The 71,934-nt window shown below is 37.6% G+C and overlaps 4 protein-coding genes and 1 long non-coding RNA gene across 8 annotated transcripts; all 5 read left to right on the plus strand.

Annotated features, from left to right (window-relative positions):
* The first annotated feature begins 17,411 nt into the window (after window positions 1–17,411).
* LOC137963900 (uncharacterized) lies at window positions 17,412–18,536 on the plus strand. The gene is made up of 2 exons (XR_011115253.1): window positions 17,412–17,712; window positions 18,292–18,536. It is a non-coding gene; the product is annotated as an uncharacterized lncRNA (long non-coding RNA).
* A 4,601-nt stretch (window positions 18,537–23,137) lies between these two features.
* LOC137963318 (probable LRR receptor-like serine/threonine-protein kinase At4g36180) lies at window positions 23,138–24,187 on the plus strand. The gene has a single exon (XM_068810455.1). It carries the CDS (start codon window positions 23,138–23,140, stop codon window positions 24,185–24,187), a length of 1,050 nt encoding a protein of 349 aa, XP_068666556.1.
* Window positions 24,188–27,847: 3,660 nt separating this feature from the next.
* LOC137963807 (APO protein 3, mitochondrial) lies at window positions 27,848–36,610 on the plus strand. Of its 2 annotated transcripts, XM_068811009.1 has the most exons (4): window positions 27,848–28,104; window positions 32,241–32,325; window positions 34,660–35,041; window positions 35,175–36,610. In XM_068811009.1, the coding sequence occupies exons 3-4, from the start codon at window positions 34,680–34,682 to the stop codon at window positions 35,989–35,991; spliced, it is 1,179 nt and encodes a 392-aa protein (XP_068667110.1). In that variant the 5' UTR covers window positions 27,848–28,104; window positions 32,241–32,325; window positions 34,660–34,679; the 3' UTR covers window positions 35,992–36,610. The 2 variants fall into 2 exon arrangements, 1 of the variants encoding a protein (XP_068667110.1); XR_011115245.1 differs by lacking the exons at window positions 34,660–35,041; window positions 35,175–36,610 and adding an exon at window positions 33,462–33,927.
* Window positions 36,611–49,117: 12,507 nt separating this feature from the next.
* Window positions 49,118–50,436, plus strand: LOC137962691 (chlorophyll a-b binding protein 6, chloroplastic-like). The gene is made up of 4 exons (XM_068809704.1): window positions 49,118–49,453; window positions 49,547–49,649; window positions 49,808–50,096; window positions 50,199–50,436. The coding sequence occupies exons 1-4, from the start codon at window positions 49,260–49,262 to the stop codon at window positions 50,348–50,350; spliced, it is 738 nt and encodes a 245-aa protein (XP_068665805.1). The 5' UTR covers window positions 49,118–49,259; the 3' UTR covers window positions 50,351–50,436.
* Window positions 50,437–61,211: 10,775 nt separating this feature from the next.
* On the plus strand, window positions 61,212–69,334 carry LOC137962227 (serine/threonine-protein kinase GRIK2-like). Of its 3 annotated transcripts, XM_068808973.1 has the most exons (14): window positions 61,212–61,269; window positions 61,374–61,427; window positions 62,055–62,279; window positions 63,642–63,996; window positions 64,105–64,179; window positions 64,265–64,309; window positions 64,638–64,712; window positions 65,809–65,896; window positions 66,012–66,136; window positions 67,682–67,777; window positions 67,940–68,006; window positions 68,096–68,211; window positions 68,309–68,387; window positions 68,522–69,334. In XM_068808973.1, the coding sequence occupies exons 4-14, from the start codon at window positions 63,712–63,714 to the stop codon at window positions 68,704–68,706; spliced, it is 1,236 nt and encodes a 411-aa protein (XP_068665074.1). In that variant the 5' UTR covers window positions 61,212–61,269; window positions 61,374–61,427; window positions 62,055–62,279; window positions 63,642–63,711; the 3' UTR covers window positions 68,707–69,334. The 3 variants fall into 3 exon arrangements, with proteins under 3 accessions (XP_068665074.1, XP_068665073.1, XP_068665076.1); XM_068808972.1 differs by having other exon boundaries at window positions 61,221–61,427; XM_068808975.1 differs by lacking the exons at window positions 61,212–61,269; window positions 61,374–61,427 and adding an exon at window positions 61,451–61,821.
* Window positions 69,335–71,934: the final 2,600 nt, after the last annotated feature.

Consider the following 71,934-nt stretch of genomic DNA (forward strand, 5'->3'; position numbering starts at 1 on the left):
GGCGGAAGGCAGCTAAGGATGGTATCTAGTTGGTTATCAACCCTAAACCCTAAACCTTGTCGATGTTGGACATGATAGCTACCCGAGTAGCCTGAGCATCATCGATGGCGTCTTCCATAATAGAGAGTTGATCAGAGATGATGATGCATCCTCTTCCGTGTTAAGTTGTGGAGCCTAATAAACACCTTACGCTAATTTGGTACGTGGATCCACGATATATGAACTATTGTTTCATTAAGGGTAGTTTTGTATTGCGGTTGCCCTAGTTTTCTCTTTATCTTTGGGGTGCCACTATTAGGGTTTTATCATCCGAGGAGCATCTTGAGTTGCAGCCCGAGAAAGGTTAGAGAAAACACTTGTAAGTGTGTGTGATTTCTCTTGTAAACTATTTCATCTTTATAGTGAATTACTGCAGCAGCGGAAGACAGGACATAGTATCACCTTGAGGCAAACTTGTATAAATCTCGTGTGTGTTCTTTGTGCTTGTTTTTTCCTTCTTCCATAATTATTATTATTTCTCTCGTTAGTTTGGAATTAGGGTATCTAATTCCTAACATTTGGTTGTTCTCCTCTTTGCGAATTCGTACTAGTCCGCCAGAGGCTCTTGACTCATTTCATTTCCGAAAGTTGCTTGTTGTGGGACTTTCTCCTTTGGTATTTTATCCTTATGAATCTATTGTCCATGCCACTTAACGAACCCAAACTTTCCAACTTTTACTTCTCCAATGAACATCTTCCTTGTCATGTCCACAAAAACCTCATCTGATAGATCCACTCCAAAGACACGGATAAGAGTGGTAATCACTTTGGTGATGGGAAGGCTATCAGCTCAAGTACTTGTTGCTATATCTAACATGCAACATGTCATAAAATATTTGTAATCGAGCAGAACTCCCTTGATAATAACCCATAGCCAGAAGATGTCAGCTGTAGTGAGATAGGAAAATGTGTCTTTCCTCAGATCGAGGAAATGTGTCACAATTTCCATAAAGACCCAATGTTGCATACTTGAGTCTTTTATTTTAACCTCATCGGAGCTGCCACACATTTTCCCAAGAGATATTTGGATGGCATCTTGGATATTTTGAGTGCAGTCCGGTTTATGAATCTTGTTAATGTTGAATTTATGGAAAAGAGAAATACTTCATTGACTTATTATAATCAAAGTACATGAACCTCTATTTATGATAAATGAAGGTAGTAGAGTCCAATTATAATAAAACTACATTTGTCCCAATTATACCCAAACTCTAATACTTAAAGAGAAGTCCTAGCATAATTAAATAACTCAGTATAAATAGAAGACAACATAACTCAAACTAGAATTCTTCTATAAGGACGTAACCATCAGATAAAGATGTCAGCTCATGGTTATCTTTGTGGGTCCCACTTGATCTTCTAACTAGCTTGTTGTTATCTTTGTGAGCTCTTCTTGATCTTCCCACTTGCTTGTGGTTATCTTTGTGAGTCCCACTTGATCATCCAACTTATGTGATAAGGATGTTAGTTCATGGTAATCATGGTGGGTCCTACTTATTATGGGTCTGGGCCCATCTTAAAATACTCTTAGATATGTCACCCTTCCTTGGCTGTGTGACCCATCTTACAATACTCTTAGATATGTCACCCTTCCTTGGTCGTGTGACCCATCTTACAATACTCTTAGATATGTCACCCTTCCTTGGTCGTGTGACCCATCTTACAATACTCTTAGATATGTGGATACCAGAATGACCTTAGTTTCTTCCAATGCGAATATATCTTTAAATATAAATCAGATTGATATGAAATTTTCTCATACTTAAATAAATTTCGTCCAAGTATAAATTCTCTTCATAAATTATACTTCTTTTGAGATAAATAATCTGATAGATTTCGGTCACTGTAATTTGGCCGAACTATTCACTTTTTATCTCCTTTTTTCATCATGACCATTGACTCTTCCAAGATCAATATCTCTTTAGAAAAAACTCAAATAGAGAATTGGTTGAATATATAATAAAATATACTTACAATATTTCTTTTGATATATAATTCTCCATATAAAGTTGTGTTCTTGATATCATAAAGCACCTCCGAAGTTAAAGCTTTCTACTGTTGCTCGAACCTCTTTTGCAATCTGACCTTTGCTGCTTCAAATATCAATATCTTTTTGTAGATAACTCAGATCGAGAATTGGTTGTATAGGTAAAAAAATAGACTTACATATCTTTCTTTTGATATATAATTCTTCATATAAAGTCTAGTATTTGATAGTATAAAATACCTCATAAACTAAAGCTTTCTGTTGTAGCTCGAACCCTTTTTTTTCAATCTGGTCTTTCCTGCTTCAAATATCAATTTCCCTTTTAAAATAACTCTGATTGGAAAAAATCATTTTTCATTGGAAAGTAGACTCGAAAATATTTCCGTAAATATATAATTTTCAATATGAAAAACTCAGTATAGAAGTGAAAAAAAAAAGATAAATATGAAACATAAACTGCTTGAAATAATAGACCATAAAAGGATCACATTATCTTTGTGGGTTGACCTAGTCAACTCACAGAACATGCTCTGATACCATGTTGAATTTATGGAAAATAAAAATATTTCATTAATTTATTATAATCAGAGTACATGAACCTCTATTTATAATAGAGGAAGGTAGTAGAGTCCAATTACAATAAAATTACCTTTGTCCCAATTACACCCAAACTCTAACACTTAAAGAGAAGTCCTAGCATAATTAAATAATTCAATGTAAATAGAAGATAAAATAACTCAAACTAGAACTCAGCGCGTGGCTATCTTTGTGGATCCCACTTGATCTTCTAACCAACTCGTTGTTATCTTTGTGAGTCCTTCTTGATCTTCCAACTAGCTTGCGGTTATCTTTGTGAGTCCCACTTGATCTTCCAACATATGTGATAAGGATGTCAGCTCGTGGTAATCATGGTGGGTCCTACTTCTTATGGGTTTGGGTCCATCTTACAATACTTTTAGATATGTGGATCTTCCTTGGTCGTGTGGCCCATCTTACTTTACTCTTAGAGATGTGAGCCTTCCTTGGTCGTGCGGGCTTGGGCCCATCTTCCAACATACCCAATGTTGCATACTTGAGTCTTTTATTTTAACTTCATAGGAGCTTCCACACGTTTGCCCAAGAGATATTTGGATGGCATCTTGGATATTTTAAGTGAAGTCCGGATGAAGATTCATGGGCCAACTCTCTTTTATGAATCTTGTTAATCCCATAGACATTGTCCCAAGCCGAGCACCAAGCTCACTAGACTTGATTGAGATATGTGTGCTCTTTACATAGCTCGTGAGCTGAATGTCACATGAGGAGGGTTCTTCTACCTCCAAATTGATGTAGAAGACTTTCCCTAGGAGAGGGTAAATCTCTTCATCACTCTATAATATGCCTTTGTAAGATCGAAATAGTTTATCAAAATCAACAATCTCTTGTTCGCAAAAAGAGAGCAATTTTACTTGGTTCAACTATGTTCTTAGTGGCAAAGTGTTGGAGATACTTATCTTTTTGAATCTGTGATAGGAAATGCTCCTTGTTGGAAGACATCTCAAAGTGGCATCAATGTAAATACCTCTCCCTAGTCAAAGAGATGGCAAAAGTGGCAATTAAAAGGTCTTTTCATAAGGATAGCATAGGGGTGTAATTAAGGAAGATGATGTATGTCTACTTATGTCTTTTCTTTTTCAAATTTTGTAGCCCAAAGAGCATTGTAATCATTGTGAACCTCCTTACACAACTATAAACAGAGGTTCAAGGCATGAAGTAGATCATTTAGTCTCTCAAATTCATCCCTAGCTTTCTCTCTTCTCCCAAGCTCTCTCCCTCTCCATCTCTCTAGTCATCTCTTCCCTTTACCTCTCTTCTTCTTTCTTCCTTTGTCTTTGAGAAGATTATAAAATTCACCACACTCTCGGGTGAGTTCTTCTATTAATTTATAGATGTGTGTGTATCAATTACAGATATTACAATTGATTACAGAAATTGTAATTTGTACATGAAAGGTATGAAGGAGCCAGATTAGCTCTTGTAATTGTGGAGCGTAATCCTCTGTAAAGAATATCCTAAACAGGGCAGTGTTCTGTTTTGGCAATATCTTCAACAGCCCCCCGCAAGCTTAGCGTCGGATTAGGACAGACGTGTAGCTTGAATCGAAAGAACTGAAAGAGAGGCCGAGAGACGCCTTTGGTGAAGATATTTGCAACCTGTAAGTGAGAGGGCACGTATTGAGTGCGAATTTTGCTAGCAGCAACAAGTTCACGCAAAAAATGAATGTCTAGCTCAACATGCTTGGCCCGTTTGTGGACAATAGGGTTGGAACTCAGGAAGAGAGCACTTTTGTTATCGCATAAGAGAAGTGGCCGCTCAGGGAGGGAAACTTTGAGATCACGAAGTAGATGGGTGAGCCAGATAAGTTCGGCGGCCGTGAGAACAAGAGCACGATATTCAAACTCACAGCTGGAACGAGAAACTGTAGGTTGCTTCTTGGCACTCCATGAGACTAAGGTATCACCAAGGTAAATAGAGTAACCCGAGGTGGAGCGGCGAGTGTCAGGACATCCGGCCCAGTCAGCATCAGAACAAGCAACTAAAGATCCCGGTGAAGCGGATGGACGGAAGGACAAACCATAATGGAGAGTACCTTTGACATATCAAAGAATGCGCTTAACAACAAGGAAGTGGTCAATAGTGGGAGAGTGTAAAAATTGACTTACTGAGTTGATAGCATGACCAATATCAGGACGCGTGATGGTCAAATACTGAAGAGCACCAACAAGGGATCAGTAAAGAGTGGGGTCCGAAAACAACGGACCAACAGAGGATAAATGCTGAGAAACCACCATAGGAGTGTGCACAGGCTTGTTGTCAAGTAATTTAGCCCGGGCAAGGATGTCGCGTGCATACTTCAGTTGACTGAGAAATAGGCCATCAGTGGTTGGTGTAGCTTCAAGACCAAGAAAATAGCTGAGGGAGGCCAAGTCTTTAGTAGCAAATTCATAATGAAGCTTGGTGGCAAAGCTATCAAGAAGAGAAGGATTGTTGCCCATAATAATAATATCATCGACCTATAATAGCAGATAAAGGATGTCAGAGTGCCGATGAAAGACGAAGAGCGATGGGTTAGCACGACTGCTGTAGAAACCAAGATGAATAAGGAAAGAGTTGAACCGTTCAAACCAGGCTCGAGGGGCTTGCTTAAGGCCATAGAGAGCTAGCTTTCTAAAGCTTGCAAACATGATCAGGAAAACGAGGATCAACATACCCCGGTGGCTGTTCCATATAGACTTGTTCATTGAGAGTACCATTTAGGAAAGCATTTTTGACATCCAATTGACGGAGAGACCAGCGATTTGTGACAGCAATAGAGAGCACAACCCGAATAGTAGTAGCTTTGATGACAGGACTAAAGGTGTTGGTGTAATCAAGACCTGAGACTTGTGTGAACCCCTTTGCAACAATACGAGCTTTGAAGCGCTCAATAGAACCATCAGGCAAGTATTTGGTCCGAAAAAACCCATTTAGAACCCACAATATTGGTATGAGCCGGACGAGGAACCAAATTCCAGGTACAGGTATTTTGTAGAGCTTGAATTTCGTCATCCATAGCGGCTAGCCAGGCAAGATTCTTGGCAGCTGATTTGAACCCTTTGGGTGTAGAAGCTGTCAAGAGAGCATAAAGGAGACTAGAAGAACCAGAGTAAGCAAGATCAGCTGAGTGACGAGGTTTAAAAATTCCAGCCTGAGCACGTGTGAGCATAGGATGAGAGCGCATCGAGAGTGCGACAAAAGGAGCAGGAGGTCTAGTCGGACCTGAATCTGCGGGCAGCAGAGGTGGACCTGTAAGCGAATCAATGGCCTGCAAAATCTCATCCACAGGATCAGTGCAAATAACACAGGGACGAGAGCCGGATGGAGTAATGTGCGGGGAATGGGGTGCCAGGGGAGATGGGGACAAGACTGGAGGAGTTTGACCATGTTCCAAGAAGTTGGAGAATTGGAGAAAGGAGAGAGGTTTAGCCTGAGAGGATGCTAAGAAAGGGGAAAATGTCTTAACAAATTGGGCATGTCTGGTGATATATATGCGAGAAGTAAGGGGATCAAGGCAACGAAAAGCTTTATAAGATGAGCAATACCCCATAAAAATACATAGAAGACTACACGGGGAAAATTTGTTAGGCATATAATCACGTAAACAGGGATAAACACGACAACCAAAGGGATGGAAATTTGCATAATTGGGAGAGAAACCAAACAGAAGTTCAAAGGGGGACTTACAGTCTAGAAGAGGTGTTGGCAATCGGTTGATGATGTAGGCAGCAGTGCTAAAGGCATCAACCCAGTACCGAGTAGAGACGTGAGAATGAAAAGTAGAGCTAAACCAGTTTCAGTGACATGACAATGTTTGCGTTCAGCACGATCGTTTTGAGCAGGGGTATAAGGACAAGATAGTTGATGATGAATACCAGATTGACGAAGGTGATTTTTAAAACAATTGCTTGTAAATTCAGCACCACCATCACTTTGGAAAATTTTATTAAGAGCAGAATGTTGATTTTCCACAAATTTTTGAAATTAAAAAAAAATATCATAAAAGTCAGATTTCAATTTCAATGGATAAAGCCAAGTAAAACGAGAAAAATCATCAACAAATAAGACATAGTAGACAAACCCCAAGTTTGATGTTACTAGAGATGGACCCCATAAATCGCAGTGAATTAGCTCTAACACATGAGACGATCGTTTTTCATTTCGAGAAAATGGTAAACGATGACTTTTGGAAAGTTGACATGTGTCACATAATTTAGGAGAGGGTAATAAAGAAGTAAGAAAAGCTGGCCTGTTTTATTTATTAAAGAAAGGACAGAATGATGCACATGACCTAGATGAGCATGCCATAATCCATATGAGGCATGGAGAATTTTATTGTGCAAAATAGAAATGAAGGCAGAGTTGCCATGCTCAAGCACATATAAACCCCCATCACGTCTACCGGTTGCCACCACCTTTCCCGTTTGACAATTCTGAATAGTAAAAAAAATCATTAGTAAATGTAACAGATAAAGGATAATCATTGGTCAATTTACTAATAGATAAGAGATTTTTGGTAAGGTGGGGAACGACTAAGACATTTAACAATTTGAGGTTTGGGGAATGGTAGAGATGACCTGTATGGGTAATTGGTAGGGATGCCCCATTGCCTAAAATTACATGATCCTTACTCGTGTATGAGACAAACTGGTCCAGTGTGGAGTGAGAAGGGGTCATGTGGGCTAACGCACCCGTGTCCACGAACCAGTCAGATGAGTCATTTGGTTCGGACAGGGAGAGCGTCAAACCAAAATTTTTGGCAAGCTGCGCCGATGGCTCCTGCAGGGAATACCTTTGGCGACACCGATCGGCATAGTGGTCGTCCTGACGGCAAATCTGGCATCTCGGCGGTCGGCGACGATGATTAGGGTTGAAATGACCCTGGCTGGACGAGAAATCACCGTTGTAGCCATGGCTGGAAGAGTTTTGCGAGTTATTTCCAGAGTTCCGGCCGTGATAGTTGTCGCGGCCGTGATTAGGACGAGAAGAGGTGCCGATCGAGAGGAGGAAGACTGATTTGCCGTGAATGTGGCAGTAGAGGGCATCGGACTTCCAGCGACTTCTGAAAAATTTTGAAGCTTTCGGCCTTCGAAATCATATCTGAAAAACAGGGGAGAGGTGTTTGCGCCATCTGGGCGGTGGAGAAGCTGGAGAAATCAGGGCAAAAGACAGTGAAGAAACCAGTGGACCTTGTCGGTGTTGTCAACGGGGTGCCCAATGGCATGAAGCTGATCGCACAGAGCTTTGAAAGCTCGAGCGTAGGTGGAGACTGGTCGATTTCCACGTTTCATCAGTTGGAGACCGTCCTTGAGGCGAATCTCCCGAGCTTTTGATCGGTGACTGAAGGAGTTTTCGAGGGCAGTCCACACCTCACGAGCGGTGGTCAGGCCAACGGCTTCTGCCATGGCCTCTTCTGACAGCGACAATAGCAGAAGGCTGAGAAGGCGTTGGTTTGTCGCCTTCCATGCCAGAAATTTCGGATTTGGCATCTGGGAAGTGGGGGGATCAAACGACAGTGGTGGTGCAAGAGTGCCATCCACATGGCTCAGTAGACCTTGGCTGTCGAGAAGAGGAAGAAATTGGCTCTTCCAGAGGAGATAATTTGAAGAGGAGAGCTTGATGGTGATCATATGAATCAAGGTGTTGAATGGGAGGAGATAGGAAGAGAAATTTGACGCCATTGAAGATAGAGGGATGTTAATCCAAACGTAGCTCTGATACCATGAGAAGATTATAAAATTCACCACACTCTCGGGTGAGTTCTTCTATTAATTTATAGATGTGTGTGTATCAATTACAAAAATTACAATTGATTACAGAAATTGTAATTTGTACAGGAAAGGTATGAAGGAGCCAAATTAGCTCCTGTAATTGTGGAGCGTAATCCTCTGTAAAGAATATCCTAAACAGGGTAGTGTTCTGTTTTGGCAATATCTTCAACAGTCTTTCTTCTCCTCTTTTTCTTCCTTTCCTATCTCACCACGTTGGTTGAGGACCTTGTCATGGGATCCTAAATTCAACACTCCTTCCAATTTGGCATTTCCTTGCAAACATCATTCTCCTTTCTCGGTGTCTTCTTCTTTGCAATGACCTTGGTTCACACCATGCTGCTCGGTTTAGTTTTGAGAGAAAAATAGATGAAATTTGGGTTTTAGCCTCATATTTGAATGAAAAACTCTCAAAAAACGAAAGTGAAATAGGCATTTTAGGTTACTAGAGCTCTAGAAAATCGTTGGAATGGGTTTTGGAATGATTTGGGATGAAGAAATTGTTAGGAAACTCACATTTCTTATTCTAATTTGGGCAACATATTTAGTATTCAATTATATTTACTATTTAATGGAATAGGCCGAAATTAAGTGATCTAATTTTGTTAAGCCTATTAAGGAATATGGGTCATGGATATGGGCCAATTGAGTATATACCATAGGGAATTATGGGAACCCTATATAAGGAGTGGGGGGTTAGTTAACTTGATGCATGAGATGAACTTCAACCACATTACTCAGTTTATCTCCTGATGTCGTTAGTGGAGAACCAAACTTCAAGTCATCTAGATGACTAAGATGAATCCAAAAATCATCTCCACGTTTTAAGTTATGGAATTTGGTTTCTGCCCCTTTTTGCCAATCATCCAGATGAAGTAAACGTCGGGGTTCGAACCCTCGGCGATTTTTCCCCCCTCTCTCTCCCGCACCCCCTCTCTCGGTCTCTTCATTTTTTATTTTTTTCGCCCTCTCTCCTGCAGCCCCTCTCTCGTCTCCCTACGGCCTTCGATCTCTCTGCTCCCTCTCTTCTCTCCATAGTCTCTCTCCGGTCTCTGTCTCTCCGGCCTCCATCTCTTTGTAGCCTCCCTATCCGTTATCCCTCTTGTTACGAACGTCCTCTAGGGCATCCGTCTCTCTATCTCGGACTCACTCTCCCTCTCGCTTCTCCCTCTCTCTTATCCCTCTCGGCCTCCTTCTCTTCTCTCTCTCTTCTCCCTCTCTTCTCCCTTTTGGCCTCCCACTCTCTCCTCCCTCTCGCTATTTTTTTCCCCCAAGATACCTTCCAATTTTGTTCTATTTTCCCCATTTCGATTTTCTTTGATTTTGACATTTGGGCATCGATTGCATAATTTCTACTTCAATTCGGCATCGGTTTCCCCATTCGGCTTCAATTTCTTCGGTTTTCCCCCAAATTCAGAAGGTATGACTAAACTCTAATTTTTTTTCGATTAAATTAGTGTTGTATTTGATTTAATTTTAGTTTCAATGCCTAATTGGGGGTTATTTGTGCATAATTGTGGGATTTAGGGTCTAAATTCTTGATTAGGGTTAGGGTTTGTTTTTAGGTTTTGGTGCTTGGTATTTAAGGGTTAAGGATTTATGGTATTTTTAGGGTTTAGGTTTTGGAATTAGGGTTTAGTTTTCTTTTTCAAATTTTTTTTAGGGTTTAGGTCTTTCGGGTGATAGGGTTTAGGATTTGGGGTTTGGGGCTTTTTGGGTTTTTAAGGTCTAGGGTTTTTTGTTTAGGGTTTAGGGCTTTTAAGGTTTAGGGAGGGGGGGGTCGAGGGTTTAGGGTTTTACGTTCTGGAATTAGTGTTTAGGGTTTAGGGTTTAGGAGGTGATAGGGTTTAGGGTTTAGGGAGTTTAGGGTTTATTAAAGTTTTTTTAGTCCAGTTCAATTAAGGCTGAGTCACCTACATGGGCGTCCATTAGCCAACGAAACCTGACCCCCCTGCGAAGTCTAATGGGGCTCTACCAGGGGTGTTCGGTGAATTTGGACTTGATGTGTGTGTTTTTGCATTGTTTAGTGCATTTGTAGCAGTGAAAATAGTTTGATTAATTTTGAAATATTTCAGAATTTTGTTAAAAATTTTTGAAGTGCTCTGGAATATTTTTGCCATGTGGTGAGGAGATTCGGGTGTTATACATATCCACCACATGGTATTCTATGTTTTGTAAGTGTTTCCTTGATGGGTCAAGGTTGTTTGATAAAAAAATTTCCATGAGGACCATCTCGGATGTAGATTATAAATGGTTGTAAGAAGACAACAAACTGCTCGACCATATGACATTTGGACCTTCGAAGATGACAGGAAAATGCTCGATCTCTTAGTCGAGCGGGTCAATATAGGGTACAAGTTGCCTAATGGGGTTTGGAAGCATGAAGTATATATGGACTGTGTTAATAAGTTCAATGAAGATGCAATCAATAAAAAAATTGTTGTGCAGCTCAAGAATCGAACAAGATCATATAAGAAAACATACCAAACGGTAACGAGTTGTATCAACACTAGTGGGTTCGGTTGGGATGCAACCACACAACGAGTTACTACATGTGATTCTGTATGGCTTGACTACATAAAGGCCAGTAAATCATAATGTACTATAAAATATTTTTTATGTTTTCCAAGTTACTATAACTCTATTCCAAGACGTCTAAATGATGTTTTATTCTTGTAGGAGCATAGAGATGCTAAGAAGTATAGACGTGAAGGTTGCCCCTTGTACGACAAATTGGTTGTGGTGGTGAGGAACGCAATAACCATAGGGACAGGAAGTGTAACTGTTGTAGATCAGGGCGATGAACTCCTCCGTGAGTCAGAACATGTCCTGATGGACGAGCCTGAGGATGTTGATATAGTTAGGGATACCCCATTGCCATTCTTCAGCGGTAATGAGTGACAGCTGATCAATCTCGAAGAAGTAACCGGTCATCTTCAAGTCGTCGTAGAAAGAGAAGCGAAATGTCCGGTGATGACACTGGTAGATTCATTGATACAATGAAGGAAATCGCTCAGGTAATGAAGGAAATCACTCAGGCAATGAAGGATGTCGTCAAGCCTAAAGAGGGCGATATTGAAAGAGATTGGGTCAAAGCCCTTAGGGAAATCCTGGACTTGTAGGTAGACTTGAAGTTTCGTGCTCCTGTATGGTTGGATACGCCAAGTAAGAAGTCATATTTACGGAGATGACATGTAAGAGCATGTCGAGTGGCTTGAATATTGTGCAACAAACTATTTGTAATGCGTTTTAAGTCCATTATCTTCTTTGGGAATATTGTTATGTATTAGGTATGATGTTTGAATTATGACGTTGCAAGACTTCTTAGTATGGTTAATATTTTTATTTTATATGATTGTTGTGTTAATATATTGCATGGATGAATATGGATGTGGACAATTAAATGAATATGGTTGCGTAGGGATGTGATTGAAGGTAGGATGTGGTAATGTGGATGAATATGGTTGTGTATAGGTGTGATTTCAAATAGGTTATGATTGAAGATTGATATTTATTTATATTTTTTAGTTTTAGGCGATTGAATTTGTAGATTTCCATGGATATTATGACAGACAAAGAAAAGATTGCAACTATTATTGCATTCACAAGTTTCTTTTTCGCCATGGGAAGATATTATCTCTACCATTGCAACAAACATGTACCATGTTCTTATGAGATTAATGGTCTATTGTATTTGTAAAATGCACTAGACAGATCACCAGTTAAATTTTGGAAAGTTTACAGGATGAATCAAATAGTATTTCGTAAATTGGCAAAGATACTTACTAGTAGAGGGTTTTTATCAGCCACAAAGACCATCTCAATGGAAGAACAACTTGCATATTTCCTTTTAACTGTTAGTCAACAACAATCTTATAGTGTCACAACAGAGATGTTTGATAGATCGAACTGGACCATAAGTAGGTATTTCAACAAGGTGTTGGATGCAATCCTCAAAGTTCACTCTTATTACATCATACGGCCTTCGGAACGCACACACTCGAAGATTTTAAGCAATTCAATGTTTTATCCGTAGTTCAAGGTAACATCACTTCCTCTAACTAAACAATTTTTTTATTAATATACAAAGTTAGTCAATATTAATTGAAATTGTATAATTAGGATTGTATTGGGGCTATTGATGGAACTCATATCAAAGTGAGCATTCCACATGAAAAACAACAATGGTTCTAAAACAAAAAGGGTTATCTCTCACAAAATGTGATGATAGCATGTTCATTTGACATGCAATTCACTTATGTACTTGTTGGATGGGAGGGATCAACAGCTGATTCCCGTGTACTAAATGACGCATTAACTCGCCAAGATAGAATCTTTGTACCTGAAGGTAAATAATATATTTTTATGCAGTCATTTTTTATCTATTTTGTCTTTAATTATTTTATGTGGAATATAATTTCTATTATAGGTAAATATTATCTAGTCAATGTTGGTTATGCAAATCTTCCGGGACTGTTGGCTCTAAATCGAGGAACTCGAAATCATCTGAAAGAATTTGGAGATAATATTCCTAGAAATGAACAAGAATTATTCAACCGAAGACACTCATCTTTGCGGAATACTATTGAGCGAATTTTTGGTGTTTTAAAAACTCGATTTCAAATGTTGAAAGGTGCTCATCCATTTTCTTTTAAGATCCAGAAAAAAAATTATACTTGTTTGTTGCATATTGCACAATTATATACGTGGAGAGGATTACGATGATCTATTTGAATTGGAAGATGATGATTCGGGTGGCGAGTTCGATGGAGGAGGTGATGCAGTCCAATTAGGTGCCATGGATGATACAAACAGCAACGTTAGCGATGGTTTAAGGATGAAGGTAGCCAAGTAACAACCTTTTAGAGGCAGCGTGCATTAGCATCGACAAGAGCCGCACAATTTCGAGATACCATAGCGACTTCCATGTGGAATGATAAATGATGGTTGTATCTTATTGCTTTTGAACATGTGTCGTTCATATGTACTAAACTTGTAACTTGATGATTTTAATAGTAAAGGCACGAACTCGTTATTTGAATAATCTTTCTTTTAGGTTATTAATAAAGTTGTATATTTATTTATTTAATATTTTCGTTAAATTTATTTCTATATTAAACTTGATATTTAAGTCTTGTAAATAAAATATAGTTAAAGTATGCATTTGATTAATTAATTATTTTAAATTTTGTGGAAATATATTATTAATTAATACCATGTAAAAAATCCATCTTATGTTATTAATAAAATATGTTTTTATTTATTAATTATATTTTTTTATTACTCTATTGTATTAGTGATTTAATAGTGATAATTAAAATATTGTTAACTCAAGCATTTGATCAATTATTTTGGTTTAATTAACTCATTTTATAATTAATAAAATCAAAGATTTTAAATTTAATGGAAAAATATTATTAATTAATAATATGTAAAATATATAGTGTGTTAAAGTTAGCATTTGATAGATTTTTCTTGTTTAATCATGACTTTTTTATGTTAAAGTATACCATATATTATCAATAAATTAATAACTAAACGTATTATATTCATTTATATTATTTTTAACGTTATTTATTTATTTTTTATTATTAATCATGTGCACAATTAATTGGCTCACGTAATTATTGTATTAATGTACAATAAACAGTAATCATTAACTAATATAATATGTACTTCGGTTAATTAGTATATTAATTTATTTTAGTTATACATTAAATTAGTTATTCATGTAGTAATAATGTTTGTTTTACCTAATTTAATGTTTAAGTATTATATTTTAATTAAGCATACTATTACAAGTTACTAATTCTCTTATTTTCCATATTTTTCTCATTTGGGGGCACTAACACTGGAAATTGGTTTTTAGTACACATGAACTCTTCCACACTAACACCCAGTTCGAAGATGAAGTTCATATAGATGAATGAAATGAATTTGAATCAGGAGATGAAGATAAACTTCAAATTTTATGTTTGTTGACTAACCCCCCCCCCCCCCCCCCCTGTTATGGTTATGGTCCCCAATAAACTAAATCATACACAGTTTCTCTTCTCCCCATCTGCAAGAGTGACGAATGTCCCATTGAGGAACTAAGGAGATTTAGTTGAGGAAGATTACAAACCAATCATTCGTTCGTATTGATTGCCGCAAAATTTTGCAACATTAGGTGATCGTTTGGAACAAATCTAGGTATTTATTTTGAATCCTAATATTCCGACATGATGTAAATTTGGGTCTCCTATTGAGATTCTCCTAGAGCCAATCAGTGCTCAGTTTGAAAGATGGGTTGCAAATAGTCCAGATCTTAAAGATTTTAAAAAAATTCGATTAGGAGTAGATACACTCCTATTTTTTATGCAATTTACCCTTCCAAGGACATGGAGATGGGATTGCAAATCAACCTTTAATGATATTGGCCTGCCAATTATGTAGCAAATTTTCCATATAAGGTGAAGGAAAAAGTTTCCTAATATGGAATCCAAAGTTGCATATATAAAGTTTGTCATTCTCAATAATGAGAATTTACCCCAAAAATTTATTCAATAATAATAAAGTCCAATTAAGGGTAATATCCGAATATTTCGGATGATGATCTAACGATCAAAATTTTAGAATCAATGAAGGAGTCGATGACTGAATTTATGGGATTCTCCTCCTCCGATGACTGAATTTATGGGATTCTCCTCCTCCTGACATGTCTATCTCTACTCCTCCTTTCCACAACATGTGTTTTTGGAACCCACATGGCAGCAGAAAAAGAAAAGAAGTCATCGACAAAGAAGATTCTCTATAAAGATGGCATCCTTCCAGGATAAGGAAGCATCTTTCAAAGAGAGAGCATTCAAAGAGATAGTGGACAACTGGCCCATTCTCATAAAAAAACAAATACCACTTTGATGTCTTGTGGTTGGTCATCTTCCATACTGCATCTAGATTTAATTTGAAGTCTTTGGATCATCAATTATAGAGGATAGTCGTAAAGAACCTCAATTATAGAGGTTACTTGTGAGTTTTTTATCCTCTCGGTTTGTAAGGCATAACTTAGCGAAGTTCAAGTGTGTGGCTAGTGCTTCGCCCGAGTATACCGAAGAGATGGATTAGGGCCACTAGAGGAATACTGAGCTAGTGCTTCGCCCGAGTCGGGTAGACTCGATACTCGTCAAGGCTAGAGAGAGAAAACGGGCCTTGTTTTACTTGTGCGAAAAATGATGAATCTGAAATGACAGAGTTTGGTATTGTTATAGGCTTTTGGGGGTTTTGTACTGTTTTGATATTTAATAGGTCACGGAGGATCGCCAATTATCGATTTTGTGATGACATCATAGAAAAAGTTATTGTGGCAATGATTATATGGTTTGCTAGACTCAAGACAAAGATCCATAGGCATCTATTAAAACCAAGACGATGGATAGGTAAACGTTTTTTGACTTATACATTTTATCAGTCTTTTATTTCACAAATACAAAACGCTTACTCTACTTTTTTTTGACAATTTTAGGGACTATTGGCGCAGAGTATGAATTATCAGCTTATTTGTGCAAGAAGTCGTACCTACGTAGGTGATTGATTGATACTATAATGGCATAGAAATAATGTTGGTACAAGTTATCATCAATGGTTTTTGCCCAGTATGTATCTATTTGGTTTGATTATGTGAAAACTTTTAGTAGTTTTATTTTCATTTTACAACAATTAAGAGGTATTAAAGTAAAACTACAAAAACCATAAAATTTCTTTCTCAGAATAAGCAAAGCTATTTATAAGAAGAGTTTTAACTTTCAAAAGTAGATTTTTACTTTCAAAAGTTAGATTGATACTTTCAAAGTTTTAACTTTCAAAAGTAATTGAATGATTATACTTTCAAAAGAGATTTCAACACTTTTGTTTATTGAAAGAAAAATAGCTAGTTCTCTGAAAAATCCAAATAAATATGATTATACTTATTTTTACTAAAGGATTTTTTATGTGCACATTAAGCTTAGATCATTTGTCTTTTCCCATTAGCAAAGGAGTCACCAACAATTTATAAAGTCAGTCTCTTACATAAATCAAATAATATCTTATAGAAAATATAAAAGCCAAGCCAAAACCATATAAACCAATCAAATAGAAGTCAAGGTATTTCTGTTGATTTCTTAAAATATTTTACAAAGGCAAATTTGGTCTTTATTTGAACGAGGGTAATGGGAGGCTATACTTCTTTGCTCATTCTCTCTGATCTATTCACTGCACCCATCCCCCTATACGCCACCGATATAGGTAACAAATCACACAAGCAAGGCATGCAGCTCTACATGCCAACCATCACAAATGTCACCATGCCATGATGATTTATCCTTCCCGTCAAGGCCGGCCTACATGATGGCTATCAACTCGAATGACAACAAAGAAGATGATCGTGCCTCACATCACAGGAAATTTGACTCTCCAAGGAAAGTAGAAAATATACTAAAAGACCTTGTAAAATAAGAAAGTATCTCAATGTTAAAAAATGTAAACATTATATGCGTTGTTGTACAGGGCTGATTATTATTCATATCCACCAAATTAATCAAAGTCACTCACTATTTGCACGTTCTTCATGATAGGTGATCTCATGCAACACTAGCTACACAATCTCATGTAAAGTTAAATACATCCACACATGTGGCACCAGGACCCACTAGTGAAGATAAAGATGAAGAATCTGTTGGACATGTTGAAAAGATCTCTCCCGTGTGTAACACAAGTTGATCACGAACAAAAGAGTTTCATCCAATCAAACACTCTAAGAAGGAATGATCATCTCCAAGGATTGGTTCAACTAGGAAAGTCCTTGTTAAAAAGTCTCCTTCCAACATATTTAACCTGCAGATGCTCAAGAAACAATATAGTAGCTTAAGAAACATACTGGTAATACGGAGAATTCTGTTCCCTGTTTCTACTAGTAAAATTTCCTCCGAAAATAATTCTCTTTTTCCGTCAGTGTGATGAGAGACACTAGTGGGTTGACTCGAAGCTTCCATTAAAAGTTCGTCCGGGGCTTCGACAAGCGGGGATGACAGGAGCTCAAACTGCTTCCTGTATGCGACGATGGTGTCGTCCTGCCGGAGTGCGAGGTGAACCTCGTACAGACCTCTGGTCTGCTACGGATTGAAGCGTCGGAGGAGGGCCGACTGGAACTGCGACCTGGTACGCATCAAAACTCTGGTTTCTACTATCTGAAACCAGTCTGGAGCTGTTTCCTCCAGGCAAACGACGTTCGATGGGATCTTATCTTCCTCTTCGATGGCATTGATGGCGAAATACCGGTCGGCGCGGTAGAACCAGCCTGATGGGTCTTCACCGAAAAAAATCTAGGTAGCTCCAATCTCCTTCTTCTCTGTTCCGTGGGTGCTTCTCCTCGATTCCCTCCTCCGAAGCGTCGCTCGCTCCTCTTAAGCCGTCGATATCTCTCCTATCGGCGAGTTATCCTTGGTTCTCATCCCTTCCCAGAGTTCCATAGGAAGCTCTCGTATTAACTTCATGTCGATTTCGAGTTCTTCCATTCCACCCTTCAATTCCGAAACCTCCTTTTCTACTGATTTCCCATCTTCGATCTCACCATATCCAGCCCGACCTCACTCTGATACCAGAGTGTTGGAGACCAAACCTACAGTAGGCCTACCTGCTCTCACCGAGCCCATGAAGATGATCCTCTCCAGACTTCCAGGGTCTGGAAGCCTCCCTCTCTGCAGATTTTTCTGTCCCTCCCTCTCTCTGTCAGCTCCCCCTTAATTCTTTATTTCCTTAACAAACTGTCCTTAAGGGACAGTTCCGTTGCTGCTGCTGCAAGATGGATCTACCACCCTGGGTGCTGAGTTATTTCCGTCTTTTACAAGATTAGATGTCATTTCTTTAATGGGGATGGAACTGACGAATTTGGATGACGAACTGCAGAAAGTTGAAGAGGGACTTGAAAAGGCGTCTGAAATTTCAAACCATGGGCTGGAGTTGGAGGATGATCCCGAGTACCGACTAAAATTTGAGTGTAATGCCTTGAGTTGATATTGAGAATGAAATTGTTATCATCCACAATTCCATTCGGGACAATTATCGCTTAAAGTCCCCTGAGCATCACCCAATCGATTATGCTGGAGTTGTAAAAAGATTGGAAATGAGATGGGACTTGACTTTAGTTGACCTTGAAGGGCTTCTACCATCTGCTATTATAATGGTTGTTTCTGTGACTGCCTCAACTACAACTTGTAAGCCTCTTCCAGACGAGAATCTGCAAAAGACCATTGATGCCTGTGACCGAGCTCTTACTCTTGACTCTGCTAAGAAGAAGGTCATAGACTTTGTGGAAAGTATAATGGTGCCCCACAACTTTCTGCGATAGTTGGAAGTGCAGTGGTTGCAAAGCTGATGGGCACAGCTGGCGGGCAAGAAAATGCCTTTTGAGTTGAAGGACATATTTAATATAAATCATTAGTAATTTAAATGTTTATTATCATTAAGACTATCACAATGATAATCTTGAGACCAATAATAGAACTGGGTTGTTGAGGCAATGTATCATGGTTATCCAATTTGATTTTTGTACTGAAACTTAGATTTGCCTTATTTTCTCCAAACTGTGGATAATCAGAAGGAGATATATGGAGGAATTTCAAGCTTTAAAGGCCCCAAGATGAGATAAGCAAATTGATTGAGATAATCTCTTTAAAAACCAATAGTAAAAGAAAATTCAAGCCTCCTTCAAACATAAAAGAGGAAAATGATTTGATCCAATTCAAAGAATGGTTTTATCATCTTGTTTGATTACTCTAGCTCAAACATATTGTACCATAAAATCTTGGAGTTGTGGTCACTCTTTCTCTGGTCTTCTGCTCTGTTTTCCACTTTTTTGATTTTTTATTTATCTTCTTTTTTTTCCTCATGCCTTATCCTGATGTATTAAAAGTATTAATACCCTCTATCAAAGTGTTTTTATAACAAAGTATCCTATTTATTTATTTATTTATTTATTTATATAAATACATGAATTTTAATAATATATTTAATTACTAATTTAAGAGTGATGATGTAGATATTATAAAGTAAGGATTTGTTCAAGCGACTAGAAATTAAAAAAGTAATCATCTTTATTTAGATTTTTTTATTTTTATTTTTTATTTTTATAATTAATTAAAATATTTTTTATTTTCATTGTAATTATTTTATTAATTTATACTACACTAAAATTTATCTTATTTTATTAATAAAATTGACTGGTTATCCGTTCCAATTTGTAACCATGACCAAGTCTACATTTTCTGCATGCGGAGACCCCTCGTTCAATGAACCGTTAGTGTTGTGCATTTATTTCTTGAACAATGGTTGGGTTTTTCTACAGAAATGAAAAGTCTAAGTCTTCGCCTGAAAGCAACAGGACCAATAGATTAGGACTCTCTTGGATCAAATAGCTCCTCCTTCTAACATGCTGAGGGCAACTGGGTGTTCCAAATTTATGACCATCACCAACCAGCTCTATATTTGCTTTCATGGAGCCCTACTCGTCCATTTCAGCAAAAGACTTATCTAACCAACCGGATGGGCGATAGAAATTTCTAACCCATTGGACGGGGAAGGCTATGACACCGAAAAGTATTTTAGAAACGAATGAGTTGGTGTCTCCATTTTTATTGTGTTGACGTACAGAATGGTTCTTTTGGTGCCAAATACAAGGAAGGCTATGCAAAAACTAACCCATTGGATGAGCGATTGAAATTTCTAACCCATTGGACGGGGTAGGCTATGATACCGAAAGGTCTTTTAGAAAAGAACGAGTTGGAGTCTCCATTTTCTAACCCATTGGACGGGCCATAAATCATTGTAGACACAGACAAAAGTCATAGAAATTTCTAACCCATTGGACGGGCCATAAATCATTGTAAACAAGGCTATTGTGTATAAGAACTCTTTGATGTAAGATAGTAAAAATACTAAAATGGTTAAATATTTTAAATATTTCAAAATTACTAAGTCAAGTATTAACCTGTAAGCAACAGGACCAGTAAATTAGGACTCTCTGGATCAAATGACTCCTCCTTCCAACATGTTGAGGGTAAGTGGGTGTTCCAAATTAATGAACCATCACCAACCAGCTCTATATTTGCTTTCATGGAGCCCTACTCGTCCATTTCAGCAAAAGACTAATCTTCTCACTTTTCAAGCCCAAAACAAGCGTTGGAAAATGACTAAATGGTTGTTGGGTACAGTTGTAGCGTGTCGTCGAGGGTTCAAATGACTCCTCCTTCCAAGACGCTGAGTAGGGGGTGGTCCAGATGCAGGAAAATAAAGCTCAGTAGCCTAAACTTGAGACGCATGGCCCCAAGAATAATATCCTTCCAGCATTATAGACAAGTACAATAATAAAAATTGTGATCCCAAGAATAATATCCTTCCAGCATTATAGACGAGTAACAGAAAAAAAAGTCAAGTCTTCGCCTAAAAGCAACAGGACCAGTAAATTAGGTCTCTCTTGGATCAAATGGCTCCTCCTTCCAACACGCTGAGGGCAACTGGGTGTTCCAAATTTATGACCATCACCAACCAGCTCTATATTTGTTTTCATAGAGCCCTACTCGTCCATTTCAGCAAAAGACTTATCTAACCAATCGGACGGGCGATAGAAATTTCTAACCCATTGGATAGGGAAGGCTATGACACCGAAAAATATTTTAGAAACGAACAAGTTGGGGTCTCCATTTTTAATGTGTTGACGTGTAGAATGATTCTTCTGGGGCCAAAGACAGGGAAGGTTATGCAAATTCTAACCAACTGGACGGGCGATAGAAATTTCTAATCCATTGGGCGGGGAAGGCTATGACACCGAAAAGTATTTTAGAAACGAACGAGCTGGGGTCTCCATTTTTATTGCGTTGTCGTGCAGAATGATTCTTCTCGGGCCAAAGACGGGAAGACTATGCAAATTCTAACCTATGACACTGAAAGGTCTTTAAGAAAAGAACGAGTTGGAGTCTCCATTTTCTAACCCATTGGACGGGCCATAAATCATTGTAAACAAGGCTATTTGGTATAAGAACTCTTTGATGTAAGATAGTAAAAATACTAAAATGGTTAAATATTTTAAATATTTCAAAATTACTAAGTCAAATATTAGCCTGAAAGCAATAGGACCAGTAAATTAGGACTCTCTGGATCAAATGACTCCTCCTTCCAACATGCTGAGGGTTAGTGGGTGTTCCAAATTAATGAACCATCACCAACCAGCTCTATATTTGCTTTCATGGAACCCTACTCGTCCATTTCAGCAAAAGACTTATCTTCTCACTTTTCAGTATTTCTAGCCCAAAACATGCGTTGGAAAATGACTAAATGGCTATTGGGTACAGTTGTAGCGTGTCGTCGAGGGCTTCAAATGACTCCTCCTTCCAAGACGCTGTGTGGCCAGATGCAGGAAAACAAAGCTCAGTAGCCTAAGCTTGAGACGCTTTGTGGCCCCAAGAATAATGTCCTTCCAGCATTATAGACGAGTAAGAGAAAAAAAAGTATAGCCTTTGTACTTATAATATTTAAACTTCAATTACATTTTAGCCTCCTCATTTTACTAATTCCCAACTATAACCTTAATATTATAAGTGCTAAGGGTGACCATGTGACCGACATCATTAATTACTTTTATTGTTTATTATTTTATCCAAAACAGCAAGTCAAAATAATACACGTGTCATTATGCTGGATGCGGTCAAGTCCCTATGTCATTTCAATATATTTCTGTATAGAAATATATTTCTCAACCCATGTCTTCATAAACGAATGAATTGGGGTCTCCCGTTTTTATTTTTATTGCGTTTACGTGCAGATTGATTCTTCTGGTGCCAAAGACAGGAGAAGGCTATACAAATTTTCTAACCCACTCGACGAGCAATAAATCATCCTAGATAAATCTATAAATAACCAAAGGAATTCTTTCTTCTCCATATCTTGTAATCAACATCATGGGTACTTCAATTCCCGCTCTTCTTTTTTTCCTGTTCTTTTCCTTCTTTTTCTCAATACTAATGTCACTAGCTGCCATGAACACGAGAGACAAGTTCTCAAGTTCAAACACGGCCTTTATGATCCTGCAAGTATGCTCTCTTCGTGGGTAGGGGAGGATTGTTGCAAATGGACTGGTGTAGGCTGCATGAATACCACTGGTCAAGCTATTATGCTGGATCTTTGGAATGAATACTACAACACCACTTTGGGTGGTAAAATCTATTCATCTTTGATTCATTTGAAGCATCTAAAGTATTTGGATTTGAGTTGGAACAATTTCGATGTAACTCATATCCCCAAATATTTTGGTTCTTTCGAACATCTCAGATATCTAAATCTCTCGTATGCAAATTTTGATGGAAAGATTCCATACCAGCTTGGCAACCTTTCTAATTTGCATACTCTAGATCTCAGAGATGCTTTATTGTATTCCACTAGTGTTGTTGATGACCTTGCTTGGCTTTCCTCTCTCTCTTTTTTACAATACCTTGATCTCTCATGGGTAAACCTTACAAGGGCACTGAATTGGTAGCAAGAAATCAACAAGGTTTCCTCTTTGAAAGAGTTACATTTGAGCGATTGCATGTTAGGAAATATCCATTCCTCATTCCCATTTTCTAACCTCACATCTATAAATGTCCTTGATTTATCTTACAACGAATTTAATTCTACATTACCCCATTGGTTGACAAATTTCAGCAGCCTTGTATATCTTGATCTAAGTGGAAATCGACTTAGTGGCTCAATCCCATCTGCTATGGGAAATCTCACTTCTTTTGAGTTTCTTGACTTGAGGTCAAATTCCATTGATGGTAGGATTCCAAGAAGTTTCAGTAATTTATGCAATTTGAGGATTTTACAGTTATCAGATAATTCTATTAATAGTTGGGAGAGATTGACAAGATGTCTTGCCAATAGCTTGGAAACCTTGGATGTGAGTAGAAATCAATTAACAGGAGTTTTGCCTAATTGGTTGATAAATTTCAGCAGCCTTGCATATCTCGATCTAAGTGGAAATCGGTTTAGTGGCTCAATCCCATCTGCTATGGGAAATCTCACTTCTCTTGAGTTTCTTGACTTGAGCAACAATTCCATTGATGGTAGGATTCCAAGAAGTTTCAGTAATTTATGCAATTTGAGGATTTTACAGTTAGCTGAAAATTCTATTAGTAGTTGGGAGAGATTGACAAGATGTCTTGCCAATAGCTTGGAAACCTTGGATGTGAGTAGAAATCAATTAACAGGAGTTTTGCCTAATTGGTTGATAAATTTCAGCAGCCTTGCATATCTCAATCTAAGTGGAAATCGGTTTAGTGGCTCAATCCCATCTGCTATGAGAAATCTCACTTCTCTTGAGTTTCTTGACTTGAGCAACAATTCCATTGATGGTAGGATTCCAAGAAGTTTCAGTAATTTATGCAATTTGAGGATTTTACAGTTAGCTGAAAATTCTATTAGTAGTTGGGAGAGATTGACAAGATGTCTTGCCAACAGCTTAGAAACCTTGGATGTGAGTGAAAATCAGTTAACAGGAGATTTGCCTAATTGGTTGACAAATTTCAGCAGCCTTGTATATCTTGATCTATATGGAAATGAGTTTAGTGGCTCAATCCCATCTGTTATGGGAAATCTCACTTCTCTTGAGTTTCTTGACTTGAGCAACAATTCCATTGATGGTAGGATTCCAAGAAGTTTCAGTAATTTATGCAATTTGAGGATTTTACAGTTAACTGAAAATTCTATTAGTAGTTGTAAGAGATTTACAAGATGTCTTGCCAATAGCTTGGAAACCTTGGATGTGAGTTAAAATCAGTTAACAGGAGATTTGCCTAATTGGTTGACAAATTTCAGCAGCCTTGTATATCTTGATCTATATGGAAATGAGTTTAGTGGCTCAATCCTAAAGTGATCACTTAGCGATCACTAAGTGGCCCTAATCCCAACTGATGGATTCGCTCGGTCCCGATCGATCGACACTGGCTCAATGCAGGAAAGCAGATTCATCTCCCCTTACCCAACACAACCCACCGAAATTTCACAAACAAATTAGAGCCTCCAAAGAAGGAGAACCAAAGCAAGAAACATCCACTAAACAAACACAAAGCGAAACAAAATGGAAAAAATGCACAAAAATCCATCTGATTTCTCGGTGTCCTCATAACAAGCACCATCAGAACGGTGCAAAGAATGCCAAAAAAAAACCCCGACATTTGAGAGATCTTTGGTGGTCGGGGATCTCGAAGAAAGAATAAACCCTAGACTGGAGACTCCACGGATCGGTTGAGAAGGTAACCTGGTCGGAGATGGACAGGAAGAGCCATCCAATACTTTTATTGGGAAATGACATAACCGATTTTGTACATAGGGGAGAGAAGAGTAGAGAGAGAGGAGAGTGGAGAACGAGAGTGCGAGAGCGCGGGCACAGGTAAGAGGAGAGCGGAGAGCGAGAGCGAAAAATCGTTCAAGAGTAGAGTGAAAATGAATTCACCGGTATCATGGAGTGAATTAACGAGTGAGGTAAATTTCCCCTGTGAAAGTGAATTTACTTTCACATACAGAGTGCACAGATGGCTTTAAACTCTCCTGGGCAATTTGTATGGGCGTATGATGCATTTATTTGACTACCAATTTGTAGGGGAAGAGTGTAGGACCACTATGGTGTCTTTGTTCCGGACCCAAACAGGGTTTTTATTTATTTCCCGTCCCCTCTTGTGAAGGGGTACTCTCCCCTACATTAGCTAGGCGAGCGGTCCGTCTAGCAATCAGGTTTTGACTGGTTCGCACATTAAATGCTAACTTAGACCTCATGAAGCGACTAGGTTCCACTTACCCCTTTCAATAGATTGGTATGGCCTTGATTGTATCTAATAACTGATGTAAACTTCCATTTAAATATGTTTCAATCATTTTGAATTACTTTTGTTTATGTTTCCAATTGATTTACTGTGTTGCATATAGCGGCGGAGATCGTTTACGTTAAAAAGATCCTCAAGTTGCTTCTTCGGCTAAACCAAATCATCAAAATGGAAAATTAAAATAATAATAATAATATATATATATATATATTATTTTTTGAATGGAGTATCATCATCCGGATGCTCTTCTTATATTTTATTTTTTTACAAAATTCACTATAATTTTGCTGAATAAATGCAGTATTATTACGAGGGGAAAAGCACAAGAGAAGGACAAAGTGAGACGAAGTTTTTTAAGAGAGCAGTACGCCGCTCTTGCGAGCGACGTCTCCGTCATAGAGCAAAGAAAGATCGAGATCCTGCCCTACTCCGAGTGGTGCGGTACCAGTGGCGAATCAGATTTCGTTCTTCGGTGCCAACAACGAGGAAGGCGAGTCCGAGAGGAAGAAGGGTTCCTTGGATGGAATTAGACCGTAGAAATACGAAAAGGGAGACAACGAGGGTTTGAAATTAAACCTGCCCAAAGTTGGGAGCGGGATTTAATTTTGAAGACCAATGACTCAAACTCTGACAGATCACTCGGACCAAACCAGATCAGACAAAGACTCGAATTGGACCAGATTCGGACCAGACTAGAGAAGACAAGACTCGACATGGACCCAAGCCCACACGACCAAGGAAGGTCTACATATCAAGTGTCTTGGAAGATGGGTTCAAGGCTCTTAGGCCAAGGAGAAAGCCCCAGGCTCATACAATGATGGCATGATGAGTCCTACACAATAAGAAGTCTTATAGAGCCAAAATTATTATGGAAGCAAGTCTCACAGAAGAGTTTCAGTTTAAAAGTGTTTTAGTTATGCTAGTCTTCTATTTATGTTTGAGTTATTTAATTATTCTAGGACTTATAAGTGTTTGAGTTTGGGCGTAATTGGGAAGAGAGTAGTTTAATTGTATATTGGACTCTACTACTTTCCTCTATTATAAATAGGGGGTTCAAGTACACTGATTACAACAAGTCAATAAGTATTTCTCTTTTCCATAAACTCAACATGGTATCAGAACAGGTTTTATGAGTTGACTCGGTCAACCCACAGAGATAATGTGATCTTTTCTGATCAATTATCTCTAGCAATTTAGGTTTGTATTTATTTTATTTTTTTCTCTTTTTAGTCCTTATACCCATTGTTTTCTTTGCGTTTTTACCTTTATACTAAGATTTTCATCTTGCATATTATATGTTGATGGAAAGATATTCGAGTCTACTTTCCAAGGAAAAATGATTTTTTGAAATTGGAGTTATATACAAAGAGTAATTAATATTTTAAGAAGTAAATGTTAGATTGAAAAAGAGGCTCAAATAGCAGTAGAAAGCTTAAACTTCCGAGCTATTTCATGTTATCAAGAACGAGACTTTATATGGAGAATTATGTATCAAAAGAAAGATATGTAAGTCTATTTTATTACCTATTCAACCAATTCTCGATCTGAGTTTTTTATACAGAGATATTGATCTTGGAAGAGTCAATGGTTATGCTAGCAAAAGGAGAAAAAATACTTAGGATTATAGAGACCGAAATCTATCAGATTATATATTTCAATAGAAGTATATTTTATGAAGAGAGGTTATACTTGGATGAAAGGTATTTAAGTATATTTTCAAAAGGAGAAAGTTTTATATCAATCTGATCTATATTTAAGGATATTGGAAGAATCAAAGGTCATGTTGGTATACTATTGCATTGAAAAATCCAAATTTAAACCGAATTTTTTACGTCACTTTTAGAGATATTATTATTGAAAATGGACTTCTTAGTTGTTGATTTTTATCAGCATTGGCTATTTTGATGGATGACAAAAGCCAAGGTGGCCCCAAAATATTATCTTCTGGGTAATTACCCATTACATCCTTTAATTGGCATTTATTACTCCTACCACTTGAGAGTCGGTGTCCCGGGTTGGGACACTGTGATGAAGGAGTTTTACTATATTTCTGAGCACTACGTATAGACCCACTAGATTTTTAATATTTTTTAAAAATTGATTTTTGGTTGAGTTGTCATGTAGAAAGATCAAGGTTGAGTCATGCGAGTCAAGCCACTTAGGTGAGTCGAACCTAACACGTACTGGGGATTATTAGGCAATGAGTCAAGATTTGGTATCGTTGGACATGAAATACCAATTCCAATTCTAAAAGTCATGATCTTTACACTATTAGGTTTTATACTTTTGTTTCATTTTCTCCTTCCAAACAATTATTTAGACTTTGACCTACAATACACTAAGTTTATGCCTTGAGAAAAATTACAATATTTAGTTTTTATATATACTATATTATATATCAAATTAAGATATGTTTTCCTTATTTATTTATTTTTTATAAATATTTTCCTCCCGAGTTGGGTCCGGGTCCCATGTACACTTTTAACAATATCTATAAGATTAGGGATATCCTCGTAATTACAGAGAACAAAGGGTGATATATGTAATTAAGAATTAGGAGATGAAAAAGAAAGTAAAGGGGAAAAAAGGAAATAGCTCCACCATAAGTCCTCTTTCTTCTTCGATGTGAACGCAGAGAGGAGAAGGTTGTGACTAAAAGGTCGATAACCGGGAAAGGTGAGAACAATAAGGGGCGATATCGGAGTAGAGAAAGATAATTTAACCCGTGAGGTTCTGATATATTTATATGAACTAGAATAAAGTGCAGAAATAGATTCGAGACGAAAAGAATAAAAAGGGTTAATGTGTAAAAGAAAGGGTTAGAGGCGGCCGGATGTACAATGGATTTTTATTTCTTTATCTTCATCAGGTGATTCTCTATACTTTTTCTTTTTTGTTATTCGTTCGTGTACAATCTGTTCGCTTTCGTTTTGCGAGATTTCGTTTTCTTTTCTCTTTGTATTTTTTTCTTTTCATGGTTTTCCTTAATTGTATTATTTTTTTTTCCTTTTTAATTTTCTAATCTTATGAGAGAGCCAAGGGAAAGGTGAGTTTCTATCCATGCCTTTTGAATTAAATTTGCTATTTAGGCTGTTAATAGGCTGCTCCATATTTTTCAAATGGTTCTGGAATTTCTGTATTATTCCTTTAAAGCCATGCTGTGATTGAATTGATTGAGGAAAACTACTCCCTTGCCCTGGTTGGAACATTCGGCTGCTATTTAGTAAATATCAGAGAAGTCGAATGGGGAAACTATCCTGATCTATGCTATCTTCCAACTTTTTTTTTTTTTTAAATGTCTTCTAAATTATTGTAATTTGTGTTATGATTATCATCTGTTGTTGGATTCTTATTATGACTGCTCTATCCCATCATGTTATGATTCATGGGATTGTCTGTTATTATTATCAATATTATGGTTGTCTATTCTTAATATCAGTAATAATAATAATTGTAATATTTATGTTTTTTAATGTCATGTGGACCTTGTAGTCAAGGCTTAGCGGTTTAGTAAGCATGTTTGCCTTGCTACTGTCATCAATTGTTTGGAATTCCTCAAGCACCGTTTTCTTTGGGGAGGACCCAATAGTGAAAGGAAATATCACCTCGTGAAATGGTCTGACATCTGTCAGCTTATGTTTCTCGGTGGTCTCGGTATCAGAAGCATAGCTAGCACTAATTCAGCATACTTAAATGGATTTGGTGCTTCAATACCCATCCTGCGCTGATTTGAAGATCTTTGGTCGCTGCCAAAGCTGGAAAGTAGGATGGCTGGTGGATGGAAGGAGGTCATCGCTATAAGCTATTGCCAATTTGAAGGAAAATCTCCCTCCTCCTTCCCAAATTCTCAGATGCTGTTAAGTGCTTCCTTGGAAATAAGCTTCAGATCAAATTCTGGTCGGATTGGTGGTTGGGTGATAAACCATTGACCAATACCTTCAGCTCCATTTCAAGCCTCTCAAACCTTCCTTCAGCCTCAATCGCTCAAATCTGGCAGAACCTCGGCTGCTGGAATTTTCAACTTCGCACAACCCTCACTGATACTGAAACCTTGGAGTTTTCAAACCTCCTCTCCAACCTAGCTAATGTTAAAATCAGAAACCATATTCCAGACACTTTTATCTGGACCCCTTGCTCCAAAGGCTCCTTCACTGCTGCTTCTGCCTATAATCACATTCTAGGCCTTAGCACCACTTAGCCTCGCCACCTTGCTATGCTGGCCTGGTCTCTCCTTGTCCCCCTTGAGCTAAGTTCTTCATTTGGTGCACCTATAGAAACAAAGTCCTCACCTTTGATGCCTTGATCAGACGTGGGACCCATGTCCCTGACCCGTCTTGCCCCTTCTGCCGAGGCACTCCGAAATCTGTCACTCACCCAATCTATCTAGGCCAACCTTCTAAAAAGAATTGCATACAATTTTGAGTTCCCTATAATCTTTCATCCACGATTCAATCCATCACCAACTCTCGGTTCCCTAAGCTCGGCAAAATGTTAATCTGTAGTTGTTCAGGTCACATTCCTTGGGCACTTTGGAAGGAGAGAAACAAAAGGAAATTCCAGTTCTAATCCTCCACTGTCTCTGTGCTTGCTGAGCACATCACTGACCAGGTCTCCACCTGGCTCCTTATGAAGAAAGAATTCCTCCACCTTAGCAACTCTAATTTCTGGATTGGCACTTGGTTGCAGCTATGGCGGGAGCCTCACGTCCTCCAAACTTGATTGTCTGGTTTCCTCTTCTTCCTGTTCACCTCAAGTTGAACTTCGATGGCAGCGCCTTTGGTCGTCCTGGGCCTGCGGGTTTTGGCGCAGTAATTCATGATGACAACAACAACCTCCTTCTTTCCTTTGCTGGTCCTTTGGGTATATCTGATTTCACCTCCGCAGAATTTTCCGGACTACTTCAAGGCCTTATAATCTTCTAAGAACAATTCTTGAGTCCCCTTATCATCGAAGGGGATTCCAAAGTAGTCATTGATTGGTGCGCCAAATTCAAGACCCCCACCTGGTGACACTGGGAAGTCTTTCTAGATATCTGCAACATCTCCTCCTCCTTTAATTGTACTTAGGTGCATGCACCCAAATCCGCCAATCACCTTGTGCTCTTATATGCTAAATAGGGATCTTCCCTCCAAACCCTTATTGTGGAGGGAGGCTCCATCTTCTAGGTTGTATTTTCTCTCTCATTTTCTTTCATAAATTCACACATTCTATAAACTTTTTTTTTTTTAGCATTTTCCTTGGGGTAGCAATCCACAAAAAAATTAAGATATTTGGTGAGCCACTTAAGTTCCAGACAGGGGAACAAGTGTTCACTTTCTGATTGTTGGGAGACCCAATGAGCTGATTGTATAGAGATGAACTAGAGACCTGCTGTAGTTAGTGTTCAGATTAGCTACTTTTTGCCTGCCTTGCTGAGTTAGACAGATTCTAGGATCTTTAACAACTGAGAGACATCAGATATTTCTTCATTATGCAATGCCCTTCTGAATAGGGTATCCCATGATTGCCATCTGATATCATTCTGGAATCTTGTACCATGGCACATCTGCGCCGAGTAAGATTGAACAGCTGAGGAACTGATATTGAAGAGGTGTGGCTTCAAGCCAAAGGTCTGACCAGAATTGGATGTTAATACCATATCTGACATAAACCTGATATATGGGAGAAAATGTTGTTCATACTTGAAAATTGCCATCAAGATGTATTAAGGAGTCTCCATGTGAACCAGAACTCATCCCCATACCTGTATTTACAGTTCGTCACCTGTCTCTAAAATCAAATATTCGTAGTTTGAAAGTGCCGTAGCCATTTTGACAAAAGAGCTTCTTGCATTAAATTCAATTTCTTGATGCTCAATTCCCCGTCGTTTTCTTTTACCAACTTTTACCCACTTAGCTAGAGGGTATCCAAATTTCTCCTAGCACCACAATAAGAATTTTTGGTGGATGGCTTGAACGAGAGAGTAGATGGGACAGTGAGAGGGGAGTTACGTTTTTTTTAAAACAGTCAGAGTTTCATTAAAGCAGGAAAAACTTAAAAAAAGACGATAGCCAAGCAAGCTACAAAAAGTAATGGTGCTTCCTTTCCGAGAAGCTATTCTTCAATTCTTTCAAGGACTTGATTCTGTGAGGTTTCATTAGACCTGTCATGTAAAAAAGGAAGGCCAGTAACCAGATGGGAATTCCAAAAGCTTACATCCCGGCACCTTGGCCAGCTCCTCCAATCTTTCTTGATTTACATGCACAATGCAAGGCCAAATGTAGTCCAATTTACCTTTTGCCCAGATATCTTGTATATTGATCGGAGTGCTCTCAAACCAACATTTTCCTCAGTCGACTTGTCACAAAAGCATATGGTGTGGTGTTCTAAGACTCACTTTTCTGAAAAGAAATATTTGTATGGCTCTTAGGTGATATCTACATTTTTTTTCTGTTTGGGAAGTTTCTAACCGTGTAGGGAGACTTTAAACATTGGATTGAATAGAAAGCCAATTTAACCCCATGAGATGTGAATTCGAATGACATGTTAGTATTTGTACCATATACTCGCAATACCTGTCGGCAAGTTGGATGATGAAAATGACTGATAGCTGTGTAATTTGGCTAACAAATAGAAGGCTGAACCATGAACTTTTGGTAGTTACACTGACAATGAAATTTAGGCATGCCAAAATATATTTTCAGTTTGTTGATACCTGAAACTGTTGGACTAGCATGTCCTCTATAAAGTTAAAGAAAAAACCATAGGATAACTTCAACGGTAGAATGCTAATAACTGGTCAAGATGATTTCCTCAGTAAATATTCTCCTCAACGGTGTCTTAACGTTAGAGCATGTAGAATGGTATTATGAAGTCATCAAGTTGGTTTGTCTCTTTCAGCATACTTTGTCTTAGATATGGACTCACTTATCACATCATTAAATTAGTTCCTTATTATTATTATTTTTTTTTTATTTTTTAAAAGATGACATACCTTATATGATATACTTTTTATATAATTTTCAGGTAAGCTGTCTGCAATTCTGTCAACCTTTCCTAGCACCGTCTCCAAGTTACTTTCAAAGGGGCCTGCAGTTTTGCTGGTTATAAGGTTTGAATATTTATTCTGTTGCCTTCTCTATTCTTTTGGTTTTTATTATATGACCTTCGTATACAAGAAATTGTCATACCTGTTCATTTTATGTCTATGTACTATGATTCATGCACTGCGATAACCTATTCTTCTTTTCCTGTATTCATTCTCTCAGTGAACTTCATGCACTGGAGAGAAGTTCACGACCATAGCCTCTTCTTATTTCTCTAGTTAGAATAAGACCAAAGTACATAAGTGCCCTTTCTACCTTAGTTACACAAATAAGTATTCTGAGCATAAAGCTAAACTTATCTCTAGATTAGCCAATGTGAGGAGATAGTTAACATAGAATGTAAAAATCTTAAACGACTCTATATGTGAAAGCACAAATTGCCCTTGGAATGTGTCTTTCAACACTCCTTAAGTTGAAGCATTAGTTGTTAAACAACCCCAGCTTGTTACATATAGCAGCCATGTTTTTTTGTAAGTGCCTTGGTGAAGATGTTGCCTCACAGATTTGTAGGTCTGTCATGTAGGGTAGTTATTTTTGCCACCCATGACTGCATTTCTTATAAAGTGGCAATCAATTTCAATATGTTTTGTTTGCTCTTGGAAGACTGGGTTTACCCAAATAGACTGGGTTACCAATTACCTTAGGTTTTTCACAGTTGAACCCAAATTCAACTATTAGAGACTTTACCCACAACAATCATTCCCTGTGTGCTTCAGCGCTAGATATAGCCACATCGAACAATTTCTTGCTTTTCCATGTTACTAAATTTCAACCATTAAAAACATAGTACCCACTAGTTGACCTTCTATCTAATTTAAAATTGACATAGTCAGCGTTTGAAAAACCCTTATTCTTCAAGTGTTTAGAAGATAAACACAACAATCTGTTCCCTCGGAAGACCTTCAAGTACCTCAAATATTTTGCATTGCGGTGTACATGTGGGTTTTCCATAAACTAACAACTCTTACTGCATAAGATAAAAACGTTATAGCCAAGTCAAGTGCTGAAGTTGGGTATAGGGCTATAACTCATATGGTAAGTGAGTTAATGCGGGTGAGCTCTGTGGTCAGAGAATTTAAATTACAGAAAGATGAATCTATGACTATGTACTACGATAACTAGGCAACTATATTTATTGCAGGAAATCGGGTACTCTATGAAAGAACCAATCATTTTGAAGTGGATTGTCACTTCATTCGAGATGTTGTAACGAAGAGGGAAGTCATCATTCCCTATGTTTGGTTTGGTGATCAAGTGGCAAATGTGTTTACTAAATCATTGGGAAGACGTGAATTTGGGTCTTTCTATGGCAAGTTGGGTCTCATGGATATAAGCTCCAGTTTGAGGGGGAGTGTTAGAAATCAGCAGAATGGCAATTTGGTCTTTTTACATCAGTTGTGATCTCTAGAGATGACAGTATATTGTTCAGCATGTTTATTTTATCTATAGTCCAAATTTGGTGTAATTTGAGTGAGTGTATTGGGAGATATAAGGGTTTAGTTGAAACATAACTAATGAGGGGCATTTTTTGTAATTGATTGAAACTTAAGTGAATAAAAGAAATTGGGGGTCGAGCACGATCCCCAACTAGAGCTGTTTTTCAGTCTCACTTTTCTCTCTTTCTTCTCTTTTTCTCTCTCTAAAATCTCCAATTTCACTTCTTTTTTTCATATTCTCTCTAGGGGCTTCCTATTTACTTGTAGTGGTGTACCTTTCAGGAATTGGTTTATAGTAGCACCCCAGGTTTAAAGTATTGCTTATTTATTTCAGGTCTCCTGAAATTTTGTTGCATTCTTTTATCCTGATCAGAAAGAAGTGCTTGAATTGTGAATCAAATGTAACCGCATTTGTTGCTGGCACTGCTAAAAAAATAATCATTATGACATTCTAAAAATCGGATGGCATTTGTTCATGCTACATGCTATCGAAGCACCTACTATATCTTAGTAGTTCCGCACAAGTCTCACATTCGTGCAAGATTATCAATGGATGCAGTGAGATTTGTTTCAACAATTGTCCTGCCATTCTTCTGAAAGCAAAAAGTCAAAATTGTCATGGGTGTGCTTTTTACAAATATACTATAAAGACCTCCTACACACTAAATATGTGAAGGTTGCTACTGTAGACAATGTAATTTTAAGTTGCACTTAAAGAATAAAAAAGGGCTGATGAAGACTTTGTTCTACCACTTATGTTTACTTGCACAACAGCCTTTGCTGCCATCTATACACCTATCTTTTAACTTGACCATGAACTTGAAGCATGGACAATAGGACTAATCATTTTTAGTGTAGTCCTTCGGCCTCCAATGAGATTCGTCCAATTGATTGGTGCATCAGGCAGATTTAATAGGACTGAAATGCAGAGAAGGTCCTTGTGTGAAATATCCCATCTTAGAACAATATTTCAACTGCAATGGTACATCCCATCTTGCCATTTCAGTTCGGATACAGAAGATGTACCATATGCAGATGTGCCAAAACCAAATCAAAGACAGGAACGGAAACCATACCCAACACCGATGAAAGTGCTGATATGGAGAGCTAAGGAGGAGAAAAAGGCCAGAAGAGAAAACCCATGTCAGATTCTTAATCCCCCCGATAATGGGCTTCTTGTACCAGAACTCGTTGAGGTGGCTCATGAAGTGAACCAGGCAAGGGAATTAGTGCTGGATGGTCTGGTGAAACTCATTGGCGTTGTGGTTCCAGTGAATCGATGCAGGTAAGATCCAGAATCCAATCTGTTTTCTGGATACTTCTAAAGAGCTTGGCTTGTTCATATCATTCTTTTTCGGTTATATTTGGAAATTTAATACTTTCATATTAAAGAAAAATATTTCCCTTACCTTGATCAGGTTTTGCTCTGAAGTTCATGTAGGCCACAGTGGTCATGAAATTCGTACCTGTACTGGGCCGAAGAGTGGTCTCAGGAGTGCCACTCATGTATGGAGAAAAGGTGGCATTGACGATGTTATGTATTTTCCCCACTGCTACCATCTTTATGATCGAGTTGGTAAACCAAGAATTGGACACAAGGAAAGGTTCCAAGTCCGAAGGCTCCCTGCCATTTTAGAGCTTTGTATACAAGCTGGGCTAGATCTTGAAGATTATCCAGCCAAGAGAAGAACAAGACCCATTTATGCCATTGATGGAAGGATCATAGATTTTGAGATTGAGAAAGAAGAGGCAGATAATGACAAAGAGTTATGTAACGAGTCTGACGGCAAGACAAGGATTGGTAGTGAGAGTGGATTGAGCTCAACAGAGTTGAGTGAGAGGACATTGGAGTCATGGCTTCAGATGAGAGAAGGAACTCGTATGCTGATGAAGAGGTATTATGTGAATACATGTGGATATTGTCCTGAAGTTCAGGTAGGGTCCAAGGGCCACAAGGTAAGAGCATGCAAGGCTGCAAGGCATCAGTTCAGGAAGGGGCTGCATGCATGGCAGGAAGCAACACTAGATGATTTGATTGGCCCCAACTACGTGTGGCATGTACGGGACCCACAAGGGCCTCCCTTGGCGAATGAGTTGAAGAGATATTATGGCAAGGCTCCGGCTGTTGTTGAGTTGTGTGTGCAAGCAGGTGCACCGGTACCAAAAGAATATAAGAGTATGATGAGGTTGGATGTGGTTCCTCCCCATCGTGATGAAATAGACCTTGTTACTTGAGTGGCACAACCTGGAGGTGTTGATGAAAACTAGGAACATGGAGACTGGCCAACACAGATTACAAACTTCAGCTTGCTGGCCTGATCTCTTCTCGATAACGTTTTTAGAGTTTGTCATTGGAAGGCCTGTGAAGAGATACTGATATCTTGACTTTGCAGCGCAACGGCCCAATGATCCTGGATCTTTCCCTGTAAAAGGTGGTCTTGAAGTGTGACCAACATGAGAATGAGATTCTGGGGTCATGTAGTACGTTGATGAGAATTTACCATCAATATTAGGAGAGGCAGAACAAGTGTTTTCTTTTCACACTATCGAAATGCGAGTTTCAGTGAGCTCACATTTCGATTTTGATCAGAGAGCCCAGCAAAGCCCCAGCTGAAGTGAGCGCTCGAATCAAAGCGAGACAAGCCGGCCTGTTTGAGGAAAAACTTAATGCCATTTTGCTTTAGCAGAGCAACAAAAGGAGATTATTGATACGTATTTGGATCTTGAGAAGGATCGATTTTAGTGAGGACCTGCGGCCGAACATGGATTCTGGGTTTGTAGAAAGATTTTGACATAGTGATAATTATACTTGCGTTATTTTTATAGCATTACCTTTATCTATTCCATTACATGATATGAGAAAAATAAACTAACGAATTTTTTGATAGCCTTTAGACGTTGGAAGAAAAAACAAGGTGATTTTTCTTTTTCATCAATAAAACATTTCATTCCGTCCAGCATGAGCAAACAGAGTGACCAAACACAAAAGACAATTACCAGTAACTTCAGCATATGAAAACCTCCGTCCGAATTTGACAGTTTGTGGAGCAGAAATCTACTGTAACTGACCCATCATATTTCTTCTGCCTCTGGAAGTTTCAATTTCAGCGGGAGTACCAAACGCAAGACGAAATTCCTAGGGACTTGGCATTTGCTATCGATGATGTCAATAGTCACTTTTTTAATCTTCTTTGAGCCCAACTTACCGAAATCTAAACAACTTTGCAAGGTACCAAACTGTTCCAGCTGCTCTTGTCACAGTTGCTAAACAAAATAAGCTTAGCATGAGCAAGGGAGATTAGAGCTAAACAACAGTAAATGAGTATTAGAGCGAAACGTTTTCAAAAAAATATCAAACCATGGTCTTGAATAGTTTCTCTTTACCTTGGTTGAAACTGTTTTAAAACTCACAACTGAAAATTTCAAACTCCATTCAATCTATAGGGGAATCAATTGGCTAAGACTTCTGAATTGATTGGTCAAAACAGTATCATTTGATTAAGTAAAATGTTTAGATTTGTCTATAACACAGATCAATCAATTGACCAGAATTTTTACAGAGCTCAATTGATGAAATTTTTATTCACTTCAATTGATGGAGTGTACTTAAATTTGCACATAATTTGTCATCAATTATTTGTTTTTTTTTTCTAGCTATTGGATTTTCTCAAGTTAGAGTTTTTGGATAGTGAATACCAATAAAGAAAACTTTCGACAAAATGTTTGTCTGGTGTGGTGGTGCTTGTTGCTTTTTGCTTTAATTCCTTTTTATCAATATTCAATTGATTAATTTGTTTCCCCTAAGTAGCTCAATATAAATTAATGTATTTTGGGTTTTAATGTTTTCTTACTTTGCATACATTCAATTCACCCCTTTGCCACCTAGGACAACATCTTCACCCTTTGTGTCTCCTAACTCACCCTTAAGATTGTTATTTGGCTTGAATATGAGAAAGTTAACATGTGCCAATCGGGGCCTGAGTCACATTGCTTGAGGGTTTACTATAACCCTTTTAATGGCTTTGATGACTAACCTCTTCTACCTTATCTACTTGTTGCCCTTGCTCAAACCCTAAGTGTTTGCATGGAGTTGGGAAAGCTAAAGGTACTAATGAACTATGATCATGGTGCTTTTCTTGGCTGCACTCACCCACGAATATTATAAGTGTTTCTCTTACTTCTGTGTCTGATAAGAGAGTCCATTGTGTCTCCACTATCCAGATTCTTGCAATAAGCATTCTCAGATCACCTATGCCTTAAGACTATTCAAATTTTGGTGCCACTAGTGACCAAATTTGTTTTCAAGACTATCTTTCTTTTGTGAATATCATAAAATATCAATCACCTCACATTCATTTTTGTTGATCCAAATGGTTAGACCATCCATGCATGTTATAAGATCATCTTCTAGAATAGAACCTCAATAGGATCAATTTGTGCACATTTAAATTGTGCTAGAGTTTTAGGGGTTATGATTCACTTGGAGCCTTCACCAATCAAGTTCTAAACAATCATTGCAACTGTTACAATGAGATCGGAAAGAGGGGAGGGGGAATAGGTTCGTTAACTTTTTCTGTAATTTTTACTTTTTTTACTTTTACCCAATGTGCGTTCACACGTTTAATTAATTCTATCAAGTGCAAACAACACAAAATTTATAGAGTTCACAATCCTCTATGTGGATTCCTAATCGACTCCCAAGATGTTTGCACCTCCGAGTAATTTGCTTTATTTGAGTTGTCAAATAATACTTACATCAATTGTCTCTATAACCAATTATAATGTTGCCTAGACATGGACTTATGCTACTTAATTGATCACAATAACCCATTGCAATGTACACCCTAATGGATGTTTTAGAAGTAAACTAGGTTATCCTATCTAGGCCTATAAAAGGATTTTTCAAAAGTAAACTAAAAAGTCTTGCCTAGACCCACAAAGAGATTTGAAACAGTTCACTTGGCACACGAATCTAAGCCCAAACAAGAATTTTTAGCAACACCGACCAACAATAGGTTAATAGTAAGTAGTAGCAAACAAAAGTTAATAGTCTTTACTACTCAATCACACAAGCTTCTCTCACTTATAGGCAGATTTACAATACAAACACAATATGAATAAATACACTAATTCTCAGTACCTATTCAAAATAATGATTACTCAATAGGTTATTAATATAATCAAAGTTTAAAATTTAAGGCTCAAAGTAGAATACATATTGGTTTTTCAAATATGGGGGAATGCACAAAATCAGCTCAAACCAAATAATATTTTCAAAGTGTGAATCCATAAGTAGCACTCAATGGGAACACTTGTTTAGATGTACATGATCAAGCACCAATTGATTCAAAATACAAGCACTTAAATACTTGGATTTTGAAAGGTCAACCCCAAAATATAATACTATGCTACTGCCCCTTTAAATTCGAATGCTAGAATGAATGACATGATTCCGAAGTATGAGAGTAATGATTCAAGCATAAGATATGCTAAATAGATCAAGATTTGAAAATATATAAAAGCTCAATAACATTGCAAATTCAAACTAAGTGCACCTAAGAGTTGTCATGGAAGCCTTAGAAGTCAAGAAAAATAAAAATCAGGGAAAGTTCGACTTAAGTTGATGAGTTTTTAACATTAAGAAATAGAGCCATTGAGTTCAAAAACGGATATTTTATCCTTTAGCAAATTGCGGTGAAATCTCAACTCAAAATCATGAGAAAATATTTAATATTTTCGTTATGAGATGCTATGCACATCGATAGGTCAGTAAAAATATTTGGAAACTTATTTTGATTGGATCAAAGTCTTCAACCTCGTTTCACAACAATCTTGAGAACAAATATTCTCAAATTTCGCACACGAAGCATCACATTGATCAAAAGAATGGTCAAAACTTGGGGTTTGATTTTTCTTCTCCATTTGAGCTTGCAATGACTCCACTCTTACATCTACTAGGTGGTTTCTTAGAAATTAATTGTTGTTCTCCAAGGAAGCCTCTTTTCTTATCCTTACTTAGGGTGTATGACCTCCTTATGGGCTAGATTTTCTCTATCTTACCACTTCCTTTTGTTTTCTTCTTTTTGTTAGGTCCTACTTTGCCTTATTCTCCTCAATCTCCTTCTAAAGAGTCTCCTCCTCTATACTCCATATGGAGGTTTTCTCAATCATCCTTCATTATCATTTACTTCATATTTTTTATTTTTGCCTCATTTGTCTCATTCTCATTCACTTAATCTTCCTTTTAGCTTTTTTTTTTTTCTATTTATAATAGAGGAAGGTAGTAGAGTCCAATTACAATTAAACTACATTTGTCCCAATTACACCCAAACTCTAACACTTAAAGATAAGTCCTAGCATAATTAAATAACCCAATATAAATAGAAGACTAACATGACTAAAACACCTTTAAACTGAAACTCTTATGTGAGACCTACTTTCATAATTATTTTGGCTCTGTTAGACTTCTTATTGTGTAGGAGTCATCATGCTACCTCACATGATCATGGTGGATCCCACCAACTCTCGTGTGATCATGGTGGGTCCATCTTCCAACACTCTTGAATATGTGAGCCTTCCTTAGTCGTGTGGGCTTGGGCCCATCTTCCAACATGGAATAAAGACTAGAACATACAAGAATAAATTCCTTGAACAAACAAGTGATGAAGAACCTAGTGAGAGGACGACTAGATCAAAAGTTTGTAAGAGAGACCTCTACATGCTTAGCCTTGAAAGAAATTTTGTGTTGCTTTCCAAGTTGGAAAGCAACACAAAATTTCTTCAAGGCTAAGCATGTAGTTTCAACCTCTCATCCTCTTCAACTAATCCACATGAACTTAGTTGGACCTACCCGAACCTTAAGCCTAAATGGGAAGTATTTCACCCTAGTGGTGGTAGATGACTATTCAAGGTTGACATGGGTAGATTTCCTAGCTCACAAGGAAGATGTTTTTCCACCTTTTGTTAAACTATGTGAAAAAATTCAAAAAGGGCAAGGTTATAGCATTGTCAAAATTAGGGACTATGGAGGAAAATTTGAAAATTCACACTTTGAGAAATTGCACAAAGCATGGTATGGACCATAAAATATCAACTAGTCAATCTCCTAAAAAATGGTGTTGTTGAGAGAAGAAAACAAACCTAATTGAAATGGCTAGAGCTATGCATCATGCATACAACATGCCACAGGTTTTAGGCTGAAGCTATAAACACCACATGTTATATCACTAACCAAGTTAGCAAGCCACTTCTCTACAAAACTTCATATGAGTTGTATATGAGCACCTTTCCCAACATTACATATTTTAGAACTTTGGATGCAAAGTATTCATATTGAAAGGACCAAAGGAAAAAATAGGGAAATTTGACTCTAGAGCTGATATAAGAATTTTCTTGGGTTATTCTACTCATAGCAAAACTTATAGAATTTATAACAAGACATCTATGAGAGTAGAGGTACATGTTGAATTTGATGAATCTGATTTGCCAAATCCAACTCTAACTCCAACTCCAACTCCAACTCCAATTTCTGATGATGAAGAGGGAAACCCCTTTGATTCATCCTCGGGATCTCCACCTCAAGACCACAATCTCGAAGAGAACCCAAATTAGTCGAATAACCTAGGAGAACCACCTGTGGAGCCAAAGAACTACAAGTTCATGGCTAATAATTCTTTGGAAAAAATTATTGGTGACCCTCAAGGCAAAGTTACAATAAGAAGAGTAACTCATGAGACTATGGCAAATAGTGCCTTCATTTCTCAAATAGAGCCCAAAAACTTTGCCTAGGCCGAAAAAGATGATTTTTTGGATTATGGCAATGCAAGAAGATTTGAATAAATTTGAAAGAAATAAAGTTTGGACTCTAGTACCTAGACCTAAAAATCAACAAGTCATATGAACGAAATGGATATTTAGGAACAAAGCAAATGATGAAAAACAAATAGTGAGAAACAAAGCTAGGTTAGTTGCCAAAGGATATTAACATGAAGGCATAGATTTTGAACTAACCTATGCATCCGTGGCAAGACTAGAAGCAATTTGACTCTTCCTAGCTTGTCACATAAAATTCAAATTGTACCAAGTGGATGTAAATAGTGCATTTTCAAATGGATGCATTCAAGAAGAAGTATATGTAGAACAACTCGAAGGTTTTGAAGATATGAGCAATCTTGAACATGTCTTCAAATTGCATAAGGTTTTGTGTTAAGCACCTAGCCAATACTACCCAAATGACCGGCCTGTTAGGAGCGGAAGACATAGGTATTTAACCCAGGACCATAACATCACACCCCACCTTCACGAGTCGACGACCACGGCGGCGCAGAGACACTGGCCCAACCGTAGCCTACCAGTAATTTTAATCCAGCCTCCGCGACCTACCAGTAATTTTAATCCAGCCTCTACGCGTCCCGAGACTCGAACTCGCGACGTGGGAGCTTGCTCTGATACCAAATGTTAAGCACCTAGCCAATACTACCCAAAAGACCGGCCTGTTAGGAGCAAAAGACATAGGTACTCAACCCAAGACCATAACACTTTGTATGGGTTAAAGTAAGCTCCTAGAGTGTGATATGAAAGATTAAGTGATTTTTTTAGAAAAGAATAGCTATAAGTGAGGAAGCGTAGACAAGACGCTACTTACTAAGAACCATGATGAAGATTTGATTATCTTTTAAATTTATGTGGATGATATGTTCTACAAACCCCTCTCAATGTCAAGAAGTTGCAAGTGTAATGAAGAATGAGTTTGAAATGAGTTTAATAGGTGAACTCATATTCTTCCTTGGACTTCCAAGCTACACAAACCGAAAATGACACATTTATAAGTTTGTCCAAATATACTAAGGGATTGCTTAAGAGATTCAACATGGTAAATCTTAAGTCAATTAGCATACCTATGAGTTCGTCCTTGAAACTTGACCCAGACGACTCTAGTAAGACTATAGATAAAAAAACTCTATAGAAGCATGGAAGGATCCCTACTACACATTTTAGGCAGTCGATTGGATATAATGTTCTCGGTATACCTATGTGCTAGATTTCAATCCAATCTTGGAGAATCTCACTTAGTGGTAGTGAAAAGAATTTTCTATCATCTATTTGGGACACCCAACTTAGGTATTTAGTACTCAAATTCTTCTACCATTGATCTAGTTGGTTACTTGGATGTTGATAATACTAGTTGCAAAATTGACAGTAATAGTACAAGTGGTAGTTGCCAATTACTTGGAAATATGCTTGTCTCTTGGTTTTCCAAGAAACAATATTCAACTACACTATCCACTATGAAAGCTGAATACATGGCATGTGGAAGTTGTTGTGCTCAACTTCTTTGGATGAAACAATAATTAGATGACTACGACTTAGAGCAAAAAGAAATTCCAATCCATTGTGATAACATGAGCGATATAAGTCTAAGTAAGAATCTAGTTCACCACAGTCGAAAAAGCACAGAGAAATTAGATATTATTGTATCAAAGAGTTGGTTCAAACCAATGTTATTAAGATTGAGTTTGTCCCCACCAAAAATCAATTAGCAGATATCTTTACAAAGCCATTAGGATTTGACTATTTCTCTAAGCGTTGAGGAGAACAAGGCATGAGCAACACACCTTGATGCACTGAGGTTGAAAATTTTGAGCATAATGAACACATCCCATCATTGCAGTGCCAAAAGAGTAAAGGGGAAATCAAAAGATTACATTTCAGTTACTCTTCAAAGGTCATTGATGGATCAATGCATATTGGTTGATAGATCAACTAAAGTCATTGATCAATCAATTGAAACAGAATGATCGATCATTCGCAACGCAAATAGAGAAGATGAAGAAACAAAATCAAATTTTTAACCCTTATCTTTATCTTAAATCATTCCAAACCTCTTTCCAATGATTTTTCAGAGCTCCAGTGACCCCAATCCTTGATTCCACTTTCATTTTTGAGAGATTTCTCATCAAATCCGAGGCTAAAACCCTCATTTTCACATTTTCTCTCAAAACCGAACCGAGCAACAATGGTTAGGACCAAGGTCATTGCCAAAAAGAAGACTCCAAGGAAGGAGAACGATGCTTTTGAAGAAATGCCGAATTGGAGGGAGTACTTTCATACAAGACACCAACGAGAAAGGTATTTTTCCACCTTTGCTTCCAAAAGTGTCGTTGAGCCAACAAAGGTTGATATTCCCTTTTGTGAGAGGGAAATTTGTGGATTTAAAGAGCTACTCCAGCCCTGTAGAGGCTTATTGGAAAGAGGAGAGCCTGTGTATCCCCTTCTTGTGAAAATGTTTTACACAAATTTAGAAATTGAGGAGCTTGGGCACCATAGCCTTTGGATTTCTTCCTATGTGAAGAAAACACCTATTTCCATTCTAACTCCAGCTCTGAATGACCTCCTTGGCTCCACTGTCATAGGCATGATGAGGTATGTTAAATAAAATTGGTTGACAGATCTCCATGAGGACCTCCCACAAAATATTCGAGATGCTATCCTCTTAGTCTTTGGTTAGATAGTTGGGAGTTCCTATGAGGTCAGGGTATGGGACCTTACCATGTCTCAGAGAGTCACCATGGAGATTGTGAATCATGTGTTTAACCCAAGAATGTGCACCTTCTCAAGGCTCACAACGATCGACATTTTTGGTTGGTGGTGATCTTTCAGAAGGCCTACTCAACTTTGGAGACTCCATGGATCTTCCAAAATGCTCTACTCAACTTTGGAGACTTCATGGTTAGTAGGATAGCTGATATCATAGTTAGCTCAAGAGCGGATAGTCTACTATATTCTCTTAGGAGATCACAACCATCCTTCTACATAGCAGAGTGGACCTCTCAGATGAGGTATCGATGGACATGACTAAGAAGATGTCCATCAGGGAGATCAAGATTGGAAAGTTCGGCTTCACCAAGTGGCAAGGTCAGTGGATTCAAAAGGATAAGATAGCGAAGGAATCTGCCCCTCAACCTACAAATTTTGGAGATGAGCTTAGTCTAGAGCATCCAACGGATCAATTTGAATTCGTGAAGTGGAGAAGAATAGAAGAAGGCGAGTTGCCATCCAGCGATCAATTATCAGCATTAGAGGATGTCGTGGATGATGTTAGGGCTACCCAGGTAGCTATCCTATTCACTCTAGATGAGTTAAAGCTCAGACAACAAAGGATCAAGCACTTCCTCGAGACCTTCCTCAATTGACTCCCGCCTCTAGCTTTGTTGTCCTAGGATCCACTCATCTTTTTGACTCCTTGTGTACATGTTTTGATGATATATTTTTATGTGTTCACTTTTATGTTGTGTACACACTGTTTTGTGAAGCATTGAAAATTATATGATACAACTTTTAAGCCACTTTTTTCTTATATCTTGTGCATTTAATTGCCAATTTTTTTAGCATGATAAAATGGGGGAGAAAATTGGGAACTTGAATCAAAAGACCTAGGCACTCACAAAATTGGAAATCTTATGCTTAAAAGGATTAAAACACACTATGCAGAGATTAAGGGGGACTTGCTATTAAAATTGCATCATTTACTTAACTCCAACACTTAGGGAAGTTTATATTTTTATTTTTCCAAGTTAGGTTTTGTCATCATAAAAAAAGGGGAGGTTGTTGACCGTAGGTTGACTCCCATATTACTTTTAATTATTACAAAACTTAATTGATCTTAAAACTTAAAAATATAAGTATTTCAAATACTTTACCTTCAAGAGTATATGCATTTAAAGGTCTAAAGCTTCCAGCCAAAACTGAAGACTTCAAGCACATTTGAAGAACATCTCTTGAAGAAGCACCCACAAGGAAGATGACAATGAGAAGACTAGAGTTCAAGTATAATAGACAAATGGCTAAACTCAATCATTTTTTGTAAGAGAGTATTTTAAACTCTTGTTTTTAAGTACATATGTGAAATCGGAGCTTTAGTTTATAATTTCACTTAGACAAGTTTAGTGACATTATAAACATCATTTAGAATATGCTAGATTACTCAGAGAAAAATATTTCCATGCTTTTAAAAGTTTACACTTTTGAAATGGCATTGGAATGATCGATCAACCACTAGTAATGATCAATCAGCAACTGCTAATGATCGATCATAAAAAATTGCGTAGGCAAACATATAAATCATGGTCGATCAACCATAGTCGATTGATCGATCATCCAGGACATGGCCATTTCATGTTATAATGCATGATAGATCATCCCACTTGGATTGATCAATCAATATTGTCTAGGCAAGTGAATTTTGCAAGGAATGATCGATCATCCCACATGATTGATCAATCAAACTGCACATTTCCAATAAGTAACAATAAGCATGATCGATCATAGGAAAATACTCTAATCAATCATAGTTGTATTGCACAACCAGGGAAAATCTCGATTTATCGATCAACCACTGGTAATGTTCGTTCAACTTATCTTTGTTGGCCCAATGGTAACTTATTGACCGATTAGTCCATCGATTAATAAGTCAATGTCTGACATAAACGTATCTGTTATGATCAATCAATCACTTTATAGTGAATCAATTACTTTACAGTGGTCGATCAATCAAAATACTGATTTTTGCAAGTGGGCAAATAATGGCTAGTTTGTGTTGGGAAAACTATAAATACGTCACCAAATTGACAAATCCTGAATCCATCGCTCTCTATCTTGCAAATATCCCTTAAAAGTGCATTAGAGTGAAAGAGAGAGTCTTACATGTTTAAAAGATCAATTTTCTCTTTCAATCAATCCTTGCATTCATATAGTCCAAGCTCCTTAATCATTTCACATTGTGCTACAAAAGGGGGAGGAAGCTTGAATATCTCACGAAGAAGCATCTCTCCAAGTAAAATTTTTACCTTTCTTTTAAAATTGTATTTGTAAAAGGTTCATCTAGAATATATTTAATCTAGATGAAAAACCTAACTAGAGCTAGAATCTGGCAACAATCTCTTGGGGAGATTGGGATTGTACAAATCGTGTATTGAGCTACACGTGGCCAAAGAGAGCCGAAATCTTCTTTGTATATTTTCAGCTATTAGATCATATAGTGTAAATTTTCTAAGGGTTCTTGGGTAGTGACTACCACTACGGGAACATCAATAAAAAAAAATCTATTTGGCCCTATGGTTTATGCATGTTATACTTTATATTGATTTGCTTTTATGTATGAATTTTTAACTATACGCATAACTCAATTTTAATTTGAATATTTCAATTGACCCCCTTTTGAGAAGCCACCTGGGCCAACATCTTCCCCTCCCTCCTCCCCCTCATGCCTCTCACTCGTTCCTTTCACCCTATTTGCCTCTACCTCCTATTCCATTCGTTCCTTTCACCCTATTTACCTCTACCTCCTATTCCATTCATCCATTTCCCCTCATCCCCCTCCTCTATTTCCCTCTCGTATTTCTTTCCTCATTCCCTATCTTCCTCTAACCTTCCCATCCTCTTTCCCTTTGCCACTATTCACCATACACCCACTCCCTCTCTCCCTCTCTCTCTAGTCCCATCTTCATATATTCCTCTCTCTCTCTCTCTCTCTCTCTCTCTCTCTTCTCCTCTTCTCCTCTTCCCCTCGTCTCCCTTCTTCATCCCTACATCCCTTGCCTTCTCCTCCCTTCCCCCTCCCCTTGTTCTCCCCCATCTCCCTTTATTTCTTTTCCTCACCCTCTCTCTCCTCTCCCTTCCCCTACCTCTCCGAGTCCCTTCTCCCTACATCCTTGGCCTCTGCTCCTTTACTCCTCCCCCTCATCTACCCTTCCCTTTCCTAAAGTTTTAAGGTATTTTGGAATCAATGCATGGTTTTGATTACTCACATTTGACATAATTTGTGAAAGTTTCATAAGTCCATACACAACTGATGGTGACCCAAGTGAATGAAAGTTGGTCAAGATTAATTATTTAAAAAAAAATTGTATCAAAAGTGAGAGACATAATTCAGAGTGGTAGAAAGTTCTTTGATTGGATCGTTCTAGTTAAAGAGGTTCATTGTTTCCGAATAAGAGGTGAGTCTTTCTTGATCTGAGTCATCCGAGTTATACATTTATGGGAGGTTAGTCCACAATGAACTTGAATTGAAGTGAAATAAATTGATTCAACTTCTACTCATGTTTGGGTGTTAGTGTAGACGAGTTTAAGTAGCTGGAAAACAGATTCCAGTGTTAGTGCCCCCAAATGAAAAATATGATATAAAGAAGAGAATGCGTAACCTTTTATAATATACTTAAATAGAATATATACCTACACATATAATTAATCAAAATAAACGTGGTTACTACACTTATAAGTGATTTAACGTGTAGTATTAGAATATATTAATATCCTAATTAATAAAAAAATATATTATATTACTTAATGATTATAGTTTATTATAAATTAAAACAATAATTACGTGTGACTAGAATAAATTATACAAAATTAAGAAAAAAATTAAAAAATAACATAAGAGAATATAATAAATAAACCTAATGGTTTAATTAATTATAGCAATTGGATAATTAAACCAATTAATGATTACAATTTATTATAAATTAATATACTAATTACGTGTGATAAGAATAAATTATTTAAAATAAATAAAAAAGTTAAAAATAACATTAGTGACTATAATAAATAAATAAATTATTTTTTAATAACATAAGATATAGTTTAACATTAAAACTAACTATTTTAATACAAAATAAAAAATACATAATAAATAAATAAATATGTTAATTTATCAATAACATAATATTTATTTTACTATTATTAATTAATAATATATTAACAAAAAATGAAAAACTAATGGTTTAATTAATTGGATAATTAAACCAATTAAACATCATCTTCCTCAGTTGCGGGTCAGCGGGCAACAACGACAGCGACGACGGAGGTGATGTTCCGACGGAGGTCGAGAGGGAGAGGGAGAATAACGAATGACGATAAAATTTTCCTTTCAAGGGGGGAAAAGCAACACGCGTCGCGCGAGGAAAATAGTTGATTCGCAAAATAGGTATGAATCAACTTTTCCCCGATTTTGCCTGAGTGAATGAAATGGTGTAATCTCACTTCAATTCAATTCTTTCTATACTAACGCCATTATTTGATGAACTAGGTAATGCGGAGGGAAATTTATAAACTTCAAAAAATTATATAAAAATGAGAGCATCTTTGACCTCTATTGAATCTGAAGCAAGTTAGACTACGCGGGAGGGAGCCCAGCATTTATCTCTGAATGGATCTCCAGATTTTTCCGACTCACCGAGCTGAAACACCAGCCGCAAATTCTCGGCATCACTATGCGGGCCATTTGAAGGATTAAATGGCAACGTGGCCCAATAACGTCCCAGTAAGAAGATATATCCGCCAATGAAAATCACCATTTGGATACGCCTATCGCCAGACCCTTCCTCTCCTTTATACTCGGCGTCCTCCCTGCTTTCCCACCCTCAACACCACCACCATCACCACCACCCTACAGGTCAACCAGACCAGGCAATCCCCTCAACACCTAGAGAAGATTCACGGAGAGGATAATGGCCTCGACTGCTTTACGGAGCTGTGGAGTGGCGGCCATGTTTCCGTCTCTGCTCTCGTCTTCCAAATCAATCTTTGCTAACGCAATTGCTCTACCAAATACCTGCTCTAACACCTCATCGCGTTTCACTATGTCCGCCGACTGGATGCCCGGTCAGCCTCGCCCGCCTTACCTCGACGGCTCAGCCCCCGGGTAACTGATCCCTCTAATGGAATCTTCTTGTTTAGTTCTTTCAAGAAGAATGATTAAGGTTTCTCTGACATGTTCTTTGTTCCACGCGGTCAGTGACTTTGGGTTCGACCCTCTTCGGCTTGGGGAAGTGCCTGAAAATCTAGAAAGATTCAAGGAGTCTGAACTTATTCACTGCAGATGGGCCATGCTTGCAGTAGTAAGTTCTTCCTGTCTTATCTTAGTAAATGAAATATGAAGCCCTGGTGGTGACAAATAGGTGATATGTTTGGGAAGTCCCCAGACCCAAATAAATCTAGTCTCAGTTGAGTTAGCTTGTGATTGAATTATGCCCATCTGATGGCTTCATTCTTGCAGCCAGGGATCTTGATGCCAGAGGCTCTGGGTTTGGGCAACTGGGTGAAAGCTCAAGAGTGGGCTGCGATCCCAGGTGGCCAAGCAACCTACCTTGGAAACCCTGTCCCATGGGGCACCCTTCCAACTATTCTTGTTATTGAATTTCTGGCCATTGCTTTTGTGGAGCACCAAAGAAGCATGGAGAAAGATCCCGAGAAGAAGAAGTACCCAGGTGGAGCCTTCGACCCTTTAGGCTACTCCAAGGACCCTGTCAAGTTTAACGAATACAAGATCAAGGAAGTAAAAAACGGTACCTTCTCATGAGCTCATCTCTATCTATTCTATCCTTTATTTGATCTTTCTGGAGTAATTTGGTAATCGATTGCTCTTTATTTTGGCATTTGTTTTTCAGGCCGTCTTGCACTGTTAGCATTTGTAGGTTTCTGTGTCCAGCAATCCGCTTACCCAGGGACTGGTCCACTGGAGAACTTGGCAACCCACTTGGCCGACCCTTGGCACAACAACATTGGCGACGTCCTCATCCCTAGAACCCTTTTGCCTTGAACAAGTATCTAGAATTTCACTGTACACTCTCCACTGTTCTCGTATGTATGAATCAGAGTTTTGTCTTCATTTCTTGATCTTTATAATTTGGTGCGGGCTTCCTAAGCGACTCCTTTAACGGTCCAAACTCCGAATACAAGGTACAGGGCAGAAACCCAATTTGCATCGAGCAATGTCTGCAAAACTTCTGATCTTGTTTTTCAAAAAATGGAGTTGTCAGCCATTACTGAATCTGCTGTATTTGAAGAAGTGGCATAATAGCCTTTTTATTCGTTGAATTCTCTAAGAGATTCTACACGTGTATATACAACCAAGAACTAGATGCTAGACCTCTAGATGCTATGGCAAATTAAAAAGATTTAAAAAAATTACAATCAAAACAGAATGTGAGAGGAAGACCAAGTCATGTGTAAAAACCAAAAATATCTCCCTTTCGATAATCTCCCTCAAGTTGGGGATGAAATACTTTGAATCCACATCTTGTCCTTCAAAAAGAGAACTGCTTATGCTAGTTGATATTGAGTGTTCACATGTAGAGTCTTGATAGTCCTTCTTGCAATTTGTCTTGAACAATATGACAATCGACCTTTATGTGTTTGGTTAGTTTATGAAAAAATCGGATTGGTAGCAATGTGCAATCTTGCCAGATTACCGCATAATAAAAAGATTGATTGTTGATTGAAAGTTAACTCCCTTCTTGATTTTAATGATAACAAAACTTAATTGAACTAACAATTGTAATTTTAGTTCAAATACACAAAATTGAAAGGTCTAAGCATTGAATCGACAAAAACTTTTCAAAGACCTCAAGCTCCATGAAATGTTAAAACACTCTTGAAGAAGCACCTTCAGAAGAAGAAGAAAAATTGAAAGACTAGAGTTTAAGAATTATTGAGATAAGTCAAAAACTCAGTCTATGTAAGATAGCAACCCAATTCTTCCAAAACTTGAGGTACAATACAAAATTTAGAGATTTAGGACATACTTTGCATTCAAACATGTTTTTACAAATGCATACACATATTTCATACATGGTAGAATCACTTAGGATCACAAATTCCCATGCTTAAAAAATTCACATAGTGAATTGGCCCTGGAATGATCGATTAGCATCTGCCAATGATTGATCAACGAGAAGTGCACATGCCAAAAATATAAAGCATGATTGATCAACCAAGGTTGATTAATTGATCATCCAGAACATGGTCACATTCTGACAGAAAAATAGTCGTTGCACATAATTGATCGATCAACCACTTTACACTAATCGATCATTGTAAAATCAACTTTTGGCAAACGGGCAAAAAATGACTAGTTTTGCTTGGGAAACTTATAAATGCACCACCAAACCTCCCATTTGAAAAAATGCTTTTATTGGCATACCTACTTGCTTTTATTCTCAATCATTTGAAAATCCTTCCTAAATGCACTTTTGAGAATGAGAGAGCTACATTTAGCATAATCTATACATTAATTTCTCTTTCCATCTCCTTGCATTCACATTAGTTAAGCTTCTACATTTTCCATTGTGCATCAAAGGCTAAAAGTTTGAAACTTTCAAAGGAGAGGTATCTCTCCAATTACAAGGGCGTAAGTTTTACATTTCATGTAATTTTTCATTTTCTAATAGATTCATCTAGAACCTTGATAAATTTGTTAAGAGAAAAATTAAATTATTTTTTATTTCTTAAATTAAAGAAATTTGAATCCTATAAAGTGGGACAAGCAAGACAAAAAGACAAAAACAAATGCTTCAAGTGTGAAAACATAAACTATTTCTTTGTTGATTGTTTGGTTAATAAGAAGGAAACTAAGTCATCCAAGAAAAAAAGGCATTGAGGGCTGAAACGTGGGATGAATCACTCTTCGATTTAGAGAATAAAGCTCAAGAAGAATATGATGTGACCAACCTTGCCCTCAAGGCCATAGGTATGCTCTGAACTAGATGATAAAGATTGTGATTTCTATGAGTTAATTGAAAATTGTGAAATTCTATTAGTAAAAATTAGGAAGTTGGCTAAACGCTATAATGTTGAGAAAGTTGAGAAAGATGACATAGTTTCTAAACTAGACACATTTAAGTAGTGCGTATGAGAAGTTAGTCGAACAACACAATGAGTGTAGAAATATTTATCTAAGTGTAGAATCACATAATGTTTGTATAAGTAATGAAGATCATGAGGATTTAAAAGTTGAATATGCATCTTTAAAAAAAGAAAATGGATAAAATGAAAAGAGGATTTTTATTTAGAATGGAGTCAAATTGAAAACTAGACGCATTTAAGTAGTGCGTATGAGAAGTTAGTCGAAAAATACAATGAGTGTAGAAATATTTATCTAAGTGTAGAATCACATAATGTTTGTATAAGCAATGAAGATCATGAGGATTTAAAAGTTGAATATGCATCTTTAAAAAAATAAAATGGATAAAATGAAAAGAGGATTCTTATTTAGAATGGAATCAAATCATATTTTCTCAAAGCCTGAGACAAGTTTTAAAATGAAAGGAAGAGTCAAATCCTAATTGGAAAGGAGTCGATTTTTGCTAACTCCAATAAGTCACAAACTGTCCTAGAGGAGTCAACTTCTTAGCATGGATTTGACCAATTGTGCATCTCTTCCTCTTCCAAACTCAATCTTCAAGTTTCTAGACCGAAATCCAAGATCAACGAGGAAGAGAAGGACTCAAAAATTAAACCCTCTGCATCGCATCAAGGACCTAGTTTGTATCAAGCAAGACAACCTGCTCGCACAAACTTTGAACAGAAAGGAAATTACAACACATTGATTGAAGGAAGATCACATTGATTTGTATAAAAAATTCAAGGCACCTATATGATACCATGCATGAAAACATGCATGATATTTTTGTTTATTTTTTATGGGTTTTTCAAAAAAACTATACAAACTTATGTAAACTCACCTCATTCATTCATTCAAATAATTCATACTCTTGGCTTTGGTTTTGTTCTTGAATCTCAATTGCCTTGAAGCTTCCTTTCCATACATTCATGGTGGTTTGAATTCTTTCACGGTATCAGAGCAAACGATTTTAATCCTAAGAAGGTTAATTTCGTTCATGAAAAAAAGGTATTCTTCCATTGATTCTATATCTCATACAAGTTCTCTTCTTCACCTTCTTATTCTTACACAAACATTGCCTTAGGAATCCTATTTTTGCTTAAATCTTCTTCTATCATTTTTTGTAAAAAAGGGCAGCAGCGCCATCTCAATGCAATCAAATCTGCCTCTCAAGTCAGTTACATCTTTATTGCTCTCATTTCAATTAATTTTTTTTCCAACAACTATGTGTTATGGAGAACTCAATAGATTCCGTCTTTGAAATCTTAATGCCTCAATGGATTCCTTGATGGATCTTTTATACCTCCACCTTAGTTCGTCAATGACAATGTTACCCATCCATAATAATCCATCATTTGAAGAATGGGATCTTGAAGACCAATTATTTGTTTGTTGGTTTAGTACTATAATGACTGAAGAAGCCCTTTGCCATGTGGTTGGACTTAAAACTGGATGAGATATATGACAAAAATACGACATTATCTTTGCAAATCAGTCAAAGGTACGTGAAATGCATGTTCGCCAAACACTATAAACAATGTAGAAGACAAATGATGAAATGTTGAATGACTATGTTTCAAAGTTCAAAGGAATACCATGTGAAGTCCTATCTCAAAATAAGACAAATCATTTTGGCTTCTCCATAGCCTAAATGGCCCATATGAATCCTTGGTCACAACAATGCTTGTTCGACCTCCACTGGATCATTGCTAGTGATTACACGAGCTGCTAATTTAGCAATTTATTTTAGGAAACTTGATATTGATGTTACTACTGATTTCCCGAAAAATTCTCTAATCGACATTTTGAATTTAATTTGTCGGGAAGAGGGTCTTTGTTTCTGCTAGCTAGGAGAGAAAAAATACTATTAATATAGTTTTAATTTTACGGGTTAACCTAGTGGGTGGGCTCCTGATACTGTTCTGCTCACATTAACCTAGCGACTCAGACCGAGTAAATTCGGTCTAGTTCAACTTTATCGGGGTCAGCCTGACTCGGCTATATTGGTCTACTACTTGACACGGCTCGACTCAAACCCTTAACTCTGGCTTGATATTATCTTGAATTAATAGACATCCTATTCCTCGGCCAAAATATTACTTGGTGCACAACCTTTTAAAGGAATCACGTCAGATTATTTTTATGGATTTTCATTATTTGGTACGTGTTATTTGGGCCCAGGCCTATTCCAACTTCTTCTATTGTATCTCTTTGATAGAGACATTACTATTGAACGACTTCTCGGTTGTTGATTGTTGTCAGCATTGGTTACTCTGATGAAGAAGAAAGCACATGGTGGCCCTAGAAAATATCTAGGGGGGGGGGTGTGTTGGTTAGTAGATTTGATGGACTGTCATTTTATATTGGAAGTTCCTATACACCATTTGCAACAAACTGGGCGTTTACGATGTTCTCTCATCCCCTGCTTGAGGGGTGTGGGGGGGGGGATTGGAATATGGGCCCAAGCCCACACAAATAAGGAGGGCCCACACATCAAAGTGTGTGGAAGATGGACTCAAGCCCACATGACTAATGAAGGCTCACATATCCAAGAGAGGTAGAAGATGGGCTCAAGCTCACAAACCAAGAAGAATGCCCACAAGCCCACGTAGTGGTGGCATGATGGTAAGTAAAGAGTCATCTAATAAAGATGTTGTTGATGTAATTAGTTTATGCTCCACTTTGTTTGAGGTTCCAAGCATGGGGTCTCTTTTCTTCCTTTTCTCCATGAGCTAAATCCATGGAATCCTTAAAATTAACACTCAAAAAATCTATATACGATCTCAAACAAGCCCCTCATTCTTGGTATGCTCGATCTAGAAACTTCTTACTTCAATTTGGTTTTCAAATCAGTAAAATAAATCCTTCTTTTTTTATCATTATTCATCTGACCATCTATACCAGCTTCTTTAAGTTGATGATATATTCTTATAGAAAATAATCCCTCTCTCAGTGATACTTTTGAAACAACCTTAAGTGCTACCTTTTCCATAAAAAGTGTAGATCCTCTCAATCTTTTCGTAGGAATTCAAGTTCACAGAAATCCCAAAAACCTTTTCTTCATCAAACTCAATACCTGAAAGACATCCTACATCGATCATTTCCGCTACGCATCATTTACCACCATGAAGTCGTCGCATGGTAAAATATGCAACTGAGAAGGCTACTGGACCGGTCCACAATCACATCGTAGGAGAAGACACCATCCACATTAGCCGAGATTTTTCGGTCTAGAAATTTTGTCGAGTAGCAGTTAAAAGTGCCATCTAGTCTATAGAGGAGATCGTATGCAATGGCAAAAAGAAATTTGGATGGACTTTTTCTACAAAACCTTGTTCGACAGGGGTGGACGTAAAATAATAGCAATTGGAATAAGTGAAAAAAATAATATGGGTAGGCCAACTCTGAATGATCAGCCAAGACAGTAAGAAAGAAATTCTAAAAAAACATACTATGAGTCCTGAAAATCAATGCTCTGATACCATGTTAATTTTCTGGACTCCATGGATTTAGCTCATGGAGAAAAAGGGAGACAACATGTTGGAAGAAAACAGGGGGAAAAAAGAGGTTATAGACTTGTGTCCTAACCCTTCTCTTGAAGCTCAATTTAGATTAATAATCATACGATATTATAATTATGCCCTTGAAACTTAAACTAATTACATCAATGCCATATTTATGAGATGACCTTTTATTTACCATCATGCCATCACTTGTGGGCATGTGGGTCTCCTTGGTTTATGGGCCTCGAGCCCGTATTCTACCTCTCTTGGATGTGTGGGTCTTCCTCGGTCTTGTGGGTTTGAGCCCATCTTCCACACACTTGGATCTGTGGGCCTTCCTTGGTTGTGTGGGCTTGGACCCATCTTCTAATACAAACCAAGCCCATATAAAGACTTCCTCAATATAAAGACTTCCTCAATCTGCATATTGACTCCCCTCAACCACAAACCCAAGTGGTTGATGCATACTGACTCTCCCTCAACCACAAACCAGTAAAAAATGCATTCTTCACATCCAACTAATAAACCAGCCAAGAGGAATTACTAGTGAGTGATAATAAGATTTTCAAGGAATTTAATTTGGCCGATGGGTAGAAAGTTTCCTCAGAATCTACTCCATAGTACTGAGTATACCCTTTTGCAACTAGACGGACCTTGAGATGAACTATAGAACCATCTAAATTGTGCTTGATAGTAAAAATATATTTATAGTCGGCTTCTTGCCGGGAGGAAGTGGAATCAAGGCCTAAGTCTGATTGTCATATAATGCATTCATTTTATCTTCCATTGCTGACTTCCATCCTGGATGCCTCAGAGCCTTCTGATACGACTATGCGACAAAGACAGAAGAGATAGATGCAAGAAATTTGTATTAAGAAGAAGACAAATGATGGTGAGAAACAAATTTGGATATATGATAAGAGGTAGAGGGCCTATTACAAGTCTTGGGGTTCCTTTCTAAGAACTATGGGTCGTGTATCAAACTATGGATCAAATACAAGAAGGGAAGATGGACTTACCTTAGAGGGATCTGTAAACTTCATAGGTGTGGTCTCGGTCGATGCTTCATGGGGCTAAATAGAGAGATCTACATCAAGTGGCATAAAAGGCGTCAGAGCCGCTTGAATAGATGAAAGACCTAGAGGAGCATCATTTGAAGAATAAAGTGATGTATTCTAAAAAAATGTAACATCCCTGGAGACAATTAACTTTCGCAGAGAATGATTATAGCAAAATATCCTTTTTGGGTATGAGAGTAACAAAAAAAAACATTTAATAGCCTTCGGGTCCAACTTATTTTTTTGTGGGGATGTGATATGAATGAAACATGTGTAACTAAAGACCTTCAAAGGAAGGGAGAAAGGGTCATCATTTAGAAATAAAAAGGAATATGGGGACTTATGACCAAGTCTCGAAGATGGTAGCCTATTACTAAGAAAACATGTTGTAAGAATCGCATGAGCCCAGTAAAAATAGGGCACATTCATGGAGTAGAGTAGGCCATGTGCTACCTCAAGGAGATGTCGATTTTTTATTTCGATTACACCATTTTGTAGAGGGGTGTAGGGACAAGATGTCTAATGGATAATATAGTTATCCTTACAAAGGATTGAAACTCTCTTGATAGATATTCTTTGGCATTATCAGAATAAAGGACTTTAATCATTTAACCAAATTGAGTGGAGACCATGCATAAAATTATTTAAAATAAAAAGGATTTCATACCTATATTTAAATAAAAATATTCACATAACTCAGGTAAAATCATTAGCAAATGTAAAAAAATACTTATCTTGAAAGATATTTGAGATACTCAAAGGTCCCCATACATCTGAATGAATCAATGAATAAGGAGCAACACCTTTAAGTTCAGCTCGAGGAGAATACGTTGTCCTCTGGTGTTTGCTCAATTGACATACTTCATAATTCAGATCAGACAAAGTTTTCAAAAAAGGAAACAAGTGTTGAAGAGATGATGCTAACGGATGCCCGAATTTGTTGTGCCATAATTTTGCCTTTGTTTGAGAAGTGGAAATTGTAGTCACGTGAGGTAAATCTAATTAATAGAGCCCCCCCCTGTTCATGTCCTCCACCAATCATCTCTTTTATTATTAGATCTTGTTGGATCCTGAAAAACACAAAAAAGAAGGTGAGAGGGTAATAGGACAATTAAACCTTTTTGTTAATTGGCTAACAGGCAACAAATTTAACGGGAACTAGGGAATAAATAAGACATCAGTAAGCGAAAGTGTGGGTGTAGCAGAGGAAGATCTCTTTCCAAGAACTTTGGTTTGAGACCCATCTGCCATTGTAACAGACTTCTCTGGTAAACATGAAGAGATGGAATGTAAAAGATTCTTAGTACTTGTAAGATACCCAGAGGCCCCTGAGTCAATGATCCAGAATGAAGAGGAGGAAGTGGCAAAGATCATACTTGATGCGGTGGTGGCAACAATAGTAGTAGAAGATGTAAGAGTAGATACAATCAAGGTCTTCATTCTCTGTAATAATTTATAATCATCATCTGAGATAGTCTTCTTGCCTTTTTGTAACATGAATTTTTCTTCATTCTTTTCATTGCTATTAGCCGATGCCTGGTTGGCAGTAGCCCAATCTGGCTTTCCATGAAGTTTCTAACAAGTGTGCACTATATGATTCAGTCCACCATAGTGAGTGCATACCTGGTTATCACTCCTCGAAGGACCAGAATCAGTTCTACCACCTCTTCCTTTGTCTCCTCAATAATTTCTACCCTGCCCTTTCTTGGTAGAATTTGTACCCCTATTACCTGAATACATAGAAGATGATACCTTAATTTAAGAGGTGGAAGAAGGATCTGATATCCGAAGTAATATGACACTTATATCATCAAAGGATGGAAGTGCTGAGGAGCTAAAAAGTTGAGATTTGGCCACCTCAAGATATGACTTGATATTGGCCAAACAAATGCAAAATTCTAAGACCTCCCGCTGCTTTTCTTGAACAGAGATGTCAACGGAGTAGGACTGAGCAATTTTTCACTTCTGAATCAACCCTCTAAACCGAGCCAAGTACTCATGTAGATTCTCCCTTTGTTTTGTATTAAACGTTTTGAAAAACATCATATAACTTCTGTAGGTTCTCTGTACTAGAGTACAACTTTGCACAGGTGTCCCAATTTTTTTTGTGGTCTCAAGGTGGATGACATTATTATCCACATGCTCCTCCATGCTGTTTATTAACCAACTGATGACCAAAATGTCATTCTTGAGCCATTTAATATATGAATTATCTTCTTCATCAACTAGTGGAGTTGGTTTGGTTAAATGTCCTAAGAGGTCTTGAGTGATGAGAAACCTCCAAACTGATTAGGATTAGCTCTGATAGTTAGACAACCCTCTCAAGGGTATAATGGTAATCTTGAGAGGTTCACTTTTACTAACCATGTAATCTTCACCCATCAAGTACCAAATCGGTAATACTCTTATGCAATATAAGCTAAGCGATGTAACCAAGGATTAATAACTGAGGCTTAAGGGGAGAAAACCAAGGCTTAACAATCCTCAACCATACACTAATTCACTTCTTCTATCATTAACCAACCCAACCAAGCTGAGATAAAGATGAACCAACAAGAGAGAAGGAAGAGGCAACCCAAGCGTAACTTAGCATTAATCAACAATCATGCATCAAATAACGATTCCTCATGTTGAACAATATCATGAAAGGTGGATCTCATACCTTTCACAAGTACAAAACAATCTTAAAGGTATATCAAATCTCAAAGGTAGCTTCAATAGAGGCTTAACCCGAGGATGCAAACAAGGGGATATCGAGAGATAATAGAATAAAGGCAGTCTAAGATCAGTAACTATCATAATTTAATCAAGCATTTAAACAAATAGATGATCACCCCACGTATTGTCATCCCATCTAGGAAAATTTTCCAATCTTCCTTAATTATCTTAGATCAAATCAAATCCTTTTAAGAAGGAAAATTTCCTTCCAAGTAAGATGCACCAACTTAGATAACAAATCACTGTTAAGTTGTGAAGCCTAATTAACGCCCTATGCTGAGTTGGTTGGGGATCGATTTGTACGGTCAGGTCATCGTGGGGGTTGGAAGAGGGGGGGGGGGGGGGGGGGGGAGCAGTTCAAGTGTTTGCTTTATCAATAAGAAAAAATCCACGTGAAGCTTGATAAACAAAGTTTCTTAATCACCATCTCAATGTGGGGATCCTGAATCATTAATCTATTGATTTGATGAGTGCCTCTTCTTATGACTAAAATTTTTAAATTTAAAGTCTCAACTTGGAAGTACAAGTGTTGCTGCATGATGCGTCACCTTCTTAGATTTAGAAAATTAGTGTAGAAGTATGAGTATTGTTATCGTTGACTTCCTTAGTATTTCTTCAACTTATCATCTTTTAGTTTTCCATTACTTCAGAGCAATACCTATAGATTCACTACTTGTAAAAGTATAGAAGTATGCTCCAACATGAGTCAATTTTTTTATTCACTAGATTTTTTTAGCTACCCTTAGAAAAATGAATAGTCTTTTTTTTAAATGCCCTAAAATTGGTTTTTTCTGCCTTTAAAATTGAGCAAAGTTTTTCTTTCAAACTTAAACTGTTTTGACGTATGTATAGAGTTTTGTTATTTGGTTAGGAATGAATTTTTCCTTCTCTCATATTTGTTTTGTCCAAGTTAGGTCCCTAATGTCTTTTTTTTATCAACTGTTTGAGAGGAAGAAATAGAACAAGAAAGAGGTATTGAAGAGCCTACAATAAAGAATTTCATGTATTAAGGTAAAAATAATTATGTTGATAGTAATAAAAGACATCCAAGTAAGGGGAGAATTGAAAATGAAGAATTTTTGCAACCCAAAGTTTTGAAGAAAAAGACCAAGAATTTGTTATTCACAAGTTGAAGTTAGCAACTCTAGTTTGAAGAGGGGTGAAGAAGCATATATAGAAGAGTATTATATCACAAAAATAAGTCTCATAGTAGAATAATTAATATTGTGAAGTCTTACAGGAGTCTCATAGGAAGAAGTCTCACACAAGTATTTTAGTTTGAAGGTATTTTAGTTATTTTAATTCTCTGTAATTATCATTTATTTTTATTCTAATTAGGTGTTTAAGGGTAGTTTAATCCGATATAGGTTTTGTAATAGAGTTTGTTATTGTAGGTTTCTCAGGAGTAATTAAAAATTTATTTTCTTATCTTCTTGATAGAAAAAACCCTAATAGAAAAAGCCCGTCTCGCAACTCAAAATTCGATGCGCTCATGCGCACCATGCCAGCAGTTGAGCTTTCAGCTGGTAACCGAGTCGTTGCGGAGGCCAGAGAAATTGTACAACAAACGCGACCCCGCGCTCTGCTTCTCTGTTTTTTTTTTCCCCCTTTATTTTCTGTTGTTTTTCTCACCTGGCTACTTTTTCTTCTGTTTCATGGAAGATGTCAGACAACAACGACAGCACATTCCATAGCCAACTCGTTTGAGATACGCCGGTAATTTTTGTTCTCTTTCTCATTTGCTCTTCTGATCCAGTCAAATGCCCCTGTCAAGGATTCCTCAAAACGAGACCTCTCTGTCCTCCTCTTTCTTTCTGCTGGAAATAATTGATTTTCTTTTTCCCATTCGAAGCATCAGCACAATCGTATCGCCACATTCCCACTGAATTTCCGAGGAAAGGTTTTTTCTTCTGTGATGAGGGTAATTCGGCTTCCGATTACCTCCTGAGATTGCTGTTCGTCTTCCTAGCCGGAAGGGCACTTTCCCCTTATGACCCTGAACCGGGTTCTTAAGTTTTTTAAAAGTCGAAGATATACAGGGTCTCTCGCATAATCGACGCTAGATTTTGCTACCGTTTTGTTGGTTGTTAGGGTGCAGGATTCCTGAGTTGTGAGTAGATTTTCCCTCTTCCTCCTCCTTCTCCTCCTTAATTTCCGTTTTTCATCGTAAGTTAGGTCACCAAATCCATTTTACTCTATGGGGGAATGCACTATGAAAGGCACTCTCCTATCATGCTTAGCGTTCGAGAGCCCTGTGCTCTTTGTCTCATTCGAAAATTCTGCAGACCTTTTAATATATTTCTTTTATTTTATTCTACACTTATTCTTTTCTTTTTGGTGTAGGAATAGGCCAATACACTGGCATTGTTGTTGGAGGAAAAAAAGGGACGTGTACAATAGGTATTTTAAGTAGCTGGATTTTTCTCCAAGATGGTCGTGCAGAACCAGAGCGGCATCTTCATCGTTGTCATTAGCTGCTTCATTCAGTTATGCGATTGGCATCCATTGGGATAACAAAATTGGTCTTGGGCGGAAGTGCCTTATATTCTTCCCTTAAGTTTTTGTCAGGTATGTCTACTGAGAAATCCGTTTCCACTTCTCTATGATCAGCAAACGTAACTGCAGAGGTATCGTTGTTTGGATCCTAAGGTTGTTACGTTATTCTTCATACCCGAGGATTTACAATATGTACTTCGAAAATATTGTTTTTTTTTCTTTTACATATCATCAGAATTTTGTGAGGATTACGATAACCATGTATTCTTTAAAACCTGAATGCATAACACTAGCCTAGCTTACCATACTTGATCACTGATATCTGCTTCGATATGACCAATAATCATGCGTTAACTTAATAATGGTTGACTGATTGTTGCTTCAGTTGTTATATGTATTAAAATTTCCATAAATTTGGATTTTGTATCCATATTATATATTCAATACAAAAAGAAAAAAGAAAGAGTGAGCAGTTTTCTAAAATCTCCAAAATCACCAAGAACATTTCAAGCATGACACTCACTGTTGTTGCTGCGTATGCAAACTGGGAGTATTCCATGATTCGAATTGTTATACATTTGTAAATTTTGTCATAGTTGAACTCTGTGGCCTTGAATTCTGAGATATGGCAAAACTAAAAGATCCTGGAAACATAATTTGTCTTTCTTGTTGCTAAAATATTGAGGCTATGTCAATGGTTCTCCTTCTTTTCACTGAATCATTTCCCAGCAAGTCTTTCTCCATGCATGTCATTTTTTACCTTACTGGACTTTTATGGCTTTGCCTTCCAAAATTATGGACCTTTTTGCTTTAAAGGTCCACACTCAATATGTTGAAACTTTCTTATTTTCTCATAAGATCAATATTGGCCCTAAGTGCTTCTTTAAATATGCTTAAATCCTATTTTCTGTTGCCTACTTCTCAAGGTCGCTTATTCCCAATTGTTTTTTACCCTTTACCACCTTTTGTGTAACTTTGGTGCTCCTAATTCCTAGTTCCAACCTTAGTATGCTTTACGAAATTCACTAAAGCAGTGTTTTGGGAAATTGACCTTTTCATGATCCTTTCCCTTCTCCTCACAATGTTGTACCCATGACTCGACCAGCTAGATGGTTCTCTTTGTCGGCTTCATCATTTTATTAAATTCACCAACATTAAATAAATGCAAAAATTAAGAATTAGCACGTTTTTATATTTGCATGGAGAAAATACAGATTCAATTTTTTGTCAGGAGCAAGTTTGTTACAGGTAGGTTCACTGAAAATGTGAACAACATTTAAAATTCAAGGTTTTTTTTTTAATTCAGTATGTGGTTTACATTCTGTGCTTTTATGGTTTTGGAACTGCTGGTGAAAGTTGTAAATACTGGAGTTTGAAACCTTTCTACTGTGTCCGGTAAGTCACACAAGTTATTTGTCATTTTGTTTGTTCAAGCCATATTTACATCTGTCAAGTAGCGAGTTCTTATGTTTGAGAAGAGCTTTTCTGTACAAGCTTGAAACAAATGGGGTGCTGTGGCTGCTTTGGATTCTTGAGGAAGCGTCACAGAGCCTTGAGACCTAGTTGTGGCTCTGGTGCTCGATACTCCCAGGAGTTTTTGTTAGCAGATAGTATGGATGATGTGGATGGAATATTTTACAATGGTGAATCTGGTATTCTTCATGGATGTGACGGTGAGTCACAATTGAGGAGTAAAGCTGCTGAAGAAATTCTTTTATTTCAAGCTCAAAATGGAATGTTATGTAGAGAAATTCCAGTTAAGGAGACTCAGCATGCTACAAGATCAGAGGTGGGTAAAAGAGAACCCTACTTGCATTTTAAACGATAAGTTTCTCTTGTGTAATAATTTGATTATGCATGCACTGAGTTCTGTTTTTTACCCCCAATTTATGATTAGGATGAAGATGGGAATAAGATGGTCAATGAATATGTTCGTGTATGCAAGATTGGTTCTGGCAGTTATGGGAAAGTGGTAAGATATGTCCATGCACTTGGCATGACGAGATCACTCTTTATTGGATTACGTGACAACTAGTATTATTTTTGCCATGTAACAGGTTTTGTACAGAAGCACCGCAGATGGAAAGCAGTACGCAGTTAAGGTAATTTCTTTGTGTGCAAAGTAAATGCATGGGGGCTTTGGACTGTTGGGAGAAGCCCCTTTTTTTTGTTTTTTTTTTGTTTTTAGATTTTTGTCTTCTCTCTAGAATTGGACAAACCCTATTTGGAACGTTGACTGTGTTTCTTGACATAGTCTTGGTTATACATTATGTTTGTCTTTGTTCTTATCTCTGTTTATTCTCTGAAACCCCATTTTTACTTTTATTTGTATTGTTTGAGGTTATATTATCTCCTCTTGTAATTCTAAAGTTGATCATATCTTTGATCCTTGTATTTATTCTATCATTCATTCCATGTTTCATCCTGCAGGCTTTCCATAAGTCTTATTTATTGAAATTGCGAGTTGCACCTTCAGAAACTGCTATGACTGATGTTCTTAGAGAGGTCAGTTCTTTCCTTGTGCAAATGTATCACCATAATTTTGCACTATGTTTTCTCATGAATTTAACTTTTGCTTTGATGTGAATTCCTAGATGCATTTCATTGACTGGTATTTTTTTGTTGTCTTTCAAGTTTGTGTTATTGATTTTATTTCTTCTTTGTTGTATCTCTTCTGGTGCTCCCAAGATACTTCCTCTTGCATCCTGCTGTTTTAATGAACTTTTTCTTGTTGTGCTCAAAAAGACAAAAGATAATCAGATGAAACCAGTTTTATCAGACCTAGATCAACGCCAGTTGGTTGAACCAGGTTCCACCAGATCCAGTCACTGCACCTGGTTTGAGACACAAAAAATCTTGGATTCTACCAGAAATAGGCTAACCTTCTGATCGGTCAGGTGAGGTGGAGGCTGGTTGTGTGGAGGAAATCCTTCCGCTGCTCAACACCAAAACACCTCCCTCCTGGCATCTACAGGGCGTGGCACGGCGCTCCATCACTTGTCAGTGGAGAATAAATGAAGGAGCAGCCCCCTTCCTCCTTATCTTTGTACAAGTAACAGATAGGAGGGCTCCCCTGCCTCCCCCCTTTTTATTGCCAATGTTGGAGAAGTCTCTAGCCTCCCCACCATTATGTGGAACTGTATGACAGGTAGGAGGGCAGCGAAGCCCTTCCCTGTGCATCCAAAATAGGGAGATTCTCCTCCTCTCTCCACTATGTGCAGAATTGGGGAAGGCATCTTGTCAATCCAGCTTCTTTTGTTCAATTTTTTTATGTAATTTATTGTTTTATGACATCATGATGATGCCATAGCAATTCAACTTTTTTTGTGGTTGAATCTGGTTGACAAACACAGCACACCTCATATTGTTGATGACAGGACCGAGTCTAATAATATTGGATCAACAATTTCATTCAAACAAATTATCAGATTTTTTGAGAAACAAAATCATCATATGAATATCTTTGCATCTAACTCACTCAGTCTTGATGGGGAAACAAGAAAGTTTAAGGAAAATTTTGATTCTACTGGATGTGGGGTTGCAGACCTTTATGAGTGTTTTCTCAGCTTAATTGTATGAAATTTATGTTTTTCCTTTACAGGTTTCAATAATGAAAATGTTGGACCATCCCAATATAGTAAATCTGATAGAGGTGATCAATGATCCAAACACTGATAACTTCTACATGGGTAATTCATGTCATTAGTTATTCATTTTTTCTCTTAATAGCAAATAAGCTATTTAGCACGATCAGCTAAAAGCTTATAGATCATTCGTTTTTGACTTAGAAAAGTTGATCTGCAGTTTTGGAGTATGTTGAAGGGAAATGGGTTTGCGAGGGCTCTGGTCCACCTGGCGGCCTAGGAGAAAATACTGCTAGAAGATACCTCCGTGACATAGTTGAAGGGCTCATGTATCTTCATTCTCATGTAAGTTGCTTGTAGTTTGAAGAATTATTGCATTCTGAATACAATTACTTTCCCAGCATTTGTCTTCCTTCATATACTTAACTTTTAACTTTTATAGGAATAGGTTAAAGATATATTTTCTTCTGTTGTGTACATAAAGTTCATTATGTTTGTATTGTTTTTATCATTGTTGTGTCTTCTGGTTTTATTTATTTTTGTCAAGAGTGCAAATATTAGTCTACTCTGTGGCTAGTATGCCTTGGCCCTGAACCATACATAGAGCTTGATATGTCTTCTACTAGAATCCTGTGCTGAAGCTTTTTGATAGAGCTGAGATTCTGCTTATTTTCATCTAAAGATGGAGTTGCCAAAAAAATCAAACCTGGACATAATGGTAACACTTGACATGCTTAGTAAGCACAATGAATCCACAATGTCTGCAGTCTAATATTAACACTGAAGAGAATGGCCAATGAGAGTTTCATTCTCCAAAACCCATCTATTAACACCCTCTGAATCTCTGTCAACCATGAGTCACTCAAAGTAGTGATCAGAGTTCAACCAGAGTTCAATATTGATAAAACAGTGCATACTCAAGTTTTTGTGGAAAAGTTTCATGTAGTATTACTAAATTCACTTAGTCTCAGTTGGTAACCATTAAAAACTTGGTTGGTTCTGGCAATGTCCATTGTGAAAGAAAATGATGAGAAAAGGGGGAAAGAGGGGGAAGGAGAGGGAGAAGGGGGTGAGTTGCATATTCTTTCTGACTTCTAATCTTTATTCAATGATGGCTAGGTCCAAATGGGAGCATGTAGGTTATTACCATTAATCATGTTGTTCAAACTTGGTTCATGGAATGAGATTTGTACTACCCTTCAAACAAAAAGCCTTCCTTTTTCAGCTGGAAGCACTGATCTCAGTGGTTTCCATTCTATGGAGAAATCATAGTTTGGTTTGCTAAAAATGCTTTTCCAAATTACCTCGTAATTATGATTGGAGTTCAAATACGAAATTGCTTACCGGATTGGAAAAGGGTTTTATTGAGTTGGAAAAGCCTCATATTAATAGACGTTAATAAATGTTAAGCCTCCTAACTGGGTAGTTATTTTGGGATGGAACTGACCTTCAATCTAATGGTGCATCGGAGTAGGATATGTGTGTGGGCTAAGATCAGTTTGTGCTCTGATGGATGGGAGTTTGTGCTCACATCTCAGGTTCATTACGTGCAAGCTGGATGTGAGGGAAGTGTTGAGTGGGAAAAAATTTATATTGATAAATGTTCAGAAACGTTGTTGGTTATAAGGATGAGCAATAATCTTCCTAAGTGAGTAGTCATTGTGGGATGGGACCTGGCTCAATCCAACAATTCCTTTTTCTTACAAGTATTTCTACATTAATCTCTTTTAGAGGTCATGTTGAAGAGCTTCCTGGTTTCTTGTTGTTGTTTTATGGCCCAGCCGAAGAATGGTCAGGATGTAGCAACCTCTTTGTTTTTATTTTTTTCCCCAATTTTCCTCCTGACTTTAGGACTCATAATACATTTCTAAACTTCCTTTTTGACAACAGAATATTGTGCATGGGGACATTAAACCTGACAATCTACTAGTGGCGAGCAGTGGTACTGTGAAAATAGGAGATTTCAGTGTAAGCCAGGTTTTTGAGGTAAGCTGTTTTGTTACTTGACTACCAGTGACTCGGATGCAGGAGCATGCATAATTTATCTGATTGATGTATCTCTCTCTCTCTCTCTCTCTCTCTCTCTCTCTCTCTCATCTCTGATTTTTCTTCCTTGAATTCCCCATTTACTTGCGGTGTTATTTGCAGGATGACAATGATGAGCTTCGTAGATCACCAGGCACTCCTGTGTTCACTGCACCAGAATGTTGTTTAGGTGCAGCATTTTAGTTGTAAAATGATATTCATTTAACTTCGGTGCTTTTGAGCCCTGATCAGAACCTTGTTGTTTGTTTGCTTGAGCAGGTTTAACTTACTATGGTAGAGCTGCAGATACATGGGCTGTAGGTGTTACCTTGTATTGTATTGTATTTGGTCAATACCCATTTCTTGGGGACACTCTACAGGATACATATGACAAGGTGCTACTTTTTGTACTTGACACTTTTCCCTCTTATCTCTTTGACTTATGCTTATGAATGCAACTTGGCCTGATAAAAGTGCATCTTGGTGTACCAGATCGTTAATAAACCTTTATCTTTCCCAGAGGAACCAACTTCACAGTTGAAGAACTTATTAGAAGGGCTTCTCTGCAAAGGTAGTGTAGATGGCCAAGGTTGCTTTTTCATTATATTTTCATTTGTACAAATTATTTTGATTGTATATTTTTTCAAGTTTTCACTCGATTCAAATGGAATATTTTCAGTCTAAAATGAAGTTTTGGTTGTACAGATCCAAAAAAGCGGATTAGCCTGGGTGGTGTTGCAATTCATCCATGGGTAGTGGGGGAGGATGGGCCTGTGCTCAAGTATTTGTGTCGGTGCAAGCGCAGAAGTTTCCAAAGTGAAGAATCTGCCCAAGATGTGAAGGATGCTAACAACGTGAATGATGCTAACTCAATTTCTTCCATAATTTAACGATCATTCTATACAGAAAGAAGAAGCTAGGTAGGTCGGTGTTTTCTACCTGTGAAAGTATTGAAAGAGAGTATGGGATTGATGCACAAAAAGTAAGTTGACAGTGTGTGATCCAATTTGAGGTACGTGAAAAGGATACTGTGGTTTTGTTTAGGGAGTATTGACTTACCTTGATGAGGTAAAAAAGACCAACTGGAATTGACTAGATCCAGGTAAGACAATTACTTGGTATGTTTAATCTTTTAAAGGAGGCTTCCAGTTTGTATTAAAAGTAGAGACAGTTTGTATTAAAAGTACTAATCAATACATTGACCAAATAATTCCTAAGCTAAACTAATTAAAACAAACAAAACTAAAAAAATTACATACGAAGAGAAGGAAACCGAGGAAAACGAGAGTGGAGGAATTGAGCAAGGCAGATCGAGGAAGAAGGGAAATCCGTGATTGTCTTACCTGGATCTAGTCATTGGCGACCAGGAGAGACGAGATGATGTTCCGAGGTGGAAAAGACCAGAAAACCTTGAAGATTGACGGTAAATAGGTTTGGGAGTGAAGAAATAGGGGAAAGACATTGGAAGAGGGGGGAAGTTGCTTAAATTTTTCAGAATCTGGCGTAGAAACAATCGAAATGGGAGAGGAGCTCCTCGGGGAGTTGAGTTAGAGCAGCGAATTGGCTCCACAATCCGCAACTTGCCGCGTCTCCATAATCTATTACCCGATTATAATAATCCAGGGCAGATTAGGTATTTGGGGTGGTTTTGCCCTTTGAGCCAACTCCACATTTTTGTAGCAAATCCATATGGTCAAGAGTGGTGATCAACAATTTACGATTGGGGGGTGGCTGTCCTCTATCTCTCGTTGTTAGGCTGTCTGCAAGTGATATTATTATTAGTGTTCTCTATCTCTCGTTGTTAGGCTGCCTGCAAGTGATATTATCATTAGTGTGCTTCCTGCAAACAATTATGATGGGCTGGGGTTGCCATTAGGTGTCTCACCAGGAGGTTCTAAGTTTTTTAATAGCTTAAGACCTTTCAACCAAATTACCCGTCTTGGAAAATCAGGAAACAATTCGGAGAAGTGGGTGGTACCTTTGAGCACACGGGAGGACATATGGTTAATGAAAAAACATGTAGTGATGATTGCATAAGGCAAAAAAAATGGTGAATATTCATAGATAGCATAATAGTTCGACCAACTTTTACAAGATGGCGATGCTTTCTTTCGGATACACCATTCTATTGAGGGAAAGGAAAAATACTCTTTAACATTTTCAGATTGAAAGATTTTGACCTTGGTTTTAAATTAATTTTTCACCATAACATAAAAAGGAGGTGAAAATAAGAAATACCTTAAACCTGTCCTTTATCAAATATAACCATGTAACTCTCAAGTAATCATCCAAAAATATAAAAAAAAAATTTAGATTGAGATATGTTTGAATTTAGGATCCCAAGACAAGGTCTTCGACTAATGTAGTGAAAGAGGAGAGGAAGAAAAGGAGGAGAAGAGAAAGAAGAGATAACTTGGCTAGAGAGATGGAGAGAGAGAGAGCTTGGAAAAGAAAACAATTCTAAGGACGAATTTGAGAGAGAAGAGGGGAGACTTAATGGACCTTGAACCTCTATTTATAGTTGTGGAAGGAAGTATGTAATGACTACCATGCCCTCAGGGCTACGAGCTTTGAAAAGAAAAAACATAAGTAGACATACATCATCTTAGATAATTACGCCTTTGTACCAACCTTATGAAAAGACCTTTAAATTACCTCCTTGATGTGGGGAAGGTAATTACTTTGATTCCACTTCGAGATGTCTTCCTACACTCGCCCTCAAGTTGGAGGAGAGAAAACAACGTAGATACCCAGCTTAAAGCATATAGTGGTTAAAATCTCGAATGTGGCTGGTTTTGTAAGAATGTCTGCTAGCTGCTCTTGTGATGAAACATGTCAGAGAGATAAGATACCAGCCTAAAATTTCTCTCGTATAAAATGACAATCTACTTCAATGTGTTTTGTCCTCTCGTGGAAGACATGATTTGAAGTGATATGAATAACCGCTTGGTTGTCGTAATATAATTCCATAGAAGTTCCTTTATAAAACCCCAATTAAGTAAGAAGGGATCTGATCCATAAAAACTCACTAACTGTGTATGCCATAAGTTTGTACTCTATTTCTGCACTAGATCTCATAACAATATTCTACTTTTTGCTTTTCCATTTAACCAGGTTACCTCCAACTAAGGTACATTACCTTGAAGCGGACTTCCTGTCATCAGGTGATCCAACCCAATCTGATTTGAAAAACTTTTTATGTCGAAGTGGTCATGATTCTTATAAAGAAACCCTTACTCCAAAGCTCCTTTTAAATATCCTAGTATCCTCTCCAAGGCTTGCCAATGGGTAAGTTGTGGGTTGTATATGATAAATCTGGTTTGGTCACTATGAAGTAAATAAACTTTTCCATGAGCCTTTGATATTTACCCATATCAACATCTTCTCCAAAGCTTGAACATAACTCTTGTGTTGGCATATGTTGATTTTCAGGACTCCATGGATTTAGCTCATGGAGAAAAAGAGAGACACCCATTGGGAGAAAATAGGAGGAAGAACAGGTTATGGACTTGTTGTCCTAACCCTTCCCCTAAGCTCAATTTATAGATTAATCAAACTTCAATATTATAATTATGCCCTGGAACTTAACCTAATTACATCAATGTCATATCTATGAGATGACTTTTTATTTACCATCCTGTCATCATTGTATGGGCCCGTGGGTCTTCTCCTTGGTCTATGGGCCTTGAACCCATTTTCCATATTTCTTGGATATGTGGGTTTTCCTTGGTCTTATGGGCTTGGACCCATCTTCCAACACACTTAGATATGTGGGTCGTCCTTGGTCGTATGGGCTTAGGCCTATCTTCCAACACTCCCCTTGAAGTTGGTGGTGATAAAACATCATGAACTTCCAGCTTGTTGCAAATAATGTATAAGATCTTCTCATATAAAATGGCAGTCCTTCATATCTTCCAAGACTCTTCATGCTGGTGGTCTCTTCAATGAAGCCCAGTTGGCATAAGATAAGTGAGAGTAAAATCACTCCAAATCATATGACATCACTCCATACTCCAATCATAACTCATGTTAGATGTAGGGTACACTCCTATCTTCTGTAGGTAGTGGGTCTATACGCAATACTCAGAAGTGTAATAAAATTCCTCCATCACCGTGTC

This window comes from Aristolochia californica, unplaced genomic scaffold, assembly GCF_029961685.1.
Source record: "Aristolochia californica isolate CCGP_79_NKW_82.1479 unplaced genomic scaffold, dmAriCali1.0.hap1 SCAF_4, whole genome shotgun sequence".
NCBI lineage: Eukaryota > Viridiplantae > Streptophyta > Magnoliopsida > Piperales > Aristolochiaceae > Aristolochia > Aristolochia californica.

Coding starts and splice junctions, on each gene's coding strand:
- LOC137962691 (XM_068809704.1), top strand. CDS start 49,260: ATGGCCTCGACTGCTTTACGGAGCTGTGGAGTGGCGGCCATGTTTCCG. Junction 49,454..49,546: donor CTCGACGGCTCAGCCCCCGG/GTAACTGATCCC, acceptor CCACGCGGTCAG/TGACTTTGGGTTCGACCCTC. Junction 50,097..50,198: donor GATCAAGGAAGTAAAAAACG/GTACCTTCTCAT, acceptor TTTGTTTTTCAG/GCCGTCTTGCACTGTTAGCA.
- LOC137962227 (XM_068808973.1), top strand. CDS start 63,712: ATGGGGTGCTGTGGCTGCTTTGGATTCTTGAGGAAGCGTCACAGAGCC. Junction 63,997..64,104: donor AGCATGCTACAAGATCAGAG/GTGGGTAAAAGA, acceptor ATTTATGATTAG/GATGAAGATGGGAATAAGAT. Junction 64,310..64,637: donor GAAAGCAGTACGCAGTTAAG/GTAATTTCTTTG, acceptor TTCATCCTGCAG/GCTTTCCATAAGTCTTATTT.
- LOC137963807 (XM_068811009.1), top strand. CDS start 34,680: ATGCAGAGAAGGTCCTTGTGTGAAATATCCCATCTTAGAACAATATTT. Junction 35,042..35,174: donor GTTCCAGTGAATCGATGCAG/GTAAGATCCAGA, acceptor TACCTTGATCAG/GTTTTGCTCTGAAGTTCATG.
- LOC137963318 (XM_068810455.1), top strand. CDS start 23,138: ATGGGAAATCTCACTTCTTTTGAGTTTCTTGACTTGAGGTCAAATTCC.